The sequence below is a fragment of the Bufo gargarizans genome, chromosome 3 (genome assembly GCF_014858855.1).
Source record: "Bufo gargarizans isolate SCDJY-AF-19 chromosome 3, ASM1485885v1, whole genome shotgun sequence".
NCBI classification, from domain to species: Eukaryota; Metazoa; Chordata; class Amphibia; order Anura; family Bufonidae; genus Bufo; species Bufo gargarizans.
The window spans coordinates 481,051,800-481,123,888 of NC_058082.1; the positions used below are offsets into that span (position 1 = coordinate 481,051,800).

At 44.7% G+C, this 72,089-nt stretch overlaps 1 protein-coding gene across 1 annotated transcript; it reads left to right on the forward strand.

Moving 5' to 3' along the window:
• Nucleotides 1-1,718: 1,718 nt before the first annotated feature.
• On the forward strand, nt 1,719-40,638 carry TRAF4 (TNF receptor associated factor 4). Its single transcript, XM_044283801.1, has 7 exons — nt 1,719-2,126; nt 28,436-28,487; nt 31,192-31,296; nt 33,137-33,298; nt 35,118-35,279; nt 36,535-36,690; nt 37,008-40,638. Exons 1-7 carry the CDS (start codon nt 1,984-1,986, stop codon nt 37,638-37,640), a joined length of 1,413 nt encoding a protein of 470 aa, XP_044139736.1. The 5' UTR covers nt 1,719-1,983; the 3' UTR covers nt 37,641-40,638.
• The last annotated feature ends 31,451 nt before the right edge of the window (nt 40,639-72,089 follow it).

The window sequence follows — 72,089 nt, forward strand, 5'->3', positions numbered from 1 at the left end:
ACAATATACAGTATACCTCTACACTGTGCCACACAATATACAGTATACCTCTACACTGTGCCCCACAATATACAGTATACCTCTACACTGTGCCCCACAATATACAGTATACCTCTACACTGTGCCACAAGATATACAGTATACCTCTACACTGTGCCACACAATATACAGTATACCTCTACACTGTGCCATATAAATATACAGTATACCTCTACACTGTGCCACACAATATACAGTATACCGCTACACTGTGCCACACAATATACAGTATACGCCTACACTGTGCCACACAATATACAGTATACCTCTACACTGTGCCACACAATGTACAGTATACCTCTACACTGTGCCACACAATATACAGTATACCTCTACACTGTGCCCCACAATGTACAGTATAACTCTACACTGTGCCCCACAATGTACAGTATACCTCTACACTGTGCCCCACAATATACCTCTACACTGTGCCACACAATGTACAGCATACCTCTACACTGTGCCACACAATGTACAGTATACCTCTATACTGTGCCACACAATGTACAGTATACCTCTACACTGTGCCACACAATGTACAGTATACCGTTACACTGTGCCCCACAATATACAGTATACCTCTACACTGTGCCACACAATATACAGTATACGCCTACACTGTGCCACACAATATACAGTATACGCCTACACTGTGCCACACAATATACAGTATACCTCTACACTGTGCCACACAATGTACAGTATACCTCTACACTGTGCCACACAATATACAGTATACCTCTACACTGTGCCCCACAATGTACAGTATAACTCTACACTGTGCCCCACAATGTACAGTATACCGCTACACTGTGCCCCACAATATACAGTATACCTCTACACTGTGCCACACAATATACAGTATACCGTTACACTGTGTAGTCTTGTGGCGGCGGACAGAAAATAATCTGGAAGTGCCCCTTCCGAGACCAGGCTCTGGATCCGCCAATGATTCACATGGAAGTGGTGGATTTTTCATTCCTAGTAAGGCTACTTTCACACTAGCGTTTTTACTGGATCCGGCAGGGATCAGCAAAAACGCTTCCGTTACTGATAATACAACCATCTGCATCCGTCATGAACACCGTTGACAGTCAATGGGGGACGGATCCGTTTTCTATTGTGGCAGAGAATACGGATCCGTCCCCATTGATTCGCATTGGGTCATGACGGAGCCGTCTTGCTCCGCATCCCAGGACGGCAAGCAAACCACAGCATGCTGCAAACCGCTCTCCGGTATGAGAACGGAATGCATTTTGGAGCATTCCGTTCTGTTCAGTTACATTTTGCCTCCATTGACAATGAATGGGGACAAAACTGAAACTTTTTTTTCCGGTATTGAGACCCTATGACGGATCCCAATACCGGAAAATATTAATGCTAGTGTGAAAGTAGCCTAATTTCTGCGACAGAACTGACGTGTGGGAACATGTCCTTGCACCTTTTGTACCTTGAATCGTTTCTAATTTACATGAATACTAAGAGGGACCCTGGAGGTCTGCACTGACTGCAGCAAGATGCTACAGATGGGAGGATGGGTGTAGTAGTAGTAGTGTACGGCTCTGTGGTGGTGGTGTGCTGCGGCCTCGGCTCTGCAGCGCCACCTGGCGGGGGGCGGCTAGAGCGCCGGGCTGAGTCTCCTCCCTGCAGCCGGGCGGAGGAGGGGCGGCGGGCAGAGCTGGATGTACCTTGAGCAGCTGAGCTGGAGCAGACAGAGCTGGAGAGACAGCTGGAAGGAGAGCCGTGTCCGGGGAGAGCACCCGGTCCTGCCCCCGCTCTGCTGCTGCTTGGATACCCTGCGCTCTACTCTTGGACGGGACCTCTGCTTCCTAGATGCCCCCAGGTGTAGGGCAGCCGGCGAGTGACACAGGCGACCTTGGACGTGCCAGCCGCCGCCGCCGCCTCCCTCCCCGCCTCTGATCGTCGTGCTCCTGCTGATCCAAGATGCCAGGCTATGACTACAAGTTCCTGGAGAAGCTCAGGCGCAAGTTCCAGTGCCCACTATGTGGCAAGGCTATGAGGGAGCCGGTGCAGGTGTCCACCTGTGGGCACCGCTTCTGTGACACCTGCCTGCAGGAGTTCCTCAGGTAAGCAGGAGGGGTAGGTGCAGAATGAGCCTTTCACTGGGTCCATGCCAGCCTGCCCCTTATTATGCCCCCCCATCCAATGTTGCAGGCATGGTGCTGCCAAGGCGACACTTTGCGACAACTTTAGTTATGTGACATGAAGGTTAATGTCATGCTGCGACTAACTGTGACACAACTGTCACCTAAATATCCAAACCTGACTTCTTTTTGGGCCGTAGGCTGCAAATATAATGCGACTTTGCCATCATAGACCGCAACGTAAATCATACGTACTTGCATCTTGTCTGCCTTTAAGGCTGGGGCTACACGGTGACTTTTTGTCACTATGTAGCAGCGCAGCCTGGAAACGTCACGGAACAGAACAGGGTTCCAGCACGACGCTGTAATGGCCACGAAAACAAATCCAACACAGATTCTAGATTTGTTGCAACTTGTGGCAGCGCTGCCGCCCCATAATGCCACGAGGCAGCGCCGTAGAGCCTCAGCCTTACAGGGTCCGACCAATGGAACCCTAGTCATGACCAGTCTCCATCCAGCGCAACCAGTAATGAACCCTGACAATGGGAATTGTTGCATCCAGCAGAATGCAAATCTTCATGGAAATTCATAGAAAGGCTCAAAAATACTGGATTTATTTCAGTTTTTATGGAAATGTTCTGTGTGCTTGGGATGAAGAGCCGGATATTTGAAAAGATAGGAGCGGTGATTTTCATGCAGGGGATTGTTCTTTCCACTGGTGATATCTTTCTTGTGCATCGCTTAGATCCTTCTTGTGAATCGCTTAGATCCTTCTTGTGCATCGCTTAGATCCTTCTTGTGCATCGCTTAGATCCTTCTTGTGCATCGCTTAGATCCTTCTTGTGCATCGCTTAGATCCTTCTTGTGCATCGCTTAGATCCTTCTTGTGCATCGCTTAGATCCTTCTTGTGCATCGCTTAGATCCTTCTTGTGCATCGCTTAGATCCTTCTTGTGCATCGCTTAGATCCTTCTTGTGCATCGCTTTGACCCTTCTTGTGCATCGCTTAGATCCTTCTTGTGCATCGCTTAGACCCTTCTTGTGCATCGCTTAGACCCTTCTTGTGCATCGCTTAGACCCTTCTTGTGCATCGCTTAGACCCTTCTTGTGCATCGCTTAGACCCTTCTTGTGCATCGCTTAGACCCTTCTTGTGCATCGCTTAGACCCTTCTTGTGCATCGCTTATATATTTTCCTTCTTGTGCATCGCTTAGACCCTTCTTGTGCCCTAGTTCTAACTCTAGCATAGTAGCATTAACCAATAATGACCAAGAAAACGTCCGTCCAGTAGATGACACGACCATAAACTCAATGTCTTTTGATCATGTCTGTGGGCAGATTTCCACCTGCCGGTTTTGTATGGAAATATTTTCCAGTAAACTCTTCCTGGGCTGTAGTCAGGGGATGTGAATGTCAATGGAGCCACAGGAAGTTCATTGTGTGACATTGTTGCTGGTTGTCACCAAGCACAAGGCTTCTGGAAGGGGCATGTGTTGTGATGGAGCATGGGAAACACACATCAATGCGCAGAACAAGGTGCTCCTGCTCCCGTCACCTTACTCCTTTGTTCACGTCCCTGCTTCCTCTTCCAGTCTCCTCGGCTCTTCTGCTGCTTGTAGAACTGCCAAAATGTGTGGTGCCAGAGCTATCCCCCGGGCGCTCGCTTACCCTGCAGCCAGTGGGATTCCTCTTATTCATTTTTCCTAATCGGCTTTGATTGCAAGCTCTTGTCATTCCGCTCCGCTTCCATGATATCACGAGGGCGAGTATTAGTATAGATTGGGTGAACCTTGTTTGTCGTGTGCTCTTGGCATGGAAAGTTGGGAGAGTCAATGACTAATGGTTGGTGGGTGATCGGCTAAATCTGATCGCTCCTCACTGCTTGGTCATTGACCAAAGCCATTAAATTGGGCTCCAGCTGTATGGGCTCCGAAAGTATTTATGGTACAAGTTGTGCCTCTATCGAGCAGCATGGGTACAACTATCTGGGAGCCATTCTTGTCATTTAACCCTATAAGTGGAGTACCCCTTGAATTCGCCTTATTCTTCTGTATTGGCAGCAGCATTTCATGAGTTAATGGGCATGATACTGTTTTGTAACTTTTAGAGCTGACCTAGATGCCTGCGCAGCGTCATAGTTATGTAATGTGCCTTTGGACCAGGGAAGAAAGGTTTACGTAGCTCTGACGTCCTTCGCAGTCGAGTCACCTGCTGGTCTGTCAGTTTTTACTAGGATATAGCAGAGGTCAGTCTGCGGGGGATGGGAGGTATGTACCCCCGCTGTAAGCAGCCATTCATTAGTGGCAGGATTTACAAGGTGTGTACGTCGCGAGGGATGGTGACCCGCCAGAGCATTGATCTTGTGGAGTTACAGGTACGTTATGAGTGAGTAACGCCACAATCGTCTCCTCTAATGGCCGGGATCCACCCGAATGCCCCCCAGACATACACCTCATTAGGGAGGAGGAGAGCACTTTCCTGCTTTACGTTGGTTCTGGGAAGTAGCTACCCCATGTAATCCTTTAATATGAGGAAATGAGTATTTTCAGAAACCGTCTAATGACAGTAGAAAATTTGACATCAATTTTCTTTCCTTTTGATGCAAGAAAAAAAAAATCTATGACATCTTTACATAGTAAATTCCAATGATGGCGACCAGAGACAAAACGCGTGGTGCCTTGTAGAGGAACCGCCGAAATCTGACCTGTGGCTTCAGAATGTACCCTAAGGCCACCTGCACACGTTGCGAATAAATGCGTTTTTTTCCACGTGGATTCCCATGCGGAAAAAAAAAACGCAGCGTAGAGCCGTACCATCAAAGTGTATGTGATTCCAAAAATCTCATGTACACTTAGTGGATTTTTTTTTTCTGTGCGGATGGATCCACAGGGCAGATTTCCAAATCTGCTGCATGTCAATTATGTTTGAGGTTTTAGCAGCGGATTTCACACTTTTCCAATGAAGGGCGAGATCTGCAGCAAAACCTCATCTAATCCGCTCCAAAAGACGCTGTTAGAAATTGCGGAAAGTCATGTAGATCTTGTGCAGGTAGACCTGCTATATATTGCATGGACATGGATATGAGATTTGTGGCAGGACCTGTCAGTAATCTTCTAAGAGGCCCCTCTCCTGACATGTCTCTTTTAGCAACTACTTGCATTCCCCATGTAATAACAATTCTGGAGCATCTATTCTTATAACTCTGTGATGTGCCAATCCTTCATTATTACTGCTAGAAGTTATGAATGAATTGCCAACAGTCTGTAATGAATGTCCAGATGGGTGTTACTGATTGGATATTGTCAGACTGTGCAGGGACCCCCCCCCCCCCAAACTGGTAAAACCCAGTTGAACCTTCATTACAGACTGTTGCTAATTCATTAATGACTTCTAGCAGTAATAATAAAGGGTTGGTACAACATAGTCATAAAAATACTTTTTCCCAAATTCTTATTATATGGGGAATGCAAGTAGTTACTGAAACAGACCTGTCAGGAGAGGTGACGGCTGATCCTTTGTTTCTGCTAGAGATAAGCACCACCAGAGATGTCCGGCAGCCACTTATCACTCTTCACCTATGGGAATAAATCTAAATGCTCTGTCAGTCCTGGGGCAGTTGGGCAGGATAGCCATTGAGCCAGCTCTTTCACACGACTGCATGTCCCCCGTCCCCGTATTGCAGTCCGCAGTACACAGGACACCGGCTGTGTGCATTCCGCATCATGGATGCGGACCCATTAACTTGAATGAGTCCGCTAATATGGAGATGCGGAACGGAAGGACTACGGAGTGCTTTCATGGGGTTTCGTTCCATGCTTCCATTCCACAAAAAGATAGAACTTGTCCTATCTTTTTGCGGATCGGACGGATCGTGGACACCATTCAAGTGGCAGATGTCTGGGAAAAGAAGGAATGGGTATGTTTCATTTCACCATGCCCAATTCCTTAGGACTAGTGTTGAGCGAACTTGTGTTTTAAAGAGGACCTTTCATCAGAAAAATGTGTGTGCAATTCTTATACTACCTTATCGGGCTGCTGCCACTGATGTCTGCACACTTTTTTTTTTTTTTTTTTCAAAGGCCCCCCCCCCCCCCGTTCGCCCGCTGTGCTCCCCGTTTGTTTCATCGCCTCATTTGCATATTGGTTATAGTAGGCGTTGACGTTTTAGTTCTGCTGGGCGCGGTTATCTTCTCCCTGGCAGCGAGCGCATCCAATCACAGCGCCCCGCTGTTAGCCAGGGAGAAGAAGCTCAAGTTCTTGCGAGAACTTGAGCTTGTAGACATCCGGACCGAGCGCGAGAACTTGAGCTCCTTCTCCCTGGCTAAGAGCGGGGGTCTGTGATTGGATGCGCTCGCGGCCAGGGAGAAGATAACCGCGCCCAGCAGAACTAAAATGTCAACGCCTACTATAACCAAGTCGCCTCATTTGCATATGAGGCAACTAAACAAACTGGGAGCCAAACGGGGGGTCCTTTTGAACAGCAACCCGATAAGGTAGTATAAGAATTTCACACACAATGTCCTCTTTTAAGTTCGGCGTCGGGTTATCGAAGTATCCCATTATGGTCCGTGGTAGCGGAATCCATAACGGGATACTTCGATAACCCGAACTTTAGACGCCAAACTTAAAACACAAGTTCGCTCACACTACTTAGGACGCCTTCACACTCTGTGGATTTTGTTGCAGAAATTTCCACAACTAAACATCAGTTCATCTCACCAGAATGGGGCTGTTTGCTGCCCCGTTCAAATGAATGGAACTGATTTTCAGTCAGAGAAATTTCTGCAACAAAATCCGCAGTGTGAAGGCGCCCTTATTCACATAGGAGATTTGGTTGTAGATGGTCAGGTGTGACCCCTTCCATTCTCAGCCCTCAACCTTCAACTGCAATCCGAGTCCAGACAATAGTCCCATTCAGAATGCCAGCCTCAAAGTCCAGTCCTACACCCCCAAGCTGGACCTGTAGACACCCCTGTAATGTTTTGGCTCCTTTTGAGGCATTCACTTGGTAGCCACTTGTAACCACGAGTGGTCAGAGCTAAATTAGATGGAACGGGGCGCCGACCACTAATGACCCAGGATTCCTCACCTAAAACCTGAGCGCCGGTCCTTTCAGAGACAGATGCCTGACATTCTTCTCTCCACATGGGATTATTAATAAGGCAGAGTACAGAGATGATGAATATGTAGTTGCCGGTGAGCCTGCCACCTCGTTATCTGCAGGTCGTATAGATTAACCCTTTGGTGAACCTACAGGCATATATTTCGAAATCTGTTTGCCATAAAATAGCAATGTCCTATTGTACATGCCGCAGCGTCACCCTGCAAATCCATCAGTCGTCACGGGCTGCCCTTGACCGATGGGGGAGCTGTGGAAGTTCTAGGGTATATTCACATGGGGCAGATTTGGCGGTGACATTTCTACAACTGTCCCGTATGTCTAAATGCTGCCAATTCAGATGCATGAAATGCAAATTTCTGCACCAAATCTGCCATCTCACTGGTGAAGAAAATGAGGTCTCGGAGTGAGTAGGAGTCATGATGGAGCCGGGTACAGAGCTCTACTAGCTCTGGCAGTCCCATGTAGATAAATGGAAGCGGCCGGGCGTTGTCCCAGCAGTCGGACCGGCCACCAGTTAGATGCTTATCATGTGGATAGATAAGTTCTTATGGCTTGGACAACCGCTTTAAGGTTGTACTCACATGTCACAGATTTGCCTTTGGCTGACCCATGGCTTTCTACCAGGATTGCTGCAGTATTTATTCTGGCGGATCCGCACCTAATATGGGTCATTTATCAAGGGACTGGCGACTTGTGTCTATTTTCTGACAAAATAGAAACAAGTCCCTTTATTCGACCAGCAGGGCGATATTTAGTTGTGTGGCCGGATTTACGCTGTGCTTGGGGTGTATTGGGACATAGACCCTGGCCCCATCAAATTTACTAACCTTTACGCCTAGAAACAGGCGGGAATGTTGGCGAAAAACTACTTTACACTTTGCGGACAGACTTCCGTAGATGCGCCTAATTTAGGACGTAGTGCACACCTCATCATAAATTTGCCAACTTTTACGGCAGAGCAAGGAGCAAACTGAGACCGGCGTAAAAATAAATAAAAAAGTCTTAGTAAATGACCCCCAGTGGGTCTAATCCATGTAGGGCGTATCTGCGGTCTCTCCAGGCTAAATCCGCAGGGTAGGTTCACATCTGCGGCAATGAACTTGAGTAGTCTGTTCCGGCAGCATGCAGCAGTATGTGTCTGTGGCTGACAGGCAGCATTTATACCAGAGAGCCGCCGTATGCGATTATAATCAATAGAGATGTGGCGGTATGAGGCTATGCCGGATACGGTAAACTCCTCTGCCGGAACAGACTACTGCAGTTGGTTTCTGCAGGTATGAAGCTACCCTTATAAGTTCCTTTGGTGTAGAATCTGCACCAAATACCTAATCAAATTAGGAACTTGTGAACTGGCCCATATTCTAGGGATGAGGAATTGTTGTTTTAAGCGGTTCCATATTTGTGTCGATTCATCAAAGGTCAAGCAGCTCTTCAAAGCGCTCTGCTTGAAATTATTCCTTGTTCTGTTTAAGTTATGTGAAACCGTTCAACCCGTGCAAATATTTGCAGATATCACCAGCGAGTTCATCCACAAGCGTCCTCCTCCGTGTTCTCAGCAGAACCCGCTCCCACCGTCCGGGCACACACAACCTCTACGAAAGTGAAGCCGAAACTCTCTGGTTCTCAGGCCTCATGCACACGACCGTACGTATCCACACAAAATACGGATGACGTCCACGTGCTTTCCGTATTCTGCGGAACGGAACAGCTGGCCCCTGATAGAACAGTCCTATCCTTGTCCGTAATGCGGACAATAATAGGACATGTTCTATTCTTTTGCAGAACGGAAATAAGGAAACGGAATGCGCACGGAGTACGGACACGTTTGTGTGCATGAGGCCTTAATGTTCTAATTATCTTTTTCTCGGCTGGTGGGGCGGGGGGATAATCGGTCATAATGATAAATCTGTCTGTCCAGGGATAAATTCATGTTAGGAATCGCTTCTTTTTCCCCTTCACATTTGTACATCCTTGGTGAATATGTTTACCTGGGATGGCCTCCCTGGGATGTTGGGAAAAGAAGAATAGTTCAGTTGCCTGACCCTTTTGGACTGTCTGGCAGTGGCCTACTCCTCTCTCTCTCTCCACAGTGAGAATACATGCATGCTCGGCCATGCCATGAGTTCAGTCAGCAGCTGTCTAATGTGTATGGGTGACTGTCCCACATAAAGATGATGCTGTGTATTTGGGATCCACGAGATACAAGATTTCAGACAGTTGATTCATGAGACCTGAACAGACAATCTCACAATGATGAACCCTTGTCCTCTGACATTAGAGGCTCTCCATAGCTGGGAATATACCATTAATAATCAGTCAGGTTACCCTTTAAAGGGGTTGTCCGGGAATCAGAAAAATATGACTGCTTTCTTCCAAAAACAAGACCACCCCTGTCCACAGGTTGTGTGCGCTATTGCAGCTCGGCCTCATTCACTTTAGTGGAGCCGAACTGCAATACCAGACACTGCCCATGGCCAAGAATCCAGCCACTTAATCCTGGACAACCACTATAACACGTAAGACTGTATTCAAACTTGCATCATGGCTTTCGTTATTGTTGGGATGGATTTTCAAAAAAGGGTTTCAAAAAAGAAATTCCATGCAGATTTCGGTTTGTTAGTTTCCGAACTGCATGTCTTACAGTGAAATTCTAAATCTGCACGGCAGGTCAAACATATACTTTGCCTGTACTGTCTGTATTACGTTGCAGTTTTTCCATACGAAGATGTAGACAGAACCTGATCAGAGATGAAGTGGAGGTTGATTATTATACATTTATTATGGCTCCATTGTCATGTGGCCTTTCATACGTATGAAAACTGTGGCGTGCTCCATTGGATTCTGTACGCCAGGAGGCTCCATACTCCGCCATCCGTCTTGTGTAAGAGGTGCACAAGTACTGTGTATTGTTCCTCTGTAGCTAGCTGGCCTTTCCTTGAGCATAAAGGGGTTGTCTGGATTCAGAGCTGAACCCGGACATATCCCCATTTTCACCCTGGCAGCCCCCCTAATATGAGCTTCGGAGCATTTCATGCTCCGATGCTCTCCCTTGTCCGGCGCTGAATCGCACAGGACAAAGGCAGTTTTGGGAGATCTGGTGACGTCCCGCGCTCTCCATAGGGACTGCTAGGCGGAGGCTTCTGCATCAGCAGTGAGCCCGGTGACCTTCACCGCCACTAATGGGCGGGCTTTAATGTAACCCTAGCCTGTAAAACATATCGGGCATGGCTAAAGCTCGCCCCTCAGAGCCGGTGGTGTCACCGGGAATATTGCTAGGCAGAAGCCTTCGCCTAAGGGTCTATTCACATGTCCGCAAAATGGTTCCGCAAAATTTCAATAGGAGCCACAAAAGATGTGGACAGCACACTGTGTGCTGTCCGCATCCGCACTTCTGTTCCACGGCCCAGCAAAAAGATAGAACATGTCCTACTCTTGTCCGCAGAGAAGGACAAGAAAAGGCATTTTTATTATAGTGCCGGCCATATGCGGTCTGCAAAATGCGGAACGCACATAGCTGGTGTCCGTGTTGTGCAGACCTGCAATTTGCGGACCACAAAACAGTTGCTAACGTGTGATTGGACCCTAAGGCTTCATTCACACAGTCAGTGTTTGGTCAGTGATTTCCATCAGTGATTGTGAGCCAAAACCAGGAGTGGATCCTACACAGACATAAGGTAGAGGGGAAAGATCTGCACTTGTTCTGCGTTTTGGACCCGCACTTGGTTTTGGCTCAAAATCACTGATGAAAATCACTGACCAAACACTGACTGTGTGAATAAGGCCTAACAGTGTGAAAACATAAAGAAGCCCTTGCCCTGCACAATCCAGATGGGGATATGTCCAGGTTCTGCTCTGAACCCGGACAACCCCTTTAAGTTGTACAGTTATGAAGACGCCATTTTAGTTTGCGTGATGCTACAGGACAATCTGGTGTCTTATGGTCATTATTTCCAAGTTGAAACGAGCTACAGGAAGAGATTTGCAAGATCTTGTCCCATAGAAATGCAGAGATAATTGGTCCTGGTTGTGCTGGGGTTGCACGATGACGAAACTGCCGAATTTTGCTAATTAAGAGGTCCTAAGCCATAAGTCTGTAATTGCATGCATCAAATATATTAGGTCATGCCGTACATTTCCAAAACAAGCCACAGCGTGAGGCCACAATCATTTTCTTTCCTTTTTGTTTTGTTTTTATATATTTTTGGGGTTGGCTTTTTTTTGTTGTTTTAGTATTGAAAATACTTTCCTTTACGATTTTATAATTTTCTTACGACTGCACGTTACACACGTGAGGGGGGGGGCGTATTGGCCCTTGATAAATTCCACCATTTAAGCAAGGCTTAATAATAATGATGTGTTCTCTGGATAAGCAGAGGGCTGAGCATAAGAGCTGCATAACCATTTATTGAATCCCCTCCCCCACCTTTGTCTAGGGCCTGATGAACATCCCCTCTCAATCCCTGACTTCATTAAGTGCCACTTGGCTGACACACAATGGCTGCTGCGCGGTGACTGACGTGGGGAGGAGTTGGATATATACATGGAAGGGAGGGGGGGAAGCTTATTTAGCAGCTGCTACTCATATTGCTCCCTGCACACGTGTGCACTAATGCCCCCAGCTCACCCGTAGGCTCTTTCTACACACTTGTCAGTCTGATTAATGCATTTCCGCACAGTTGTCTAAGATTGTGCATCAGGGTGGGAGTATTATATTCTGCTGGTTCAGCACACTCTTGTCTGTTCACACTTGACTACTGGGGGGTTTATTTCAGATTGATGTGAACACCTCTACCAAATATTATGATGAAGCTACAAAAAAATATGCCTACTTACGCAGTGCCGCATCGTTGGCCTCTTGAGGGGTCTAGGAAAGCTGGATGACCATCCTTATAACCCTTTGTTCTCTTCCGAATTCGGTTTTAGGTTGAAAATTTGGTCATACATCATGGCACACAAGCTAATTCTCGTGGGCCATGTGTCTACGGTTATCACGTGACTGCGATAACCTTGGTCAGATATCCTGTGAGCACATGAGAACCACCAGAGAAAGAAGCTGGCCACATTCAGCTCTACAAGGGTCTCTCGTTGAACGTGGAAGCTTTTTTTTTTTTTCTAATCAGTTTTGTTGATGGAGAATTTTCTGCCCGAAAGGTAAAGTATGGGGTCATTTTTGGTTCTGGTTATTCAGGGTAGTGTAAATTCTTGCTATATCACCTCAGGGAAACACAAAGGAGATATTTTACTAGAAAGAAACCATTTCTTTAGAGCAGGTTAGGGAGTGAGGAACGCAATGTTTAGATAACAAGCCACAGCCTTCAAGCCATAGCTTCTGAAAATGACGCCCTGGCCTATGGGGAGAACTGCCTGGCCCTGATTTATATTAATCCCACACGGCACATCTCTCAAGCCCTCCTCCTCTATTCTCTGGCTGTATGCATCAAGTGTGGGGAGCAGGCCCTGTCTTGTGGAAGCCTCAAGTGTTGAATGAAAGCGTGAGGAGCATAGAGTAGGCCTGCTTGTACCTGCCCCGATATCACCAAGGAACTTGACAGCGATACACATGGATGCACGTTATGCTTCTGAATATCCACTGAGAAGAAACCAAGGCGATTTCATGTTCTCCCTGACATTGTCTGCAGTCTCACGAGGACAATGCTGTTCCTCAGTCTTTTGGCTGAGGACTTCATAGTTCCTCAATTCCAAACTCCCCATAACCTTAGTAGCCTTCCTGTCTTGTTCACTGCCGTTTCATTTTTGGTTTATTCAGCATTCATGGTCTTTGTTGTATCTTATAAACAAGGGAGGATAGATGTGTGAAAGCATCCATTGACGCCGAGCAATGATGACATATGCAGGGGAATGGCGGTGTCTCCAGTAACTCATGCCTTCGCAGATATTGAAAATATACTAGAGTATGACAGCCCTGGTTGGTGGATCTTGTAGGTCTTGTTGGGGTTTCGTCCCGTACTTCTGTTCCGCAAAAAGATAGGACATGTTCTATCTTTTTGTGGAACGGCCGGATTGTGGACCCATTAAAGTGAATGGGTCCATGATCCGCTTTGTCTGCCCCGCGGTCGGTGTTCGTGCGTCGCGGCCACGGGGCCTTATTGTGGGCGTTTTTGTGGAATTAAAAGCCAGTGTACTTTACCAAAAACCTCACGTACTTATTGCACTAAAACTTGCGACTATCCTAAACCCCTGCGTGAACCCAGCATCGAAGGAAAAGATCCAGGTTAATTGCAGAACAACAAACTCCCAAGGTATGCTAATGGCTGCCTCCTGGTTAGGTTTGCATAGGTTGCAGTTCCTCGCCATGAGCGGGTTCTGCCTAGCAACAGATGGTGTAGCTGTGCTGACATCTGTCTGCTCGGAGTAGGTGTGAGGAAGCAGACCTAGGCTTTGTTCTGAAAGCCTATGCTCAAACAAAGGACATTACGGGGCTTTAAAAAAATTAAAAAATCATACACACAAATAGCAGTTATTAGATTTTTATTAAATTAGCGGTATATAATGTTACAGTCCGGTAACTGGTATATCGTATCTATATTTGGTGTTACTTCTGCATCCTGTTAATTCAAGGGGGATGCACGGCTCAAGTTCAGCCTCCCCAGAGTGAAGACATCAGGGGAAGATGCAGGACGTGTAAAGTGATCCTCAGTATCATGTTAATTTCGCTGAGAGATCTTGAAGGTCTGTGTTCTTGCAATATGTCGCCTCCTTCTGTGTCTGTGCCGAGGTCAATGGGGCAGTATCACTGAAACTCACACTAATGGCAGATACGCACCATGTGCTCCCAGCAGCACTTTTTGGCGCTGCTCACAGATTTATTATCTAAGCAAGGCCAATTCAGACAAGACCTTGTACTTGCTAAACGTATAAAAAAATAAATAAATGGCCTTGTGACCACTAGCAACCAATCAGAGCTTAGGTTTTATTTTCTAAGGTTACTTTCACACTAGCGTTTACATTTTCCGGTATTGAGATCTGTCATAGGATCTGAATACCGGAAAAGGAGAAAAGCTCTTCCGTTTTGTCTCCATTCATTGTCAATGGGGACAAAACGTAACTAAACACAACGGAATGCTCCAAAGTGCATTCCGTTCCGTTTGGTTGCATTCCCATACAGGAGAGCAAACCACAGCAAGCTTCAGTTTTCTTTCCCTCCTGGGATGCGGAGCAAAACGGATCAGGCATGACCCCCAATGCAAAACGTGCATGACCCACAATGCAGACGCAATAGAAAACTGATCTGTCCCCCATTGACTTTCAGTGCAGTTCATGGAGGATCCGTCTTGGCAATGTTAAAGATAATACAACCGGATCTGTTTATAACGGATGCAGACGGTTGTATTATCAGTAGCGGAAGCGTTTTTGCTGATCCCTGCCGGATCCAGCAAGATCACAAGTGTGAAAGTAGCCTAAACTGCATCGGGTACATCTTTAGGGGGTGTACTTGTTCTCTAGGAGACCTAGCAGGTGTATTGAGTCTTACAGGCTCTGCACCATGGGTAAAAAGAAAAAATATGCAAATTACTTCCTTTCCACAAAGAAGAAAATCATAAAAGCCAGACTAGACACCCATCTGCATGTGGCTTTTTTGGGGTTCTTGACACAGGATAGGCCATCAATATCTGATTGGTGGGGGTCTGACTCCCAGCACCCCCACCGACAGTTGTTGGAAGAGGCCGCGGTGCTTGGCTGAGCGCTGTGGCCTCTTCCTGGTCCTGTGACATCATCGTCCTTGGTCACATGACCTAGGCGCAGCTAGGACTGAGCCGCTATCCAGTGGACAGCGCTGTGCAAGCCCCGAGGAGGCCTCCGCACTATTAAACAGCTGATCGGTTGGGGCGCCGGCAGCCCAACACCGACGACCTGATATTGATCAATATTAAACCCTCAGGCATCCCCTTTGATAATAATTTATCATAAATAATATGTAAATGCTGTTTTTATGCATCCGCAATTTTGTCCCATCCGTCCAGTAGCCATAACATGCTATTTTGCACTGCGACAAGTGGAGGATAAAAGGACTCTTTCACGCCGTTCCCATCAGGACAAGTCTACAGTACCGGTTATATCTGTGTACACATAGCTTTACCAAGGGTGGAATTGCTGTGTCAAATATTCACATGAGACCGCAGAGATATTTACTCTGTTTCATTCACGTGCACTAAGGTTAGGAGTCTCTTCTCTATTAACCAGCACATCTGTGATAACAAAGCAATTGTTCTGCTCGGTGGAAATCTGCTCCATCACTATGGGGGGAAAGCTTTACTCTGTGCCCAGTGAATAGTAATTGAACCAGTTATGTCCTTTTATCATTGTATTAATAACTCCACAGATATAATGAAGACTCCATTCATATAACATTCCCAGTAGCCTCACATCTACCGGTCACCTCGCCCGACATGTCTTTTACTCCTGCTAGAAATTATGAATTGATTACTAGCACTTTAGAATGCAGTTCCAGTTGGGGGGGGGGGGTGTCCCTGCAGAGTCTGACACTATCCAATCAGTGCTGCCAGTGTCAGACTGTGCAGGGACATTCCCCCCAAACTGGTAACACCCATCTGGACCTTAGTTGCAAACCTCTAGGAATTAATTTATAACTTCTAGCTGGAATAAAAAAGGAATGGCAGTCAAAATAATAGATGTTCCAGAATTGTTGTTACATGGGGGATGCAAGTAGTTACTACAACAGAAATATGAGGAGAGGACCTTTTTATAGACTTATTTTTAGATAAATTCTGCCGCCACTTTTTGGGATTGGTTTCCCATCCTTCTGAGCCTCTATGGCTGAAGGACCTGTCCTGTCCTGCATTGCAAAGACAACCGACTGATTTCAATGGCTAGGGTGTAATGCCTCATGTGACCTGTGGGGGTGCTGCAGGGAACCACTCAAGCTGGCCATACACAATGGTCTTTTGTTGGCCGAAGCCGCCGAGAACGGCAGGTTGGGCTGACACCCTAATGTGTGTGGGCAGCTCCCGACTCTTCCCCAACAGATGATGTTGGGGGGGGTTGACAAGGATCAGGCAAAATGAATATTTTCACCTGATTCTTTGGTTCTCCTGGGAGACAAGTTTGTGCCAGTAGTGCAGCGGCATTCTCTACTCTCCTCATAGAATACACATTCGGCCGAGCCAGACATGTATGTGTATGGAGGAGGGAATTGGGAGTCATCGAAGCTGTGTATGGGCAGATGTACTAGAAGATTTCCCCTCACATTGCAGGGGGTCTCAGCAGGGCTGCACTTCAGAATCTGCTGGTTGGTAAGGGACCTTCTAGCGGAGTAAGCCTTCAATAAAAGCCCAGTCTGGATGAGGCTGGCAGCAGTCCTTCGTAGGAACCACTCTTATGTCAAACACAATATCTGCCTTATCAGCGAGGTTTAATGGCTCCATTGACTACCCCAGTCCAGATACGCTCTGTGAACAATGGCATTCTGACTTGTGGATAAAACGCTTTTTATCCTAATGCAGTGTAACTCCCCTTCAAAGCAAAGCACTGCTGTCGCCTGTGACCGCAAATATCCTGGCCAAATCTCCGAGATAGGAGCTGTCAGATGTTGGCAGGTAGTGACATTCTTGCATTCTCCTCCGCTTCTAGAGAACAGAATCTCCTTATTGTTCTAGTGCCCCCAAATAACCCTGACCATGGGAAATACTGTCTGCTGGAAACGCGGAGGTGAAGAGGAAGGAAATGTGCACGTTTCATCTGCCACACAACAATGGCGCACTTTCTCCAGAGGGAGCGTGCCGAATGATGCCGCTTATCCTGCACGGCAGGACTGAAGTGTTGGTGTTGACCTTGCACTGGGCAGGTTTTTAGATGCCATGATATGATGGGCAAGACCAGGCATGATGAAGAGGACAACGCGTTCTTGGCATAAACACAGACTTCATCATTTTTGCTTGAGTTTCCGTAGGTGCACTTTGTGCCAAATTTATCAAATGCCACCCGATGGTTAATAATTTTGGCGCATCTTTAAAGGGACACGTCCATCAAATCACCTATATGTGAATATTCTGTTATTTTTGTATTAAAAAATTGATGTTTTACTGGATGTAGTTTTTGGAAGTCGCTCCATGTATCCTGCATCCTGTCCTGGCTCTTTAACGTCCTCTTTGTTTGGACTTTCTCAGTCAGACCATCACTGTGACCAGAGAGGCAAGGGGGGGTGAGTGACTCCATTAGGGCATCACTAAATAATGCAGAGCACTTCTGTGGACATCTTTATCTATCAAGAAAACAATAGAGCTGTCATTGAGTAATAAAACCACTTTCCGATGGAAGTGTCCCTTTGAACCTAACACTTAGGGTACTTTCACACTAGCGTTAAAGTTTTCCGGTATTGAGTTCCGTCCTAGGGGCTCAATACCAGAAAAAAACGCATTAGTTTTATCCTAATGCATTCTGAATTGAAAGCAATCCGTTCAGGATGTCTTCCGTTCCGTCCCTTTTACGATATTTGGCCGGAGAAAATACTGCAGCATGCTGCGGTATTTTCTACGGCCAAAATTCCGGAACACTTGCCAGAATGCCGGATCCATTGAAATGTATTATTGCCAAATCCGGTACCAAATTGTTCTGGAAAAACGGATCCGGTTTCCCGGTCTGTGCATGTGCAGACCTTTAAAAATGTGAAAAAATAAATACTGGAGCCGTTTTTCTGATTGACACCGGAGAGACGGATCCGGTATTTCAATGCATTTGTCAGACGGATCCGGAAACAAATGATCTCCGTTTGCATGCGGTTCCTTTGCCGGGACTGCCTGCCGGATTCTTTTAACGCTAGTGTGAAAGTAGCCTTATCTTAGAACTGCCGCCCCATTTAATATCGCTATACAAAGAAGTGTCCATACTCCTATAGTGTCTGCAGATCCACCGCAGGGGGAAGTCGTCGTACGAGCTGCCTATATCAGCAAAACTGCCATCTGAATAGATCCAAATGTAATGTTTCCGCCCTTGTAATTACTGTGTAAATGTTGCGTGCTTACATTACACCACATCATAATGATTGGCAAATATGGCGGCCGGGCGGCTCTTGCATCAGAAGAAGTGGAGGCGCTGCAGGCCATGGCAAGAATGGAAGAATAGAACAATGCATGTCTATTAAAGGGCTATTTATACACATTTGAGCTGACAAATGAGAGTTTTTTTTTATTTTTCTGGGTTGGTAAAGAAACCTTCATTCATTGTTTGCACATTTCTGGTATAATTCACCAAACAATATACCCAATATTACAATATTGTCCCCTGGAGGAAGCTGAAGGGCGAAGCGTACGTCGGGGAAGCGGTGGTGGTTCGATAGCGCTGCGGCCTATATTTATTTGAATTGTCTCCTGTGATGTATTCAATGCTCTGACATACCGGCCATCTGACTATTGCATTTGTGGCTCATATAGACAGGATTGACTCTTGTCTACCTGTGGATTAAATGAGGTGGTGGGGGGCTTTTATCTTGGCGCCCCCCATAACCATTTTGACTTGCTTACTTTGATGGCATGTGTATTGGAGACATGAAGTTGCAAGGAGGGACTGATATTCATCATGTATTTGAACCCATGTGGACTTTATGTTCTGTTGACCATGTGATCTGGGCCGCTATTGATCCGCCACCTACTGCCACATCGGGATCCAATTGTTGAGTATTATTATCATGTAGTGTGTATCATTGTAATATTTTACAGATGTATTTTGAATAAAGATATCATTTAATATTTATTAGTGGTGTGGTGTTACATTTCTGATATACTTTATTCATCTATATCTAACCGTTTTCAGTATCTCTGCTTGATGTCTGTGAATGGAAGTATTCTGGCTTGCGTCCAGAGGCATAAAGCGATGGTTGCTAAGAGATGTTTGTAAGCATTCAGTTTTTTATCACGCGCATGTAAATCGCATTGCACCCGCGCGATAAAAACGGAACAACTGAACATGATCGCAAACAAAACTAAATGTACTTGCTTGCGAAATTGCGCATTTTTCCCTGAACGCATCCGCAATGCATCCGGACCTAATCCGCTAACGCTCGTCTGCAAGGGGCCTCAGTCTTATCACCTCTGGAAAAATATTTTATCTTTACATTTTTTTTCATTAAAGGAGTTTTGCCAATTATTAAAATGATCCCCTATCTACAGGATTGGGGATAGCTGATCGTGGAGGTGTCCCACCTCTAGGACCCCACCTAATCCTGAGAACAGGAGTCCCATGTCTCCATGGGCATGCAGGAGGTAGCATAGCCAAATACAGCCCTCAGCTATTTCCGGTAGTTCCATAGAGAATGAATGGAGCGGCAGGGAGCATGCTCGACCTGCTGCTCCATCAGGACAGGGAATGGGACCCCCATTCTAGGATCGACAGACCCCCCAGCCATCACTTAGTTCTGTGGATGGGGGCTAACGTTAATACTTGGCACAACCCTTTCAGCATAGCATTGATGCTCGGCTCTGATAATGCAAGGGTTACTTCTGAAGCAGCTGTATACATTGAACATGCTCCTCTGTGGCAGTGTGTTTCGCCAGCACATGATGGGATGAGGTAATCACTTGGAAGACTTTGGGCTGGAAAGGTCACTATTATTTCTGGGCTCATTAAATGGATCCTCTGTTTGTCTCTGCGCTCTGGATAGTCTCTGCTCTGACACAAGTAATTGGCGCTCGGTGTTGCTGAGGCCTGTTCTGGCTGAGGCCGTCCGTGTGACACCAGGATCTGGCTGCTGGGCTGAGGTAGTGGTTATCGGTCCAAGGGTCTCACTGTCTTTAGTAAAGGAAAAGAAAACGATGGGTTATGCGTTATAAGGGCTCAAGCACACAAACGTTTTTTTGTTTTTTTTTCCGTGTCCGTTCCATATTTTTATTTTTTTATGATATGCAGAATCATTCACTTCAATAGAGCCATAAATAAAACAGAAATGACTCTGTGTGCATTCCGTGTACGCATCGCCATTCCACAAAAAAATACAACATGTCCTACAATTGTCAGCATTACAGACAAGGATAGGACCGATCTATTAGGGGCCGGCACTTCCGTTCTGCAAAATGCGGAATGCACACGAGCCCTAAGGATGTGTAGGTGGACTGGAAAAAGGGGCCCGTATGGTGCACACAGCTTTGATTCATGACCCCCCCTATTATCTCATATATCTAATTTACAATATGCAAGGGGGTCATCACCCTTACAGTTCACTCTCTATAACAGGTTAAGGGTTTTCTGGACCCATATTTCTTAGGTCCTAAACCTGTGGTGTATGTGGTGCTAATTTCAGAGTTGCCTGCAGGAAACACCCTCCCAACATCATGTGTAGTGAATTGTACTGACATAATGCTGTCAGTACAAATCATTACATCTTATGTCGGCAGGGACACACAGCATTATAAATCATTATAATGCAGTGAAGTCGCACATGAAACATGTTTCCCACAGGCAGCTCATAACATGTTTCCCACAGGCAGCTCATAACATGTTTCCCACAGGCAGCTCATTGGTCTGAAACTTGGGTTTCCAGGCCATGCCTAAAGTGGTCACTCGTACTACAGGCCATGCCTAAAGTGGTCACTCGTACTACAGGCCATGCCTAAAGTGGTCACTCGTACTACAGGCCATGCCTAAAGTGGTCACTCGTACTCTCCTGCTGATGTGATTGTAATAGATACAGTACGAGTATGATTATAACCTTCGGGTACTTTGACATCATTTATTTCAGAAATGGATAGTTGCCTTAAAGAGGTCCTGAGAATGGTAGAGCTAGTTAAGAGGTAGTGGAGTTGGGAATGGGTTAATTATAAAACTCCAAAAAGAAGAGAAACCTCATCTGCTTAGAATTCCGCTCGTCTTCGTGTGCATCCTGGTAATGTGTGCAGGACTTTGTGAGCCTGGCCATTTTGTCAGCATTTGACTTGCAAAGTGGAATTAATATAAACTCCATATGATCGTCCCCTGGGATCCGGGCATCTGCAGACACATGTGGACCTACGTTCTCCGTTACCTGGATAACTGAGAGGTAACTGCCAATTACGTGGTCTGCTTATTGTCTAGCCTTCAGCAAAACGGTTTAAGACTGGAGATGCTTGTATTAAAAAGGGAGGAGTACTGAAGAGCAGAGGTGTTAGCGGGCACCCAAACTGTGCTGCTATACTGTGCCTGAATATTACATCTGTACACGTACCGGCCCATACAGACAGCTCCTTCTGCACCGTATTTAGAGCAGAATGTATTTTGCGACTGAAGACTTGCTTCTATTATATTCCTGTGAATTGCGTGACGGCCCTTCATAGGACAGGTGCCTGAGTATTGACTTATGTAATGTTTCCACTGGGGTTCCCCCCGTTATGCAGCAGGTGATTGGCAGGACGAAGATTTGGCCCTTCTTAACAAAAGTGGAGATTCCAAAAAAGAATTCCCACGGCATTCTTGGGTGTGGAGACGAACAGCTGCCTGGCACAGATTTTTTAGGACTTTGAAGAGTGTGTTACATCTGCTGCGTTCGTCTCGGAGCCTCTCGACGGTAACCGTTTACTGGGCTAACGGGTCAACTGTTCGCCCCATCTTTAAAGCAGTCACGTCATGATTGTATACCTTGCTGAATCGGCTACAATGTGTCACTACGCATCATTTCTTTGTTGGATAGTCCTTCATCTGTCCAGGGCAGTTTTCATAATGTATCATTATCAGAGATCTATATTGCATCATGTTATAGTCTGTGAGGAACTTCATATCTCCACCAACCCACTGACTAGGATTCGATTCTTGCCCCCCCCCCCCTTGAGGCCATTTAGCACAGATAAGGGAGAGTCATATGACACCTATCCTTGCAGCCTCAAAGGGATTATCCAATCCTATAAAAAGCCCCCCGATATGCTGGGTCCCCCCACACTGAATATACTTACCCCGCTCCCTGCGCTGCGGCTTCTCCCCGTGCCCGGATGAAAACATCCGGGTATTGGGGGGGGGGGGGGGGTCTAGCAGCCAATGGTAGGCGGGGATGAGCCTCCTTAGTGTCACCCACGATGCTAGTGAGGCTCGTCCCCGCCTTCCATTGGCTGCTCCCCCCCCCCCCTTCCCGACACCGGATGTTTTCATCCGCGCACAAGGTGAAGCAGCGGCGGTGTGGGGACAAGGAGCGGCGCAGGGAGCCAGGTAAGTGTATTCAGTGTGAGGGGCCTTTTAAAGGGGTTACCCAATCCAATAACTCCAAGTGAACAAGAACAGTACAGGTTTCTCCTGACTTGATTTGCTCTTCCGGGGGGTCATAAAGTAGATGCAACTGTGCCCACTAGGTTAACTATGATGGCCATTGTATTGATGATGTCTTATTCTTAATCTGGTGACAGGTTCCCATTCATAAACCTAAAGAATTAGGCTGGTATTACACTACCTGATCTTCGGGCAGTGCAAGCGCCAATGGATGATAACACAGCCATCAGCATTTGTTGGCAGCGGCCTGATTACACAGGCTGATGCAAACTGAATGTGGGAATGTATGTTCTGTTCATTATTGGCAGAACATTCTTGATGAGACAACAATGTGCTGCTGATAATCGGTCATCTTTCATCCTCATGAAGGATGCCCATCAGCTAATGAACAAGGGACTGATCGACTTGCTCAATTATACGAGCCAATTATCGGGACCTATTAACACTTGTTCCTGATAATTCACCTGATTTATTGTGCAGTCTAATAAGGCATTTATAGGCTTCATTGAACTCCAGAACACTGGTTCTCCTTATGGCGGTCAAGCTGGTGTAGGGTGGATTACAGGCAATTAACTCCAGCAAGAACTATGCAAATTAGCTCTCCTCCAGAAGGAAGAAACTGCCTGTCTAGTGCTACCTATAAAGAGCCTTCAAACACGACTAGGAATATCAGCCAAAACCAGACCAGCTGGATCAGCGTAAGGAGAACCAGTAGCCCCAAGATGTCAAGGACATCTCACTCCAAACAGTACCCTACTCTGTACTGATGAGGAGCAGGGACACCAAAACGGCCATCTACAGTATCTCTTCTTTGACTGATATACCTAGTAGGTTTTAGGACTCTTTAATGAGTCGGACATTGACTTACAGGCTAATTACCTATAGGTGGCACTAGTGAGGCAGTTTTCTTCATACAAGTTTTGTTGAATATTCAAGAAAGTCGAAATTTAAAAAGTTGTCTATAAAGTGGCACTTACCCACTAGTTTCTCATCAGACACTTGACTTCTAGATGTAGTCTACCTTGTTTGCCCTTTTGTACTGGGTGTGCTATGCTAGCTGCATTCTTATGTGTCATATCTAGAAAGTGACATACTCGGGGAGGGCCCTATTCCCCTGACAGAAGACAGGAGATGTGAAGGTATGTGCAGCACAGTAATGCCGGGGGTTCTGACTGTTACACCGCGCTGGCCGCAGCTCATTTTTACAGCCGGTCTTTCTGGTCCCGGTGCTGTCACCACTGTGGTTTTCTAGTCTCTGCTTCTGATCTCTGAGGTGGGTAGAAGGATTCTTACTGAGCACTGAACTCTGTTCCAGTTCAAGAGGAAAAAAGAATGCTAATGTTTGCTTTAAAGTTACAGTAACCTGGGTGTCCTTGTATTTGGCCATTCACATGGCGGTAGGTTAGTGCAATTATTTATTTTCTCTGCAAGGGATAAAGTTAAATATTAGCTTGGTAGGGCTATTGTAACCAGCAGGAGAGACATTGAGGCTGACCGCCAGCTCTCCATGCACATGACTGTCTCAACAGCTTCTGTATTATTCTAGAACGGATCGCACATTTCTCTTTAGCTTTTATTTTCTTTGTATTTTGTTTTTATACTCAGATATCTGTCTAGTTTTATTCCATCATTTTTCGCCTCCGTGTGTAATTCTGTGGCTGGTTATTTGGCCCACCCCAGGTTTGGCTACTTATGTAAACCCCTTATTATTACACTGATTGAAACTAAGGAGTCATGTGCTTTTTTTTTTTTTTTTTATTATAATTTTTTATTTAGTTTATTTTTATATGTTATATCTGCGACAAATGCCAGCTGTCGGCCTGGCTAATAACCGTTGCATGCACCGTATTTTGTCCAGGTGAAATGCAGCATTTATGCCAGAAAGAGTCAGATCACCGCTCATTACAGTCAATGCCGGATCTGCTGCCTGAGATGTGAACTTGTCTTTGGACTACAGGCTGTAATGCATTTTTGTATACTTACTGGGTTTGTCTGGTTTCGACAGCCACATTTTAGATTGTGGGTTAGGGGATTTTCTGTGCTTATTCCGTCCTGATTTTGCAAACAGAAAATTCCCAGCTTAATACAGAACCACCATTTTACCAAATCTCCTCTACATGCTGCAGAAAAAATGTGCATGAAATTGGTGAGGAAATTGACTGGAGGTGCCGGTGCGTCTTTTCTGTGTGGACCTACCCTGGGAAGGTAGGGGGGAAGCAGCATTGTAGAACACCTATTAAAATCAATTGTTTTGGGTATGGGTAGTGGAAGGGATTAACAAGTATTTTGCATCCGTGTCTGATCCGCATTTTTTGCGGATTACGCACAGACCCCTTCATTTCTATAGGTCCACAAAAAAACGGACAGCACACAGATGTCATCCGTGTGCTTTCTGCATCCGTATGTCCGTTCCGCAAATTATAATAGAACATGTCCTATTCTTTTCCGTTTTGCAGACAAGAATAGTCATTTTTAGGCGTGAAAAAAGATTGTACATGGAAGGCATCCATATTTCTGAGCTCATTTGGTTTGTGGACTGTACTACAGACGCGGTTGTGTGAGCTGAACTCACAGGATCGTAGTGATCTGTCATGCTGTGAGTTCCTGGCCAACCGCGGGTGCAAATGATGCTGCGAGTATGGGAGGAACTCAGAGCATCATAGGTCACGTGAGCCATAGTCGGTCTGGGAAACTTGGACCACATCTGATGGACCACATACGGCCGACTAAAGGCAGCCTAAGAGAAATATCTATACAGTGTTAAAATGTAACATCAATGTAAAAAGAAAAGCTATCCAAAGTACTATGGAGAACAGCAAATAAGTACAGTGAGAAGAATGCTATTTACAACACCCTGTTTTTACAATGAGTGCTCTTCAGCCGTGGTGTCCACTTGGGGCTTGTGATTTGCATGATGCAGTCGGGAGGAGAAGCTAAGTACACGTAGCCCATTGTATAAAGCAAACAAGCACAGTGGTGCAGTGTGGACAGTATTTGCTTATGGAGGGAGGAAGTTACAAGAAAGGGGGGAGAGTTCAGAACAAAAGCCTTTAGCTGCCAGCTGGCAACGTAGATCACAGCAGCATCTGCAAGCTAGTCCAGATGTGCTCTGTAATTGGGATCACATTGTGAGGAACTTGTGTCTTGTAAGAAAGTTCAGCTCTTGCACATCCTCCTTGCGATGTCTACATGACCCGGTGTGTAAAGATGGATGGAAGGTATCTTCACGATCTGTTGAGTTTTCTGAAAGTCTTGATTATGGCACCCACATTTCCTGTGGAAAACCATTAGTATTCAAGTTCCTTTTGATGGAACTGACTGAGCAAAACCTTAATGTGATCACATACACGTGAATGTTATCACTGCATCCATACCTTCTCAATCCAGGTGGTAGATGTCAAACTGTAGTGGCCACGTAGTGGGGTCTCCATCTTATGGTAGACTTCAGATCAGGGACAAGTAGGTGTTGATGTTGGGCCACCATGCTGCTCTGGATCTAAGACTGGGCTCACACTTATCAATTTTATTAGTAGACCTCTACAACATGGGATCATAAGACTAGATGCTCTGGAAGGATTATTTCGTTTTTGGATGCAATTATTTAGTAAATAAAATAAAAAGTGTTGAGTTATGACAGGTCTTCTTTAAATAACTAAGACACCAGGAGATATCTGAAAAAATAAATGTAATTGCAATATTGCCTTCAGGGTGGCGTATAGCCTTTCTGCTGCCTGATGCAAAAACTATAACGCCCCCGCTTCCCAATGCCAATTTCTTAACCTATCCCCTGTCACAATGAAAGCGCTCATTCCCCATGGCCCTACCACTGTCCCCCACTAGCCCTGGTGCTGCCTGAGGAGATCGCCTCACCTGGCCTCATTGGTGGTGCACCCCTGATAGACTTCCATACCCCAGGTATGCCTGTTCCTGATTCTGTTAGGTAGAGTACACAAACTACCTTTCCATCTTTTGTAAATCCTGTGCACAGCCAGTTACGAACTAGGAAACTGGATGACAACCCCTATGGTAGCTGTACTGGTGGCCATACTGGTTATCATCCAGCTCTTCTAAATAAGAGGGGGTTCTTTAGCACAAATCCATCCCATTATAAAACTTCCATGGCTATGTGTCTTGTCTGTGCCTAAAACTTTGGGAGTAATTTTGAAGGAGCAGCATTCAGTTTTATAACGGCAGGAGTTAATCTGCTTTCACGCGCTCGTGTAATGACTGTGGTGGTGTCACGTAACCTCCCCTGAAGTGCGTCGTAGCCCGAGTTCAGGGTTGTGCCATGCCAAATTGCTTTTCATGCGCTATTTATTTGACATAACTTCCAATAATATAATTTCTTGATACTGTAATTATCCTCAAGTAACGTCTCATTCAATACAGTTGCGTGTGATACACATTAATTATACTTTATTACATTATAGAAAAAGCCTAAGGGCCAACTGTCTGGTGGAGTTAGTGCTGTATGTTCTCCGCGCGTTCCCCTCATTAAGTAGAGCAAGTACACCCAAGCCAGGGAGTCATTTCTTTGATGAAAGAGATGAAAACCAAACTCATTTGCTTGAAGGGAAGCAGGATTATGACTAGAGGTTATTTCAAAGCAGATTTTTGGCCACTAAAGATTATCTGCCCTATAAATACAGTATATTCTTCCATCTTGGGCATTTTTGGAAAACGTTCAAAAGCTTGAGTTGTGTCTCTAAATTCAGATCAGCACATGAAGGGGGAACATTAACAACGCGTGGCCTGTAATTTATGCTTAAATCGGTTTTAGGTGCAGTAAAAGTATAAAAGACTCATTCCATTATGTATATCATATAGTTACGTGTAGAGATTTGATTATCTGTTTCATGCTGCATAAAGACAAATTAATATAAAAATATTCAGAAATTTTGGTCATTTTTGTTTTAATTTTCCATGTCACACTAATAAATATAACATGGGCAGCACGGTGGCTCAGTGGTTAGCACTGGTGCCTTGCAGCGCTGGGGTCCTAGGTTCAAATCCGACCAAGGGCAACATCTGCATGGAGTTTGTATATTCTCCCCGTGTTTGCGTGGGTTTCCTCCGGGTTCTCCGGTTTCCTCCCACACTCCAAAGACATACTGATAGGGACCTTAGATTGTGAGCTCCATTGGGGACAGTTGGATGACAATGTCTGTAAAGCGCTGCAGAATTAGTAGCGCTATATAAGTGTGTATAATAAATAAATATATAACATCGTGCAGGTTTCGCACTGGTTATTAAAGTAAAGACTTTTCAGTAGCCCTCTCATTATCATCATAGGCAGGATTTAAATGACTGATATCACCACTGTATAGGTAACCCAGCATCCACATGTCTGTTTTAGTAACTACTTGCATTCCGCTTATTGTTGTCATTCTGTTATTATTTCTGCTAGAAGTTATACGTTAATTGATAGCACTTTGCAATATGTCTCCAGGTGGCGTTTGCCAGCTGGTTGGAAGGGGGGGGGGGGGGGGGGAGTCTGACCCTATCCAATCAGTGCTGCCAATGTCAGACTATGCAGCGACACCCCCCCCCCCCCCCCCCCCAACTGGTAACATCCATCTGGACCTTCATTGCAAATTGCAAGTAATTCATTTATAACTTCTAGCAGGAATCATAGAGGAGTGGCACAGGGCAGGGTCATAGGAATTGATGCTCCTGCAGTTGTTATTACAATGGGGAATGCAAGTAGTTACTAAAACAGACAAATCAGGAGAGGTGACGGGTCCTCTATTGTGTGTGAGAATTAGATTGCAGATGATTACAGCCTGTGTACAGCCCTGTGCACTGTGTCAGCACTATGTGAGCTATGAGAAATACCGTATATCTCTCTGGGTCATAAATGTCATGTAACTGTACAGGCTTATAGCATGTCATGTACAATGTGTGATAATTCAGTCTGCAGGAAGCAGGTTTAAAGGGACGGTGTCTCTAACTTTCTTTTCTCTTGGTTTTCAGTGAAGGTGTTTTCAAGTGTCCAGAAGACCAGCTACCACTGGACTACGCAAAGGTAAAGACGCTTGAAAGGCGTATAACCTCAAGAACTATTTGTGCACTTGAAAGGGAAGTGTAGTGCACTCATTTCCCTCCTTAATGGTTACGCTCCAGTTCACCTTGCCGTTTATGTCGCAGCAAATCAGGCAGAACATCATGGTCGCCATCTTATCTACCGGTGTGCAGGAGCGTTCAGTTGTCAAATTCATAAGTGCTTTTGTCAAAAAGAAAATTACCAGTAAAGAGAAGTCCTTGTGTTTTCGTGCCGTCTGTGCTGAACATAGTTTATCAGTATCTAATGGTTGGGGTCTGACACCCGGGACCCCCGCCGATCAGCTGTTTGAGTAGGCACCGGGCCTCACAGTAGCGCCGTAGCCTTCTCCAGCTTTGCCTAGGCCAGTGACGTCACGTTCATCAGTCATGTGGCCTAGGCACAGTTCGGCCCCATTGACGTGAATGGGGCTGAACGCAGTACCAAGCACAGACGCTATACATGTCAAACAGCTAATCAGTGGGGCTCAGGGTATTGGACCACCACAGATCAGATAATGATGACCTTTCCAGAAGATTGGTCATTAGTAGAAAATTCTCAGAAATTTCACCCAGCTTTTCTGAACAGTAAGGCTCGGGCTGCATGGTGACGTGTCGCATGACTAAAAGTCTCTGAAAAGTTGCACAACCAAAAAAAAACATTCTTGCAAATTGTTGTCGCACAACTATTTTCGAGCTGTGATCTGGCTGTAAAAACCCAAACAATTCTCGGACAATTCGCAGGCAAGTCGCGGTGGCAAGCGTCTTGCATCGTGTTCTGTGATAGCAACAGTGTTGGGTTTTCCGTGACGGTCACCCTTGCAGCGTGTTGCATGTCGCATTGAGATCTTCAAGACCTATGATACATCACCGTGTAGGGTCAGCCTAAAGCTGGGTTTACACCGGGCGATGCAGCGGCCGAATGTCGGGAAGGAAGCGCTCCTTTCTGACAGTCGGCTGCTCGGTAAAGGAGACCGCACGTTTACGTGCAGCGATCTCCTTCACAGTATGAGGATGAGTGATGGCTATTGCGATCCCTCGACCTCATATAGAATCATGGCTTTCGAGCAGCAGATCGCTGTTTAGACCGCACGATCTTCTGCCCAGAAGCCGTCATCGGTGGTGTCTGCATGAGCGACAGGATCAAGTGTTTAACTCATTCATTGGGTGATCAGGCGGCACATTCAGATGGGCAGATTGTCGGGAACGACCGTTTGCAGGAACAGCGTCCCCAATAATTGGTGCGTCTAAATGCACCTTAAATCTACTTATTCCTGCCCTAAGGGGGAATGTATTACGGTTTAATTTGGGGGGGGTTTGCCTTTTAGACATCTGGGAAAGCTGGGTAATGACCCTTGCAGCAGTTCGCTTGTCACCTAGCATTTCCTTTGAGATTCAGCTAAACAGTGATGGCCAGTTCGCAGTATTCGCCGATGAACACATGTGATCTGCCATCTTCACTCCCAAGTCCGGTGCTGCAGAGGTAAGTTCTTGCCTGTGCCGCGAGCCGCTCTGAAACACATGCGGTCACCGGGAGCAGGCAGTTCCGCAACAGCCCGATGAAGGCCCTGGCTGTTCTCGGAACTGCCTGCTCCCTGGTGACCTGCATGTGTTTCAGAGCGGCTTGCGGCACAGGTAAGGACTTGCCTATGCAGCGCCGGACTTGGGAGTGAAGATGGCAGATCACATGTGTTCGTCGGCGAATACTGCGAACTGGCCATCGCTGGCAGCTAAGAAATGGATCATATTTGACTGACTCCTTTTTTGCATAAAAAGTGACCATACCACCTCCTAAATGAGCAGATTATTACTAAAAGCCCAACATTTCACTCTTCTCTAAAGGGAGCAGATGTGTTTTCTGTCCCTGGAAGATTTAGTTGGTTTGGAAGGGGAACACACACATCTTGTTGCATAATAGCAGTCATTTGTGTTCTACTTAAGGATCCGTCTACCAAAATAGCCCCTATCCATGCCGGCCAATGGTGCGCTTGCCAAAGAAAACTTCTCCAGAACCACTATGCTGAGCCCGGGAGACTTTTCGCCCCACAACAATGCCCGTCTGTTCCAGGCGCCTTTTTAAATGCAGCCCCATCAGGAGCATAAACCATGCTTTTGTGTCTTGCGTCCAAGCCAAACCCAGCACAGGCTGTAGATAAAGCAACGTCAGTACAGTCCTGAGACGCACTGGAGAAAAGGGCCTTTGTGGTGGCTGCGTTAGGAGAGAGCCTATGCTTGTATGTACCAGTTCTCAGGTTGAATGGCAGATTAAAATATATTCCATCACTCCAGCCTACCATTGTCTGTGCCGAACAAAGCTGCCCCCTTTTTTTTTTCTTTTCCTGCTCAATGTATACCCCTCCTGTCGCACGTGCTCCATACGGGAAGATGGAATGTGTCCGCACAATGTAACTTTCTTTCTTTTCTCCCGGCGACATTCCATGACAAATGCCCTGTTGAGTGACTGAGGCACAGCTGAGCCGGCAGCTGTCATGTATGTCTTATTACACATGGTCAAGGACAATTGTCCATGGCATTGCTCATGGTGGCCACACTTGGCAGAGAGCAGGTGCAACCGTGATGAAAATGTAGCTATTGTGCTCGGAGAATGTATTCACTGGTTAAAACACACCGCTTTGTTCACTTCATCTTACGAGTTTTTTCTTTTTTTCTCCTTCATGTCTCTGGAATAGATTTACCCGGATCGAGAGCTGGAAACTCAAGTCCTCAGTCTGTCCATTCGATGTATACATAGCGAGGAGGGGTGCCGCTGGAGTGGGCAAATAAAACAACTCCAGGTAAGGTGATGGATGACCCAAGCTGAGGGACTGAATTAGTCACCTTCCTATAAAAGTATCGACGCAAAAGTTTGGTAGAAACATTCTTACTTTACGTCTGATTTCTTTTATTCTCTAATAATCGGACCTCAAGTTGTTTAAAAAAAATAATCACGTGTCCTGCTTTCCAGGCTCCTGAGGGAAGCAGTTTGGACAAACCCTTTTTTGTTAGAGGGGTCACTAGATCCAGCCTAGCCTGCGATTCCTTGGATGGGATACTAATGCTAAATTATCTGTATTTGTCTGCAAATAAGAATATCATACGCTCAAGCCGATGACTTAATTTACCCTATGACATTCAGCATAGTGTGCCTTTAGCTTTATGCTCTGCTAGCTAAAGGGGCTAATACTCATGAGAGAAAATTTGGATTTTGGCAGGACTGGTTGACTGTCATATGAGTATGGAGGAATCCCGATTCTTCCCATGATGTCATGGAATAGAAGGGCTGGAAAAGAGGGTTGAAAGAATTTCCGTTTGCCCAACCCTTGTTTCTTAGGGAGATAAGGTGCGCCCTTAAGATTCCCGGCGGGTTAGAACTAGTACCATAAAGGGCCTCTCTGTTTAAAGGGGTTGTGCACTAATGTCCAGACCTCTCAGATTGGTGAGACCCGTGTTCGTGATCAATGTCATATTTACCTGATCCCCAGCGCTGGGTACCGACTCATTCACTCCCTGGCCTCCGGCGCTTGTCTTGGTTCCCTCCATGTAAACTTCCTGTTTGATGCTGGTGATCTACTTCCCTTGTCATGTGACCATTTGACATAATGCAAGGTGAGCAGCTGCCAGTGATTGGCTGCAGCGGCGTTAAATAAAAAGTTTACATAGAGGGACCCAAGACAAGCAGCGGAGTCGCAGGAAGCGAACCAGCCAGGACCCAGTGCTGCTAGGGATCAGGTAGCATGATTACCAATGCAGGATCCTGCCAGTCTTCGAGGTCTGGACTCTGGAAATCAGTGCACAACCCCTTTAAGGCTACTGTCACACTTGCGTTTTTGCCTGATCCGGCAGGGATCAGCTAAACGCTTCCGTTACTGATAATACAACCATCTGCATCTGTTATGAACGGATCCGGTTGTACTATCCTTAATAGGGCGAGACTTCGCATAATAACTTCATAAAAGAATTCCTACTGTAAAAAACTATTTCCGAACAATGGTTCGGTTCCAAGGTACCACTTGGAACCGAACCAGAGTTCGGGAAATGTTTTTTTTACAGTAGAAATTAATTTATGAAGTTATTATGCGAAGTCTCGCAAGATTTCGCGAAGTAATAACTTCGCCTCATAGGAGCCAATACATTCTAATTACTGTACAGAGCGCTCGCTCTTTACAGTATTCAAACGAAGTATTATGCAAATCGACTTCAGATGTTTCATCCAAAGTCGATTCGCTCATCTCTAATCCTTAACATAGCGAGGACGGATCCATCATGAACACCATTGAAAGTCTATGGGGAATGGATCCGCTTTCTATCGTGTCTGCGAAAACAGATCAGTCTTGCTCCTCATACCATGACGGAAAGAAAAACGCAGCATGCTGCGGTTTGCTCTCCGGTATGGGAACTCAACCAAACGGAATGGAATGCATTTTGGAACATTCCGTTGTGTTCACTTCTGTTTTGTCCCCATTAACCATGAATAGGGACAAAACGGAAGCGGAAAAGAGAAACACTAGTGTGAAAGTAGCTTAGTTTACTTCATTCTAACTTGTAGAACTATTTGTTTCATTGGAATCACAATGTCTGTGAAATCTGCAAAAAAGCCTGTGGTTATTTACTTTCTAATTTATTCTCACTCTTTAGACTCATCTCAACACTTGTGCCTTCAATGTGATCCCCTGTCCCAACCGATGCAGCACCAAACTGATACGCAGGGATTTGCCAGAACATATGCAGCATGATTGCCCGAAACGCAAGGTCCGCTGTGAATTTTGTGGTAATGACTTCACGGGAGAGGCCTTCGAGGTGAGAGTTGCCTAGATTACAAATGTTTGGTTATGTAGCATTCTGGGGCCTCTACTTTAGACCTTAAATTGTCATATGCACAATAGGTCCACTCTTCAATGATGGCATCTTCATATTCTTTAGACCTGTCCCATCAGTGGGCATATGTAAGCTAGAAACTTCACTGATGTTCTAATCCAGGAGGCTCCTATTTTTACATGTCACCACCTTCCTGATGAAAATGTAGACAGTCATCCATTTGGTCAAGATATTAATGGTGGTCCCAGCCACCATGGATGTGATCTTCTGATATCTCTATCGTTTGTCCATGCTTCGGATGCCTCCTTCATACTAAGGAATGCTTGGATAGAAAAGTACCACAAACGTCATTAATATACTCCTACACTTTAGCAGGCTAACCATAGGTGATGCCTCCAGACTCCACCAACGCGTGTGTTTCAGAGGGAATCTCCAATGAGAGAACTGATGGACATGTTAAAATCCAGCTTCCCTTGTCCCTATTTTCCCTATCATGTGCCGTTGGTGGACAGTCAAGAAGCTCCCATGTACACAATAAGAAGGACAATTGGCACAATATTTTTCATGTGTCTAGCCAGCTTAAAGATAATTATGCAATATTAGTTGGCAGATCCATCCAATTTTGATGGAATCGGCAGAAGATAGAATGCCTTTGGCGAGCTATACTCATTAGATAGCTGGGAGGTCCAACCAAAATGGCCTGGACAAATTGTTCAGAACTGTGGTCAGCTACTTTCACACTCGCGTTTTGGGCAGATCTGTCATGGATCGGCAAAAACGGATCTGTTACAATATAACAACCGCATGCATCAATCATGAACGAATTAGTTTGTATTATCTGTAATGTAGCCAAGACGGATCTGGCATGAACTCTATTGAAAGTCAATGGGAGACGGGTCCGTTTTCTATTGTGTCAGAGAAAACGGATCCGTCCCCATTGACTTACATTGTGTGCCAGGACGGATCCGTTTGGCTCAGTTTTGTCAAGCGGACAGCAAAACGCTGCAGGCAGCGTTTTGGTGTCTGCCTCCAGAGCGGAATGGAGACTGATCGGAGGCAAACTGATGCATTCTGAGCGGATCCTTTTCCATTCAGAATGCATTGGGGCAAAACTGATCCGTTTTGGACCGCTTGTGAGAGCCCTGAACGGATCTCACAAACGGAAAGCCAAAATGGGAGTTTGGAAGAAGCCTTAAACATATGTAATCGAAAGGTGGCCATTAGCACCTTTCCTTGCAGGCAATGTGCCATCATTTTATATTCAGATAATGAAATTATAACTTTCAAAATCAAGAGTCTGAATAGCCACATGATAAGATGCGGCCTAAAACGCAAATCCATCGCTTGGTCTCCATAAGTTCTAGAAAATCTCTTGTCTATACTGGTATACAGTTTACACCGTGACCTATATAGTATAATTCTTCACACCGATTTAATTGTCACTTTACCCAGTGGTGTCTGTTTTCTGAACACTTCATTTTACCACATTTACATTTTCTTCCATGCAATCTGCTTATAATGTAATTTTCAAAATCCTCTTAAAAAAAAAAGCCCCTGCTCATCATAGCAGCCCCATTGCCCGAGCTAAGCATTCAGCCTCATATTTCACATATTAAGCTAATGACTTATACATTTACCATTTAGAGCGATAATCTTTGATGTATTAGCTGTGTCAAACATTTAAATGCCTCTCCTCTTTCTCACGCTGAGTACGTCTTACTCGTTTGTCTAATCGCAGAATATGGGGGAAGCTTTCTTCTTTTCTTGACATTAACCCCTTCTGTTCTCTATGTTGAACTAGGATCACCAGGGCTCCTGTCCACAAGAAAGTGTGTATTGTGAGAACAAGTGTGGCGCTCGAATGATGAGGCGCGTACTGTCGCAGCATTCGCTGGCCGAGTGCCCCAAGCGTACTCAGCCATGCCCTTACTGCAGCAAGGAGTTTGTGTTTGACACTATCCAGGTACGGATGGGTATATGGTAGCGTTGGGGAGCTGCTCTTTTTTGGCAATTGGTCAAAGTTTATGCTGACATGAAAATCTACACGTACCATTAATTTGTCTACTGAACCCAGTTTAGCATTAAATAACCACAGGCTGCATGGGCATGGCTACCAGGATGAGGTGCCGTTCAGCGATGACTTTGAATGATTTAAGGAGAACATAAAAAATTATGAGCTGATAACTGGAAGACCAAGGGAAAAAAATTATCCTTGCATTGTGGCATCACTATGTGCAGTTATGGGGGTCATTTATCTAACTGGTGTAAAGTAGAACTGGCTTAGTTGCCCATAGCAACCAATCAGATTCCACCTTTCATTTTTCACAGTAGGATTGGAAAATGAAAGGTGGAATCTGATTGGTTGCGATGGGCAACTAAGCTAGTTCTACCTTACACCAGTTTGATAGATCTCCCCCTACCTTTGTAATGTAAAAAATCCTTATGTGCATTACGCCCGTGCCGCGGTATGACTGTGTGCCTTATCCTTGTGCTGTGACATCCACTTGTGTGTTATTCCTGCACCGTGACATCACTTGTGCATTGTTCCTGGGCTGTGACATCATCGTATGTGGCTTATATATACTGTGATATCACTTGGTCCATTGTTTGTGTAGTGATATCACTGTGTGCATTATTCCTGGTCTGCAAGATCACTTGTGTATTATTCCCGGGCTGTGATTTCCCAGCCCAGGGATAATGCACACACTGATGTAATGGCACAGGTCTAATGTCCACAGCGATATTACTTTGTGCATGATGTCTGTGTATACCAGCACATTGGAATTGTCAAAGATGTACCGTATTTTGCAGTGCAGTCCCTGCATCGTCTTAGGGTTACTTACATTAAAATCGTACATATACTTATATATACGTGTCTTATTTTCCTGCTACCATTATATATACGTGTCTTATATTCCTGCTAAATTGCACTTTATCCTTGAAAGTATGGATCTCATGTTATTGACTATGTTCAGGAGACCTAGAGCAGAGTTGTCAAACTCACGGCCTTTCGGCTGTTGCGAAAACTACAACTCCCAGCATGCTATAATAACTGGAGGCTGTCCGGGCATGATGGAAGGTGTAGTTTTCCAATAGCTGGAGGGCCACGAGTTTGACATCCCTGACGGAGAGTATAGCCATACATCATATTCGCTTACTCGCTTTGCAGCAATTACATTTAGCATTGTACTTAATCGGCTGTAGTTTTATTTTTGCAGAGTCACCAGTTTCAGTGTCCACGGTACCCCATCTCCTGTCCTAACCAGTGTGGCATTGGCAGCATTGCCAGAGAAGATCTGAGTGGGCATTTAAAGGACAGCTGTAGTTCTGCTTTGGTACTTTGTCCGTTTAAGGAGTCTGGCTGCAAACACAGGGTAAGTTTTCAATGTCCTGCTCAGTTTAGTGACAGCGACTCTCCCTTTTGTCTGAATGGCGCTTGCACAAATCCATGCACATGCTGCCAAAATAACCCCTTGCAGAAATCTCTCCATACATCTGAATGGGGTTATTTTGGCAGCATGTGCATGGATTTCTACAAGCACCATTCAGACAAATGCAGATCTTAAGGAGAAATGGAAGTAAATTGAGCCAGTAAATTTCAGTCAAAAACATTCTGAACTTTTGTGCAAAAATAATATGGCGTAAGTAGTAAATAATGCAGATTTTTTTTTTTTGTATTTCCTCCTACTAGTGCCCTAAGATTGGAATGAGCAGACATCTAGAAGAGAATATGAGAGCCCACCTCAGTATGATGTCCGCTTTGGTTAGCCGACAGAGGCAGGAGATTGTAGAGTTGCGGAAGCAGGTGGAGGAACTGTCTGTAAGCAGTGAAGGAATACTTATATGGAAGATCAGCGACTATTCCCGCAAAATTCAAGAAGCCAAGGTCCGGGGCAACTTTGAGTCATTTAGCCCACCCTTTTATACACACCGATATGGCTACAAGCTCCAAGTATCTGTATTCTTAAATGGTAATGGCAGTGGTGAAGGCAACTACCTTTCAGTTTATATAAGAGTCCTCCCTGGAGAGTATGACAGCCTGCTAGAATGGCCTTTCTCATATCGTGTCACATTTTCATTACTTGACCAAAGTGATCCTTCCTTGTCCAAACCCCAACACATCACAGAAACCTTTAACCCTGATCCAAACTGGAAGAACTTCCAAAAACCAAGTGGCTCTCGAAATTCCCTGGATGAAAGCACCCTTGGCTTTGGCTATCCTAAGTTTATTTCTCACGAGGACATCAGAAAACGCAACTATGTACGTGATAATGCTATATTTCTTAGAGCATCCGTGGATATTCCTCAGAAAATCATTGCATAACTGGAATGTTTGGACCTTTCGGAGAGATTTGTTTTCGCACTATAACCAGTAGTGTTTTCTCCAGTTTCAGTTCGTGAGTTGTATCACTACCTAAGATGGTCTAGCTTGAAGGAGGAGGATGGTTACAAAAGAGGTACAGATGTTTTGTCCTCCAGTTAGTGTAAATTTGCATTTATATGACCAGGTCAACTGTGAAGCCTTGGAGATAGGAAGATGGTTTTCTAAGCCATTCCTACATTTTTGGAGATGATGTTCCAAAAGAAACTTCAACAGTCTAAGTGACCAAAAGTTCACCCTTGTTCTTCTCTTTTGGCAACTACAGCTGCTGCTAAACTGAGACAAAATTTGTCACCTGGCATCTTTCCATGGCAGCAAACGGAGAGCCTGTATAGAGCATCTTTTTTTTTGCATCTCACAATACTAGATTTGGACTGTGAGAACCTACAGTGCAATAGACTGCTGAACATTGTAGAGGAAAGGGAGAATTGGATCAATGTTCTCCGAGCTGCAAAAGAAATCCTTTTTGGTCTTTTGAGGTGTTTGTGAGGTCAGCACCTAAGAAGCTTGTCACTCAGAGAGCAAAACTAAAGTCCGGGTACTAACATAAAGCCAAAGTGTCCAACCAAGGAGAGAGGACTGCGAGGTGTACCCCAGGCAATACAACAGAGACAGGTCTACCTCAGGAGTGTTTGTGGTGCTGGCATCATGTTCGAGGAAGCTTGTGTAACTCTTAGCCTAAGCGAGTACTTTGGCTACAAATGGTTCAAGGGTTTTCAAAAGGACCCTGGCCTGGAAGTGTGCCGGTGACATGCACATCATACGACAAATGGAGGAGTGTCTTCAGGCCCTTTGTCACCCAAGATGGCCGCCAGGTTGGGTGCATTTGTATTCCGCGCAGCAGCATTTTCTACTATTTTGTAGCCTTTTTACTCATTTTGTAATTGACAGTTTGATAATGATATGTATTTGGACAGCTTTGGGAATTGATTCTAATGATTTCTTAGCTGGGGTATTCGGTTACTGATTCTTGTATAATGAGAATGATCTGTTTGATGTGACTTCTCTAACGTGAATACTGCAGCTCTGTACAATTTGGTGAATAAAATCCTATAGTGAATTAACCGTCTGAGACACAGTGCACAGCACTGAGTTATGGTCCTCTCTCCTGCCGTAACGAAGCAATCTTGTATGTAGAATATCCCAAGAGCAAGCCATCTCCCAGTGGTGACCCATATTTTGTATTTCAGTTTGTTTCTCTAATAATCTGATGTATAATCAGAAAACGTCTTGCAAAATAAGTGATTCTAGGTATCATTAATGTGGACATGTGACCTACGCACTGAATGCTACATTTATACTTGATTCCTTCATTCTTCAGACCGTTTACTAGGACAGTTTGTTTGCAAACTCTAAGCACAAATTAACTGAAAAAATATCATTTTTGGCTACTGACACAAGAAGTAAAATGTAGATGATGTAGCGCCGATGTGCCAGCAGAAGGCTATAATGTGACATGTATGCCCAGCATGCCATTGCAAAAAGTTACTGGATGTCTATATAAATAAATCTCAAACATTGTGACTGAATACACTCCATACACTTCTCACTATATTGCAGAGCTATATTCAGACTAATCACTGGCAGCAGGTTATTTCCATGAGAACAAAAGTTTAAATCCGGGAGAGTCCTGGAGGCCCTTATAAACATTAGATGGTCGGCCAGCCCTGCCAAAACCAAAAGGTTCAGATGACATTTATATTGGGGCGCATTCACACGATCGTAGTGTTTTGCGGTCCGCACATGGCCAGCATTATTATAGAAAATTGCGGACAAGAATAGGAAATGCTCTGTTTTTTGCGGGGACACGGAACAACAGATGCGGACAGCAGACGGTGTGCTGTCCACATCTTTTGCGGCCCCATTGAAGTGAATGGGTCCTCACCTGTTCTGCAAAATTGAGGAATGAATGCGAATTCATTCATACTGTCATGTGAATGAGCCCTTAGTCTGTGCCTCGTCTATTAATCAGGATGCTCCAGAGTTTCCACTACATTTCCAGTGAATGGCTGAATTTTACATTCTCGCACTGGACCACAGCTTATAATTGTGCAAAGACCACAGGAACCCCTTCAAGGGCTTCTGCACAGTACTGATGTTTTAATTCAGTCATCCCAAAATTAAAAGTGTCATTTTTCACGCATTGCCACCACAGTCTGTTTCATTATTTTCCAGCATGTGATAAGCAAATGGCCAAGATATAAGAAGTGTGGTTCCAGTGATTCAGATTTCTAAGGCTGGATTGACCAGAAAATATACTGGACATATCATCTATCCGTGTTACTCGAGTGCGTCATGGCCCGACCACGGGTTTAACCCATCGGAGCTCACAGCATCATCGATGCAGTCAGGCCATTACACATGCAAGTGTAACAGATGAATAATGCATCCGGTATACATTTGCTAAATACCCATGACTTAGGATGGATTCACACAATGTTATAAGCGTCATGTACCAGAAAACCCCCAAACTGCTTAGCCTTAGAGATGCACACCAGCATTTTGGACAGACATAACCAGATTGTTTGCTCTGTTGGTGTGAAAACTTTGTTAATACTAAATTCCTGACAAATATTGAACTAAAAATAGGTGACCCACCAGGAACTCATTCCATGTCTATTAATGTACCTACCAAGTGCCAATAGTTATTAGGATCCCTCGTGTGCTGTCAGAATACGGTAGGGCTGACGGACGAGCCATACCTGGAGTGATGGTGCTATGTGGCAATGATCTGTGTATCTCAGCTATATGGATCCTGTTAGGAATTGCAGATCGTGCTCTGATAACCGCATCATCCGTGTTATGTAACGTGTCCTGAATTATTCCTTTTTTTGTTGTTAATTATTTATTGTCTACAATTTGTTGAATGAAGAATTAATGTATTGAATGGGAGGGGCAGTTGATTGCCTTTATACTTTTGTATAATAAATCCTCTCCATAATGAAAATTCTGGTCTTTTTTGTGATGATTTTATATGTAATTGATTATTTTTCTCCTTATTTCCTAGTCACGCCAGTTTTATGTAGCTGTACAGTACGTGTCATTCTCTGCTAGGGAGAGTTAATTTTCCTATTTAAATACTAAACCAATTAACCTAGCTGTAGTGTGTGCTTGGACCGTGGGAGTATATTAGGTGTGTAATGGAAGTCTAAAAAGAACATAGTGAAAACATACAAACTTTAGAAAGCTAACCAATGATATTTACAAAAGTTCACAGAAATAAGGAATAGTGTGATGCTTGTGCGGGCTAGAAAATGGTCATCAAAAAATAAAAAATAGTCAGGAAGACACCAAAATTATAACTTTGGTACTGAATACACTGTGCTTATTATACTGTACATAATTCTCTGGAAATCCCATGCAACTGTAGTTTAAAAATAATTTGTGCCCATCCACCACGGCAAAGTGACCTCAATCTGGATGGGAACCTGCTCTATGATATCTCTCTCTGTTCTAGTCGGCCTCCTAATTCTGGGTAAGCAGGCTCCTCATGTGCAACACATACTACAAAGATAGAAATTAGTCATCACCTCCTGCAAAATGAAGCAGATGTGCAGGTGCTCGGCCCCTTGGCTGAAACTACAAAAGCAAACACTGTGCAACACTACTCTGCAAACATAGAAGATATAGACTAATATCATATTCTCTAATATGGAGTAATATCCATATGTAAAATGGATGTGAGGTACTTAGCAAATTTTGTCTTTGCAGGATGCATTTGTAGATGTGGCTGTATCCATTTTGGTTGAGCACTCCTAACTAACCCATCCTTTCCATAGGCTGTTTTTACAGTAATTAGTGCAGTATATAGAGCTGTAGTCTGCTCTCCCTGCATTTACTTGAGGCTTGCTGGCACAGAGAGAGGTAACAAGTGGAGCAGAGACTGATGGATCAATAGGTACATTGTCCTCTTCTAGAAATTAGCCTTAGGTGTCATGCACAGCTGTATACCGTGAATATGGCTACCATAGAAGTCAATGAGACCATACTATGGCGCCGTAAGCATCCATTGCCGTTTTTGTCTCTTATTCATACAGAATACAAGATATGGTAAAATAATCTGATGCTATATAATGGAGATATACTTCCTAAGTAACATTTTCGTCTCCTCTACATCATTGCCCCTGTTGGAGTGCCCCTGCTGTTAGGCACTTGATGCTACAATGTAGAAACCACACTGTGATGGAGACTATACAGTATATATGGAGGCAAATTTATCCAGCTTTTGTATGCACCAGTTTTATGGGGTAAAAAAAGTCACACATTTATGAAAAGCATCATATTTGAGCAATAATGTCTGACTTTTTCTGTCTGTTACCAAATTTTGAAAAGTAAGAGTGGGGAGGGTTGAGAGGCCAACAGCATGGTCTTCATTGGTCTGACAAATTTATTACGTTTTGTTTAAAGAGGACCTTTCATGTATTTTTTTTGTTTAATTAAGTGCATTTACTTGCAGGATACTGATGATGATGCTGCCATCATTGTTCTTTTTTTCAAATACCCTTCCCTTGCCCTGATGTGCCCCCCTGCTGCAGTTTTTACGCCCAGTTATACTAAGAATTGCTACAGAGAGGAGGAAAGGCCAGGGTTTCTCAGTGGGCATCTCCTTCTCCCCGCCTGCCATTTCCAAGACCTATTAATACATTTTGTGCATTTTCTACCAGTCTTGAAGGGCTTCTGTCAGCCCACTAAACCGTTTTTTTTTTTTTTTTTGGTTAATAATAATCCCTATACTGCGAGCTCTGCATACATAAGCTAAATATTCATTTTGGATCAGTAGAATTTGATAAAAAGCTATTTTTATAATATGTAAATTACCTTGCTACCAGCAAGTAGGGCGGCTACTTGCTGGTAGCAGCCACATCCTCCGATCCTAATGACGCCCCCTCCGCATTGTGATTGACAGGGCCAGGGAACGGAATCGTTCTCTGCTGGCCCTGTTTGAATTCCAAATCTCGCACCTGCGCCGTACCTGTCTTTAATCGGCGCAGGCGCACTGAGAGGACACCGCTCTCTCGGCCGCTCCATTCTCAATGCGCCTGCGCCGGGTGTAGATGTGACGTCATCGGCGCAGGCGCATTGAGGATGGAGCGGCCGCCTCTCAGTGCGCCTGCGCCGATTAAAGACAGGTACGGCGCAGGCGCGATATTTGGAATTCAAACAGGGCCAGCAGAGAACGATTCCGTTCCCTGGCCCTCTCAATCACAATGCGGAGGGGGCGTCATTAGGATCGGAGGATGCGGCTGCTACCAGCAAGTAGATGCCCTACTTGCTGGTAGCAAGGTAATTTACATATTATAAAAATAGCTTTTTATCAAATTCTACTGAACCAAAATGAATATTTAGCTTATGTATGCAGAGCTTGCAGTATAGGGATTATTATCAAAAAAAAAAAAAAAAAAACGGTTTAGTGGGCTGACAGAAGCCCTTTAATAAATTCCCCCATAGATTGAACTATATCTGGGTAATGGACAAATACAGTTGCAAGAAGAAGTAAGTGTAATTACCTGGATTTCTGCATTGATTACAAAATGTGGGTTGGTTCTTATCAATCATAGAAAAACACTATTGGGGTCATTTATTAAGATCGGCGGTCTTAACATAACCAGCGCATCCACCGCCGGTCCAAATCCTAAAACAGGTATAGAAAATCATAAGGGAGACTGGATGGCCGGCCTTCCCACACCCTCCTTTTTTTTTTTTTTTACTTAGACTTGGTATAGAAGTTCGTAAATGACCCCCTATGTAGCTAATAATATAAAACATTTTAGTGCTCGTTATTTTCGTAACTCCTATAGTGGTGAATAGAGGGTGACCACGCATTTGCAGCTGCTCTCTGTCTACTTCAAGGGTCCCGTTCTAGAGACCTGACATTGATGGTTTATCCTAGCAATATGCCATCAATGTCCCAGATGGGCATACCCCTTTAACTAAAGGCACATAAAGTCTGGTTACTGACAAATCTGTTCTCTTAAAGAAATAACAATAACTTTCATACCTCCAAAGACATTATGGAGATACATGAAGCTGGAAAAGGCTACAAGAGCATTGCTAAAGATTTAGGTGTAAATATCATTATAGGAACAGATTAATTGTCTACAAATGGAAAACGATTCAGGATTGTTGCTGCTCCCACTAGGAGTAGGCGTCCTAGTAAGATCACTCCAGTAGGACAATGAGCAATCCTGCTAGAAGTGAGAAAGAACACAAGAATAATGGTAAAAGACCTACAGAGTACTCTGCAAATAACAAAAGCTCTGTTAGAACAACGCTGAACAAGAATGGTGTTCATGGATAGGCATCACAAAAGAAACCGCTGTCCTTTTAAAAAAGGTTTGCCTTAGACCATCTGGATGTTTCACAGTGCTCTTGGGAAAATATCTTATGAACAGATAAAAGTTGAATTTTTATTTTTTTTTTACCTTAAATGTGCAACACCATGTTTGGAGGAATAAAGAACATTGCACTTCAGCACTAAATCCAGATGGAAGGAGCATCATGGTGTGGGGCTGTTTTGCTGCCTCAGGACCTGGACACCTTATGATCATTGAGGGAACAATGAATTCTAAGGTGTATGACATTTTGCAGGGGAATGACCTCAAGCTGAAGACATTGGGTGATGCAACAAGACAATGACCTAAAGCACACAAGTAAATCAACAAAATAATAGAAAATGTATGTTTTAGAATAACCAAGTCCGAGTCCTGACCTCAATCTTAGGCCTCCTGCACACGAACGTGTGCCGGCCGGGCCCGTGCTGCGGTCCGCAACACACGGGCACTGACCTTGGGGCCGCCGCACGTGGCTCGCGGACCTATTCACTTGAAAAGAGTCTGCCATCGGCATCCAACTGTCTGCACTGCAAACAAGTAGTGCATGTATGTACTACTTTTTTGCGGTGCGGAGGCACAGACAGAAAACCCACGTAGGCACTCTTCCGTGGCCTTCTGATCCATGCCTCTGTTCCGCAGCGCACCTCCTGGATTGCGAACTCATTCAAGTGAATGGGTCCGCATCCGTGATGCAGGGTGCACACGGCCGGTGCCCGTGTATTCTGGATGCATTGTTCGCGGGCCGCAGCCAGGCAACGACCGTGTGCATGAGCCCTTATCTAGATGCTGTGGCATGACCTGAAGTAGGATGTGAATGCAAAGTATCCAGAAATATTGACGAAAGCATTTGCAGAGAGGAATGGTCCAAAATTCCTCCTCCGCATTGTGCAACACTTATTCGCAGCCACAGGAAATGTTTGCTGGAGTTGATTGCTTTCACCCTACACTCCGGGTGTTTACTCAATGTGCTAAGTAAGAGACATAAAGGGGTTGACTCTTTGTATGTTAGTAGTTTAGCTACATGTGTTTGTCCATTATTGTGTCTCACATAACAATGAGATGACATTCTATTAATGATCATTAAAGAAATCCAGTGAACAAATGGTTGACTTACTCTCCCTGTAATTGTACAAATGCTACATGATCACACCCGTTATTTTTTTTTCTTAATGGTCTCTGTCTTACTTTTCTTGTCTCTACTATCTCTTCACCATGGCTCTCACCAGGAAATGTCCTGTACATAGAAGTACTTATTGTTACAGGTCAGTAAACCCCATGATTGTAGTTTCTCCATGAAGAACCATCAGAAGAACAGCGTTGTGTACATATCCTACATAGGATCTGGAAACATTTTGTTCCCTGTAAGCTGTGAACATAGTCATTACATGTGTCATGGCAACTTTTCTAAATACAGACGTTCACTTTAATATTGAAGTGTGTGATAATGACTCTTTGGGAAATTAACACCTTTCTTTCATCAGTAATTCATTACAGCTGCTTTGTGTCCAGTCTTATCTATGGGAGGTGTGAAGAGATAGCGGAAGTGGAATATCTGCCTCATTGGGGTCTATCTAGATCAGACATTTAAAGACGGATACACAAAAGGCTTAATAAAACATACAGAACCAAATGACATTTTTACTTTGTAATGAAGTGATAATAAGGTAAACCAACTCGTATTAAAATATTACTACTGTGTGTTTTTTTTTTTTTTGTTTTTTTTTTATATCAATTCTCGTTTTATTGAAGAAGTAATATTGTACATAGCTCAGCAGGGGCTGACTGGCAACTTTTGGCCCAGGGGGCAAGTAACACCCAGAGGCCCACTGAGCCCCCCCCCCCCCCTTGCCACTTTCGTCAGCCATGTAAATTAGAACACAGTAAAACAAAATAAACTAGGCATGCTCCGATATATATCGGCCGCCGAAACACATCAGCCGAAAATTGCATTTTTGGTATAATGCCGAAAGTGTCATTTTCTGGCTGATACAGTGTTGCATCCGTGTATTCTCTCCTCCCCGCTGGGCGCTGCTCTGTGTCCCCCCCATGACACTTGATGACTTTTGCAGGAGAAACTGTATATTGTGTGGCACAGTGTAGGCTATATGTGTATAACATAAACATATTTCATTTGAAAACTTACAGTTACTTGACCCTTGGGGATCTCGGACGCCACTTCCACACTTTGGCCGGGGGCTCGGCGGAGCTGATGTTGTGTTTTATCCTAATGAGAAAGATTTCATAATAAGGATTTGGAGAAGGGGCAGAGGGATAGCAGAGCAGGGAGAGGCTGGTGCTGCTACTAGGGGGTCATACCATGGGGGAGTAATAAAGCCCACCATAATGCCCCACCCCCCCCCCCCCCAGTAGAAATAATTCTCCTTATAATAGACAGTGCACAAAATACCCCCTTGTAATATCCCCAGTTGAGCTAATGTCCCCATAGTGCCCCCTATAATGTGCCAGTAGCCAGATAGGGCCCCCCTATAATGTGCCAGTAGCCAGATAGGGCCCCCCTATAATGTGCCAGTAGCCATAGGCTCCCCCACTATAATGTGCCAGTAGCCATAGGCCCCCCCACTATAATGTGCCAGTAGCCAGATAGGGCCCCCCTATAATGTGCCAGTAGCCAGATAGGGCCCCCTATAATGTGCCAGTAGCCATAGCCCCCCCCCCCCCCACTATAATGTGCCAGTAGTCAGATAGGGCCCCCCTATAATGTGCCAGTAGCCATAGGTCCCCCACTAATGTGCCAGTAGCCAGATAGGGCCATCCCACTAATGTGCCAGGAGTAGCCAGATAGGGGGCCCCCCTATAATGTGCCAGGAGTAGCCAGATAGGGGGCCCCCCTATAATGTGCCAGGAGTAGCCAGATAGGGGGCCCCCCTATAATGTGCCAGGAGTAGCCAGATAGTGCCCCCCTGCCCCCCACATAAAGTGCCAGCCCAGTAGCCAGATAGGGGGCCCCCCTATAATGTGCCAGGAGTAGCCAGATACTGCCCCCCTGCCCCCCACCCCCCTCATAAACTGTCAGCCCAGTAGCCAGATAGGGGGCCCCCCTATAATGTGCCTGGAGTAGGCAGATACTGCCCCCCACCCCCCTCATAAAGTGCCAGCCCAGTAGCCAGATAGGGACAGAAATAAAGAAAAAATAAATAAATAGTCAGTCAGACTTATACTTACCTCCCTGCTTCTCTGGAATACTCCGGTCCCGCCTCCAGCCAGCACAGATGTAATTACTTTACGGCCGCGCAGCGGCTCAGTCAGGCCGCCGGACCGGCGCAGGCGGCGCGATTATGTCATCGCGCCGCCTGCGCCTGTCCGGCGGCCTCTCTGATAGGCTGCCGGCAACACGCCTCCCCTGCTCTCCGGATTAAAGTTGTACATTATGCCGGCCGGGACAGCAAGCTAGAGAGGCCCGGGGGGCAATTGCCCCCCTGCCCCCCGGCCCAGTCGGCCCCTGTAGCTCAGATATACAGTACAGACCAAAAGTTTGGACACACCTTCTCATTCAAAGAGTTTTCTTTATTTTCATGACTATGAAAATTGTAGATTCACACTGAAGGCATCAAAACTATGAATTAACACATGTGGAATTATATACATAACAAAAAAGTGTGAAACAACTGAAAATATGTCATATTCTAGGTTCTTCAAAGTAGCCACCTTTTGCTTTGATTACTGCTTTGCACACTCTTGGCATTCTCTTGATGAGCTTCAAGAGGTAGTCACATGAAATTGTCTTCCAACAGTCTTGAAGGAGTTCCCAGAGATGCTTAGCACTTGTTGGCCCTTTTGCCTTCACTCTGCGGTCCAGCTCACCCCAAACCATCGCGATTGGGTTCAGGTCCGGTGACTGTGGAGGCCAAGTCATCTGGCGCAGCACCCCATCACTCTCCTTCATGGTCAAATAGCCCTTACACAGCCTGGAGGTGTGTTTGGGGTCATTGTCCTGTTGAAAAATAAATGATGGTCCAACTAAAAGCAAACCGGATGGAATAGCATGCCGCTGCAAGATGCTGTGGTAGCCATGCTGGTTCAGTATGCCTTCAATTTTGAATAAATCCCCAACAGTGTCACCAGCAAAGCACCCCCACGCCATCACACCTCCTCCTCCATGCTTCACGGTGGGAACCAGGCATGTAGAGATGCCAAGAGTGTGCAAAGCAGTAATCAAAGCAAAAGGTGGCTACTTTGAAGAACCAAGAATATGACATATTTTCAGTTGTTTCACACTTTTTTGTTATGTATATAATTCCACATGTGTTAATTCATAGTTTTGATGCCTTCAGTGTGAATCTACAATTTTCATAGTCATGAAAATAAAGAAAACTCTTTGAATGAGAAGGTGTGTCCAAACTTTTGGTCTGTACTGTACATTCATGAACAATAACACAGCATGACAAAACAGTGAGAATGGACACTTTTTTCATGCAACATAACACATAACCTCTAAGAATATTGCATCAGAAAACTGAAAGAGGAAGGATTTTGTCACCTAATATCTGGGAATATCAGGTGAATGGGTAAAGTGAGTAGAACAAAAATATAGGATGGGGTAGATCAATGGGTTAAAAAGAGGAGGGAGAGGAAGGTATAAGGGTTGGGGAGGAGGACTAGATACGCTACAACCATTCAAGCGATTTATGATGCAGTAATGAGGAGATTCGAGGTATGGACATATATAAGGTGACTGGTCTGTTTGAACAGCAGAAGAAGATCAAACATATAGTTATGTGGCTATCCGCCACCTACCTCGTCAACCAGGCCTTTAGGCCTCATTCACACATATGTGGATTTTCACAGACCACAGGACGGCACCGAGCAGGACGGCAGGCCGTGAAAACCCACGTATGTGTGAATGAGGCCTTACTGTGTGTTTTTTTTTTTTTTTTTTTACTATGTCCTTTTGATGCTGTATCTTCTTGATTCCAATGTCTTTGAGTTAGGCTACTTTCACACTCGCGTTTGGTGCGGATCGGTCTTGTATCTGCACAGACGGATCCGCACCAATAATGCAAACGCTTGTATCCGTTCATAACGGATCCGTTTGCATTATTCATTAAAATAAAAGTCTAAGTAAAAACGGGTCTGTCTGGACTTACATTGAAAGTCAATGGGGGACAGATCCGTTTTCAATTGCACCATATTGTGTCAGTGAAAAACGGATCCTTCCCTATTGACTTACATTGTAAGTCAGGACGGATCCGTTTAGCTCCGCATAGTCAGACGGTCACAAAAACGCTGCAAGCTGTGTTTTAGTGACGGTCTAAAAAACACAACGGAGGCCAAACGCAGCCAAATTGATGCATTCTGAACGGATCCGCATCCATTCAGAATGCACTGGGGCTGAACTGATCCGTTTTGGGGCCGCTTGTGAGAGCCCTGAAACAGATCTCACAGGTGGACCCAGAAACCCCAGAAACGCCAGTGTGAAAGTAGCCTTACCTGTGGAAGACTACTGATGTGCCTTTGGCTATTAGGGTTGTCTAAGTTCTGAAAAAATAATATATAGCACTGTAAATATGATGGGCAGCAATGTATAACTAAGCTAAGCATGTTTTAGGCAACAAAAATATATATATTTCCTCATTTTTCTGGTTCTCTTCTGGCCCTTTGTTTACCTGCAATAACAACAACCTCTGCCCCTCCCCCTGCTCTGCAAAGGGAGTGAATACAAGTGCTGCCCTGAGTGACATGTCTGCCTGCTGGGAGACTCAGCAGCAGGTTGTGTGTGTAGGACTACCACTCCCAGCTGTACAATGACACTGCTGATACACACAGGATCTTCCCCCTACCTGTTATTTTGCAATGCTCTGCAGAACTCCCCTAGTCTGTCAGCTCCTGTGCCCAGCATTTGTCTCCTCACTGCCTGCAGCTACTCGATAAAGCCTTTAGCCCTGAGTCTATGCTACTGCTACTGAATCCAGGGAGAGAGCAGATGGCAGTGCAGGGGGGCGTGGCCAGCACAGTGACTTCTAGTGTACAGACACATATCTGCTCTCTCAGGCTTGTGCACCAGGCATAATCAGAGCAGGGAGAGAAGCTGACATCCCAGTCATGTGACCCTCAGTGAAATCTGAGAAACCAGCAACTGCAGATGCAGTAAGTGCATGGTAAAGCCTTTCAATTTGATTAGTTAGAAACCTACAAAGAACAAAAAAAAAACTCGGACAACCCCTTTAACTTATTTTTTTTTTTTATGTATTATTTTTTTGTGGTATTGTGCAGACCGGTCTCTATTTCTTTAATGATTTGGATTATAAATCTTGCAGATTGGAAGCCCCCAGAAAAACAAATACGCCTGTTTCAGATGGCTGTAGTACCAAAACCCCTGCAACCCAATCAAACTAAATTCTGACCCCTGTAAAGCAATCTGTTATGGGACATAATGTGCAGCAGTGCTAATAAATAGATTTTTGAAGATTTTACTAACACATCCATGATGACATCCAGGACAAGATGCATAGTGGTTCATCTGATGTTTGTGAAGGACCTGGCTTGGTACGTGTGTCTGCCTTATGCCTTCTGTGTGTCACTACTAATTAGTTTCCAGAGCATCACCTTGAAAAACGGACCAAACATGGATGTCATAATGTGCGTGAGGGATCCGTAAACACGTACAAAACAGGGCCATTCTTCTGTGGTGTCACCATGGACCCATGATCCGTTTAAAACCACTGATATGTGAATACTCCTGAAAATCAATGGATACGTGGGCGGTCTGTGATGATGCTCATCCATAATTCACTGACGTGTGAAAGGGGTTTTCTGTCAAGTTTGCAATGTGTGAAGCAAACGCATAGCATCCGGACTGAATCCTGACCCATTCATTTCAATGGGTCTGTGCACGCATCATTTCTGCGTTCAGGAGCTCTGGTTCCATAGAAGTGAATGCACCCGGATGCAATGTATTCTATCATCTAGGAGATGTAGATTGTTGTTCTTCAGGTTTTTTTTCCACGCGCATGAAAAACGCATCAAAAACTGATTCACCCGCGTGGAAAAAACTGAAACACTGAACGCAATCGCAGACAAAACGGACTGAATTTATGTGCAAAACCATCAGTTTTTTCCTGAACAGACACTGAGAGAATCCGTAATGTGAAAGAGGCCTTAGGGCTCATGCACACGGCCGTTGCTCGGCAATTTGCGGTCCCTAATGCACGGGCACTATCCGTGCTGTTTCTGCAGATGGATGCAGAACCATTCAACTTGAATGGGTCTGTGATCCGTCCGCACCACGAAAAAATAGAACAAGTTGTATTTTTGTGGTGCGGAGGCACGGAGTGAATGGGTCCGCATCCATGATGCGGTGCTCAAACGGCCGGTGCCCGTATATTGCAGACCCGCTGTTTGCATTAATTATGTTTTAGGTGAATTGTGGCTTGTAGGGGATTATGAAACCCTAACCATATGGAAATATTTTGACAGAATGTAAGGGACCATTGTATAAAAGAGGAACTACATCCTGAACCTTTCTAGAGCCACCTGCTTTCTTCATGCAAGGGCACAAGATACTCACTAGTCAGCTGCTTATACCACATGCTGTAGAATTTACCATGTTACAGAGCGAACATGTAACGTATTAGGGATATGGTCACGACCATTTGGGACTTGTGCATTTGCAGCGATGATTGGCACATGGATTTCTTCCCTCTGGGGAGAAAAAGGTTTCTGCCATAGATGACTCGTCAGGGTTAACCCGGTGATCATATGCAAATCTAGAGGAGGAGGAGGAGGGGGCATGCGTGGGCTCAACGCTTTCATTGGCATCGTTCTACTGGAAGCCAAAATAACTTAATAACTATATCGACCTAATCCCTCAAAGGTGGCGGAAATAATTGATCTAAGAACATCGCTGTCAGCCTGATCCGTGACTGACAGATCTATGCGTTCTTGCTGCCTTTACTCATGGACCTATGAGGAATATAGTCCGCAGACATGGAAGCTGCTGGTCGGTTGTGCACAGTGCAGTATGATGGCTCAACGTGAATAATGGTCAGATGTCATTTAGAGTACTTCGGCTTTTTGCTGCTGAAGTAAAATACAGATGTTGCACAGATTTTTTATTTTTTTACCCCCAGAATTTTTGGACTGTGTACAGATATAGCAGAAATGGCCAGGAAACTGATGCACTTTTGTTCTTACTTTTATGTGCAAGTCTACTGGACACATGCAAGTCTACTTTGGTGTCACTTCACTCATCTCCTTAAAGGGGTTGTCCAGATCATTATTATTATTTTATTCCCCCCGTCCTCAGCAGCAGCTGGGAAGAGATCTGTACTTGCCATAGAGTCTGGGCTGTCTTTACTGCACTTCTGGTCGTGGCCTTCAGCGCGGATGGGTACACGTGTGCCGCTGCAGAAAATGACTGACCTCAGTGGTGACGTGCCCCCCAAGCAGCACATGACCCAGCCAGCAGTGACATCTCGTTTGGGGACAACTCACCACTGAAGCCAGTCATTGGCTGCTGCGGCAAATGTGACCCTGTCCGTGTGGACTAGAAGTGCTGTGAAGATAGCCACGGACTCGGAACAGAGCAGTGAGAGGCAGGTTAGTATAGATCTCTCCAGAGGTAGAGGGAGGAATAAAAAAAAAAGATCTTAGTCACCTCTACCTCTACTGCCATGTCTGTTTTTAGTAAAAACTTACTTTTCCCATAGAAGAGCAATACTGGAACATCTGAATATAATGCATTGTGCCATTCCTCTGTTATTCCTGCTGGAAATGTATGTATAAATTGACATCTGGACAAAACCATTCCCCTTCCTAGTAGGAAATGTCTGATCCAATAACTGCTGACAGGGTCAGTGTGTAAGACAGGGATCAGCAACCTTCGGCACTCCAGCTGCTGTGAAACTACAACTCCCAGCATGCAAACTTTCTTGGCTGTTCTTGTAACTCCCATTGAAGTGAAAGGAGGATTCTGGGGGTTGTAGTTTTAGAACAGCTGGACGGCCGGAGGTTGCTGATCCCTGGTGTAGGAACTCACTCTATTGACAAGGAGAATGGTGATTTCCCCCCCCAAGCTGTCAATTTATTTCCAAGAGGAACAACAGATGGACAGAACAGATGCCCCTTTCGAAGAAATGATGGCCCAGAATTGTTGTTTCATGAGGATTACAAGTATTTAGAATCAAGTCCACTGAAATAAAATGGCTTCCTCCATGGTGTCCGTAGTTTTGAGAGCGAGAACAGAGCTGTGTGCTGTGCTGCTATGGCTATCGTGTAATGGAACTGATGATGGATGCGATGAACGGAAACGTCAGTCTGACCAGAGGCCAAGGGAACGTGGGAAAGACAAGTGGCTAAACAGGTGCAAACTGTCTTTAGTCATGACGGGAAGCGGAAGGACTTGGATGTATGTGAAACGTATGAGTACATCTCCACGCACAGGAGACGCATACAGAACCGTCACATGAAGTCCTAAGAGAGGAGACGCAGGAACGTGAATGTGCCACTTTGATGTTTGTTCCTCTGGTAAACTACCTCTTGTAACCACAAACTCTGAGCGTGGCATCCATAGTACAATGCCACCATTGTGGGCAAACGTACGCTCCCCTCCCCCTCTTTCCTGCCTTCCTCCGGCTCACAGTGTAGTTTGCATAAAATGCCTCTCTGTTATAAACCCTTCCACAAGAATGACACATCCTTAACCTCTGCTTTATTAGAAGATTTCTATTTTTTTTTTGTTTATGCGAATTTCATTTGAAATCAGTTGAAATAATCAGTCCATGAAATTATTATAGTATCCTAAAATGGCGCAAATTCCACTTTATGATAAAGTGGAGCCTTAAGTAATATGCAGCTGGGACAAGTAATATCACTCATCTTTATGGTTCCTGAATGGCAGCTCTGCCTACTGATACAGAGATAGCGATGCCCAAAGACAGAGGTTTTCCAAGATTTTTTAAGCCGCGACCCCCGCTGATCATCTGTTTTGCCGTGGCCTTCTCCCTGCTCACCAAACACAGCGCTGTACATTGGTATCACAGCTCAGCCCCATTCACTTCTATAGGGCTGAGCTGTGCCCAGGCCATGTAACCGATTAATGTGACGTCACTCGGCCTAGGGAAAGTCAGAGAAGGCAGCATTACTACTGCGACCGCTGCTGCCTTCTCAAACAGCTGATCAGGGTGTCGGAACCCACTCGGAAACTGACAATCAGATACTTATGACCTCCACAGGAGGTCATGAGTAAAAAAATAAACCTTGGTCAACCCCTTTAACCAATTCCTGACACTGAGATTTTTAGTTTTGGCTTTTTACTCCCTGCTTTCCAGAGGCCATAACCTTTTTTTTCCATTCACATAGTCGTACGAGGGCTTGATTCTTACAGGACAAGTTGTATTTTCTTATGGCACCATTTAATGTTGCCTACGGTGTAGTGGATGCTGGAAAAAAATCTAAATTGGGTGGAATAAGAAAAACCAGAAATTCTGCCATAATTATATGGGCTTAGTTTTTATGGCGTTCCCTATGTGGTAAAGATAACATGCAAGTCAGTACAGTTACAGTGATGCCACATTAATATTTTTCTTGTGTTTTAATACTTTTAAGTATTAAAACACAAGAAAAATATTAATACACACCCCAAGTCATACATACCTAGTCATACTACCCCAAGTCATAAGTACCCCAAGTCATACTACAGACACAGCTCCATACATAAATGTAAAAAAGTTATGGGGGTCAGAATATGGCAGTGCAAAGAAAATAATAATTTTCTTTGCACTGCCATATTCTGACCCCCATAACTTTTTTACATTTATGTATGGAGCTGTGTCTGTAGTTTTTATTGATACAATTGTAGGTATGTATGACTTGGGGTGTGTATGACTTTTTGACCACTTTTAATTTCTTTTTGGATGGTGAAGCAACAAAAATAAGGCGAATCAGCCATAAACTTATCCATATGATATATATATTTTTATATTGTAATTTTTTAATATTATAATAGTAGTGGCATTTTGGAATGCAGTGATACCAATGCTTATTTTTAGTCCCAGTAGGGGACATCCAATATTCTGATTGCTTCTCCCATAGACTGGAATGATTTACCATTGCAGTATATGGGAAAAGCACTGCATTCCTATCAAGCCCTGTGGCAGGGCTTGATAGGAACTTTACTATGGCAGTCCTGGAAGCCTTCAGAAGAGCCAAGGTTGCAATAGCAACTGAATGGCTACCACAATCTCACTACGGGGGAGCCGTTCAGTCCACAGGAGCACAGCGCTCACAATTGACCACAACATCTGAAGGGTTAAAAATCTGTGATCGCTGTCACTTATCAAGGATTGTGCCACCGCGTGTCTGATGTGTAAAACAGGTACTCACTCAGCTCCTCAACATGTGCCATCTTCAAAGACTCAACATCCGCCATGCTTGTATGGTAGATGTCGGGAAGGGGTCAAACAAACATACGCAACGTCTTTATGTGTAAAGATCTCTTGCCTATCCCCCAATGGCAGATTTGTGGTCGAACATGTTGTTTTTGGGAAGGTCTGTGGAGAGAGCTGCTGGCCGAACAAGTAATCAATGTGGGAGCTGTAAGGGTACATCCACACAAGGTATATTTTTTGCAGAAATGTCTGTGGCATGTGCTGTATATGCTGTCAATCTTTTGCATGCAATTCCACTGTGGAAAATCCACAGCATATCCTCTCATACGTTAATAGTGGCCATATTGTTTGTTAATTGCCTACCTTAAAGGGGTTGTCCGGGTTCAGAGCTGAACCCGGACATACCCTTATTTTCACCCTGGCAGCCCCCCTGATGTTGGCTCCGGAGCATCTCATGCTCCGATGCGCTCCCTTGCCCTGGGCTAAATAACGCAGGGCACGGGCTCTTTTGTTTTCAATAACACAGTGCCGGGCGGAAACTTCCACTCGGCAGTGTGTTTGGTGACGTCACCGGCTCTGATGGGCGGGCTTTAGTGCTGCCCTAGCCGTTTTACTGGCAAGGGCAGCGCTAAATTCCACCCATCAGTGCCAGTGACGTCACCGGGGTTCTTGGCAGCCCCATGGAGAGCCCGGTACGTCAGTGGATCTCTAAAAAATACCTTTGCCCTGCGCGATTTAGGGTAAAGTAGAGCATCGGAGCATGAACTGCTCCGATGCTCATGTCAGGGGGGCTGCCGGGGTGAAAATGGAGGTATGTCCGGGTTCAGCTCTGAACCTGGACATATCCACTTCTTCACCCATGCAGCCCCTCTGAGATGAGCATCAGCGCATGCTCTTCCTTGCCCTGTGCTGTATCCTGCAGGATAACAGCTTTTTAGTTTTCATTTTTACACTGCTAGGCTAGAGGCATCTGCCTAGCAGTGCTGTCAGTAACGTCACTGGCACTAATGGGTGGGCTTTAGTGCTGGCATTTTTACAGGCTAGGGCAGCGCCGAAGCCCACCCATTACTGCCGGTGATGTCCCCGGCACCACTGCTAGGCGGAGGCTTCCGCCTACCAGAGGCCCAGTACGTCACCGGATCTGCAGAATAAACCTTTGCTCATCTCTGAGGAGCTGCCTGGGTGAAGAAGGGAATATGTCCGGGTTCAGCTCTGAACCACGACAACCCCTTTAACTAAAAAACTGCTGAATAGTATTTTCATAACATTTTTAATTACTAATTTAATACTGAATAAATATATATATATATATATATATATATATATACACACACACACACACACACAAAGTTGATCATGCTCTGATCAAGGTAATATTCTTGTATATTTGGGGACACAGGAATTTTTGGCCTGCGTGTCAGGCTAGGTTCACACCAGCATAGGAGCAGAAAACTGAAATCACTGGATCCAGCCTATCCAGGACACCGCTGGTCGGCCCCTAGTCCCGGTCCCACCCCCTTCACAAGTGTCACATAACACAGTAGACTTACTGCACTTCATACATATAATCAGTGTACAGCACCTCAACCAGCCTATGTTTATATGAGATTATTAAGAGACTCCCTAGTTTTTTATTATTTATAGACGCGATCAGAGCTGAGATGACTTCTAGGTATAGAGGAAGGACAGTCAGTATCTTCTTCTCCCCAGGACCTACCTTCTCAGAGGCTTCAGGGACCCCAATATTCAATCATCTGGTAGTATCTTGCTGCTGTGTGAGCAGGTAATATTTGAATGTATCCGTACAGTGTGCCCCCAAAATAAATTTTTCTGGTGGGCCTTAGGCACCCCAGTCCGACACTGTCGCCGGTGCCCAAAGGATCCCATTGACTATAATGGGATCCTGTCAGGTTTCCAGCATTTTAACATGCAGCAGTATTTTGTCCTTTTTTTCCCCCAGTATTTGTGATGAAGGCTCCTGCTGGAACCTCCGCTGTAGATGTGAATCTGGCCTAACACAATAATTGATTTCCTCTGCTGCCCTATACTTGGAGGGGATGTCATGGGACCCTCACATTCATGTGAAATACAGAATGTAGGTCATCACCAGGGACAGTCCCCTCAGGCAATGAAGCATTCTTATTCTATTAGGTACTCACACACTGGAAGACCCATGAGCAGGACATTTTATATAGTTATTTAGTAATGTCATTTAAAGGCATAGAAGATAAAGGATAATGTGTGATGATGCATAATGATAATTATGAAGAGGAACCATGCATTCACTTTACACTTGGGCAAGAGAAATAGAAGCAAATAACTGCTTTGATTTAAAATTTTCTATGTGAAAAATGGAATTGTACTGATTTTCATAAATGTCACTACAATAAGCTCCAGCCTTCGTTTGTCAAAACTGGGCCATAGCATAGCAACCAATCACATGGCAGCTTTCATTTTATCAAAGCAGATTCAAAAATAAAAGCTGAGATCTGATTGGTTGCTACGAGTTAAGGCCCTATTGCACCTAGGAACCTTCATTTTCCATAAATGGCCCAAATAATTGTGCCGTCGATCAGCCGTTAGATGGCTGATTGCATCTTTCATTAAGAATGAAAGTTGTACGATAATCGTCAGCACATCATCCTGTGTAATCAGGAATGTGCTGTCGATAATCAATAGAACCGAATGGGGACAGAACGACTGAGGTAGTAATTGTTCCTCACCCAAATACTTTGCATCAGCCTATATAAAATAATGGTTGCAGTTGATCATTGACTGACGCGTCTATTGTCGATTGGCACTCATCCTGGCAACGTTTTTTCATTAGATGTTTCTGATAAATAAGAGCCTAAGGAGGGCATTGCTATGCGCTGGCGAGATTTCAATTGGCGCATGCACAGTAGATTTCATTCGGCGGTTCCCACTCCTGAGATCCAAACCGTTTGAACTCTTGCTGGGACATGACCGACATTTTAGGGTCAGAGAATGAAATAGTGATGATGGCTGGCCCTGTCAATCACTGGGAGAGAGGGAGTGACTAAGGCAGAAAGGCAGAGGTGAAGCGGCCCTTCGAGGAGCTATGGCTGCCCCTTTGTGCCCCGAGAAACTCATTAGCATAAAAATAGATTACTCAAAAAAAGACCCATCAGATTGCTGTAAGAGAGAGGTCCATACACTAAGCATGATCTGCAGCAGCCTTGGAGGAGCCGGAGTGGAGGATGGGAGGGTTAGTGGCTCTGGCTATGGCTGTGGCTTTCCTCACACCGTTGCTCCCTAGAGCCATGCCGTGAAAGAAGGGCACACCCTTTCTTCCCCCAAGGCACGCCTTTGATCTGGGTCTCCTGTCTGATGGTAGTTGGGGGCGCCCTTGATGTTAAGTGTATGTATAGGTGGAAGGCAGGGTGTGTAATGTCCAGCATATGGTGCAGGAGTCAGAAAACCCGGTTGAAGATAGAAGAATAAATGTCTCCCTTTACTCTGTCAGCAGAATCTATGGCTGACAACAGTACCTTGGCAATAATAGCTGTAGTGTCCACTGCAGGATACAGGGTTTTGATGGCACATCTCGCCAGGATATGTCCAGGTGTGAAGGGTATCTTAACAGTGTCCCTCACAACAGCAAAGTCTGAATAGCTGTTGTAGCAGGTTACCTTGCTGACTCCTATGTTTGGCCATGTAGATTGTTATCCAATTCTCTCCTTTGTCTTTTTCTCCTTCTCTTTCTGTAGATTTTGCATAGATCTGTCAGTCTCTGTAGTTTTCTGGGCCTAAGGAGAGGGAGCATAAGGCAACAGAACTCTCACTGTACACTCTCAAGCTAGGGGTAGAGCCAGCCACCACCTACCTTCCTACAAGGGCTGAGCCAGGATTATTAACCCTGGCTGTGACATCCATACATAGCTATACTGGTTTTGATACATAATATTGCAATGTATGCTATAACATTACATAACAGTATATAACAAACTATTTGAAGATACCCCATGCTCTGGGATACTGCAGATAAATCCTACCAGGCAGTATACATGGCATATTAGGGTTGATCATGCTAACAGATGCTCTTTTAGCTACTAACTGTAAGCACCCACTATTCCTCTGCAATATTTAATTTATGGGTTAATATATCTTCTGCAGTTTTTTCTATGGTGTACACAATTAACAATTGTATCTGCTATGTAGATTGGCATAATTTGCATTGCTAAGCAGCTTAAAAGGCAAAGAAGGCAATTTACAATCAAAGAAGTGGATTGAGGATGCAAAATAGGGAGGGCCGTGCAACCACACAGCGTGTCTGATAACGGCCCATGCCAACATCTGCAAGGGGATCATTACCATATCTTTAGAAGGGCCCATGCAGATGGGCAAGGAGCTTGTGCGCCAGCCACCAGTGCACTGAAGCCGTACAGTCCTTTAGTCCATAGAGTTTTCAGGCATGGAAGTACAGGCTCTTTTGAACACTATATTTATATTGGATAATACCGCCATACATGTGGAATGTGATGGAATATGCTACAGATTGCTTTCTGGAATTGGTCTGAAATCCGACAGAAAAAAACCTGAAGCCGTAGAGGCCAAATACATGTCTATGCCAGCCCTATTATGAAGCCTATATGAATGAGCCCTATCCCATAGAAAAAGATATGTCAGCCCCATTAGTTATGTATTATCCATTATTTATAAGGCGCTCAGCACTCACACAGCTCCCTAATTATCTGTTTGAGGTTTAAAAGAGGAGCATTAATCAATACAACTGGAATAAGAAAGCAAAAATCTAAATCTCCTGTCTCTCTACTAGAGGGAAGAAGGGGTTCTGTCTTTAAACCGCCCTGGTGTAAAGGTGTACTTGAGCTGGTGAGCGTAGGAAAATCTGCAGACTGGCAATGAATGAGTTAAAGATCATGTAGCTCAGCTGCAGCGAGGAGAGATCACATTTATAGAGGGCGACGCCATGGGGGAGGGGACATACATGTTCCCAGAGGGAATCCCATGTTTAACTCACTCAACTGACTGCGGGGCGTACAGAACGATACAGCGAGACGACAAGTTTATTTTCAAATGAACTAATGGCAGCTTGCCTGAGGGATTTCTCGAAACAACATCTCGCCCATAGCAAAAAGTCAGCGGCTATGTCAGGCACACATAATATGAAATGGATATTAACCGTACAGCACTCACGCCCGGACACGTGTATACAGCTGTTCTCCTCCTATTCCTCACTCATTACCAGAAGCCATATACATGGTAAAGTGTACACAACAGTTTAGTGACACTGGGTGTAACCCCCAATGTAGTGTTCACATAGCAGTGTAGACCAGTAGATTAAGGCCCCATTCACACGTCCGCAATTTTGTTCCGCATTTTGTGGAATGGAATTGCAGACCCATTCATTTCTATGGGGCAGCACGATGTGCTGAACCCTCACTTCCGGGTCCGCAATTCCGTTCCCGAAAAAAATAGAACATGTCCTATTCTTGTCCGCAATTGCGGACAAGAATAGGCATATTCTATTAGAGCCGGCAATTGCGGACAAGAATAGGCATATTCTATTAGTGCCGGCAATGTGCGGTCCGCAAAATGCGGAATGCACATTGCCGCTGTCGGTGTTTTGCGGATCTGCGGATCCGCGAAATGCATTACGGACGTCTGAATGGAACCTAAAGGAGTATTCCCATGTCAGACACTGGTGTCCCATCACTATCAATGGAGTGTCGGACTGGGGTTCCTTGGGCCCACCAAAGGAAAGTATTCTTGGGGCCCAAACCCTATATCATCAATAGAGTCTAACAGGTTTTATTCAAATAAATAGTCCCTACTGGCAAGTGATTGGCTCGAAAGGCAGCCACATTTTTTCTCTGGACCTTTGGGACACACTATGGTATCAGAACCTTGGCCTACCAGAGAATCCTCTGGTACTCTAGGGGGCCAGTCTGACCCTGCACCAATGTCACATTTGGGACCTGCACCTGTCTCCAGAACAGGCTCCCCAAAGTAAAGGAGAGCGCACCATGCACCATGCGCGTCCACCCTCCCTCCACCATAATGGATGTTTCAAAAATAGATGGGCACTGGCTTGGCTGTTTCCTGAACTCCCAAAGAAGTGAATGGAGCACATGCAAGCATGCTCGGTGTGTTCTCATTCACTTTGGGCAGCCCGTTCTGGGATAGAAGCGGGTCCCACAGGTGTCACACAGTAAAAAAAATTATTAGGCCTCATGCACACTACCGTTGTTGTGTTCCGTGTCTGTTGTTCCGTTTTCCGTGATTTTCTGCGGACCCATTGACTTTCAATGGGTCAGTTGAAAACTCGGATAATGCACTGTTTGTCATCCGCCTCCGTTATTCGTGTTTTCAGTCCGTCAAAAAAATAAGACCTGTCCTATTTTTTTCACGGACAATGGTTCGCGGACCCATTCAAGTCAATGGGTCTGTGAAAAAACACGGATGCACACAAGATTGTTATCCGCGTCCGTGATCCGTGTCCGGTTTTTTCCTATCATTTGCAAGGCAAACTTGACTTAGATTTTTTTTCACTTTCCTTCATGTCTGGTGGTCCTCCAAAAATCAAGGAAGACACACGGAAACAAAAACGGATCCCGGAACAATAGAGCACCGTTTTGCGGACCGTGAAAAAATGCTGTCGTGTGCATAAGGCCTTAGTTTGGACTTATTCACACAGCAATGCGTAGTATACAGTAGTGGCACACAGAGGCTATCGGGGTCATTTATTAAGACGTTTTAGATGCCGGTCTTAACAACTCCTATAGCTGGCAGTAGATCTGCTGAAGTTATGAAGTGGCGCAGGCGGGATTTGCGCCACAATCTGCGCCATAAATACACCTAATATAGGTGTGTTTTTGCATACTAAATTAACCCTTAGTAAATGTGACCTGTGGACACTCCCTGCACTGCTGTATGTGCAGCGTCCCATTGCAATGCAGCTGTGTACTGCAAAGGGATTCAAAAATGCATTTTTTTTAATGTTGAAAGTGCATTCCTGTATTTTTATGTAAGGAGTTAATAAGCTTTGTTTACATCCACCACTAGATGGGGCTGATGTCACCCTCTCTATATATACAGATCCGTCAGTGTCAGTAGACACTGTCAAGAGTCTAAGCCTAGATAGAGAACAGAGCTCATGCTGACCATCAGAGCTGAGAGAAAAGTCAGACCTGGATTAGGTACCAGCCAGAGGAAGTTAAGTGTAAAATCACAAAAGGCACAAAAAGCACGCCAGACGTAAAAGAGGAGGTGTAGAGAGAAGTTCTATGGAGGAATACTGTCTTAAAAATACTACTAATGCCTCTTTCACACGAGCGTGACGGATTAGGTCCGGATGCGTTCAGTGAAATGCGTTTTGATGCGTTTTTCACGAGCGTGATAAAAAACTGAAGATTTACAAACAACATCTCCTAGCAACCATCAGTGAAAAATGCATTGCACCCGCACTTGCTTGCGGATGCAATGCGCTTTTCACTCAGCCCCATTCACTTCTATAAATATAGAAGATGCTGTGATTTTCTCGCAACGCAGAACTGATTCATTTCTATGGGGCTGTGCATATGAGTGGTGATTTTCACGCATCACTTGCGTGAATGTGATGGACCATGTGATGAGCGCAGTTGATGTCATCAAAGGTCCTTTTCCTACTGCACAGCAAAGATGAAGACAGAAGAGATGCCGGCTGCGCAAACAAGTGGTATAAGGTGAGTTAAATTATTATAATTTTTTTTAACCCCTCCAGCCCTATTTTACTAAGCATTCTGTATTAAGAATGCTATTATCTTCCCTTATAACCAAAATAATAAAGATCGGGTCCCCATCCCGATCGTCTCCTAGCAACTTGCTTGCGGATGCTTGTGATTTTCGCTCAGCCCCATTCACTTCTATGGGGCCTGCGTTGCGTAAAAAATGCACAAAGTAGAGCATGCTGCGATTTTCACGCAACGCACAAGTGATGTGTGAAAATCACTGCTCATGTGCACAGCCTTATAGAAATGAATGGGTCCGGATTCAGTGCGGGTGCAATGCGTTCACCTCATGCATTGCACCCAGCCGGAATTCTCGCCCGTGTGAAAGAGGCCTTAGATTGCTGGATATCATACTGCTAGAATCCCAACCGATCACAAGAACAAGCACCCCATAACCAACAGGGCCTCTCGAAATGAATGGAGCGACAGGTCGAGCATATGCAATGCCACACGCTGGATGGGCGATCTGGAGATATCCAAGTGCAACGCCATTCTCCTTGTCCGGTTGTTTTTCTGCAGCAACTTTCTAGTGTATCTCATGCCTTAAAACAAATGAAGAAAAAGGTCTTAAAATTGGCAGAAAACCTACATGGTTGGCACCACACTCGAAATTCCATCAGGGGGGCCAAAACTGTAATGTATAATGGGATATGGAATACTGTGAATTATAAGGGAATATATCTGGTACACCATATACTTCTTATTACCATAGGGAAATGGAAAGAATCAGAAGCATTTCTTAATGGTAGTCAGATAATCCTCCTACATTCTCCAATTAGACTCTGCCACCATTGTATGACAAAGCTTCACCCACTCATCGATGAATGAAGTGATTAAATTATATACGGGACACTTGGCGAACCTTGAGTCTCCTTTACCTAACTAGCTTGGAATTCATTTACAAGGTTACCCCCTGCTCCTTAAAGAGGAGAAATCCCACTTTATATAATTGGGAGTTTGTCCTGCTATAAGGAGATGCAGAGATAGAATAAAGGTTCCGATTTAGAAGTCAATCATTGTTAATTAAGATGCCATGGCTGCCCCTCTCTTCACCGCTGTGCTGCCTCTTCCTCATGGACTCGACTCATTTACATTCACCATTGCTTCTCCATCCTAAATCCCCATTTCCTCTGTTTCTCTGCCATTTCCTCCTGTTTATTAAAGATAAGGCAAGAATTTTCTGTAATTGCAAAACTGAGTTCAGCCCCTTTTGCTTTTTTCACAATTAAAATTTCCTTCCTCTTTTGCACTTCCATTTTAACATCATCTGACCCCCTGCAGAGACATGAGCCGAGACCCCCATGGACCCCCAGAATTCTTCCTGAGATCTCTGAGCTCTTGTCATAGTCACCACTCCTGACATAGGCTTTTTTAGTAATTCATTGTATTCCACATGAAATGCCAATTCTGGACCATCTATTCTTCTGTCTCTGTGTTGTGCCATTCCTCTATTATCCCTCAGAGAAGTTAGGCAATAAATTGACAACTGGGTGTTACCAGTTTGGGGTCTTTGCGCAGTCTGACATTGTCCAGGGCTGGCAGTGGACACACCCCAGGGAAATACTCGGTGGGCAATTTATTCTTAGAGTTATAGTACGGAATAACAGAGGAATGGCACGTGTAGAGTTATAAGACAACGTATCTACATGAGGAATTAACCTATTTATTAAAACAGCCATGTCAGAAGAGGTGACAGGTCCTCTTTTAAGGGAATGTACCATGTATTTCATTTTATTAAACAGATGCAAATCAATAGAAGAGAAATAATGTGTTTGTTCAGTTGTTTTTCAAATGTTGTAGCTATTTATCTTTCATTTGAAAAACTTCCCGGGGGCGGCCATATTGAAGGCACAGACTTCCTTCCTGTATTCATAGTGTAAGCGGTGCTGCAGTAACCAGCTCTGTCCACTACACAATGCATGGAGCGGTATAGTTGTGGGGCCTATCCTAACGATAGGCCATCAATATAAAAGCATTGGACAACCGCTTTAAAGGGGTCGGCCACCTTTGGAAGCTTTTTCGGCTGCAACTCCCCCCTTCCCCCTCTCCTCCTTTCCAGAACTGCAGCATGAAGCATACATACCTGCTCTTTCAGGTCCACCACTGATGCCCTCTTGTCCTGCTCATCAACATCCGGTTTGATAAAGGTGTGCCGCTGCAGACAATGACTGGCTGCAGTGGTGACGCGTCCCCCTTGCACCACATGATCCATTGACATGACGCACGGGGGACACATCACTACTGCTGCCAGTTATTGGTTCTGGCTGACACCTTTAAGTAATGGGACTGTAATGGGAACAAAATAAAAAAAGGTCCAAATAATGGAATTTTCTGCAAACTGAATAACCACTTTTTCCCCCGCCATATTTAGTTGACATAAATGCATTTTGTCCAGGTCCTCTTTCACTATAGAGATGTGACTTATGTAACTCAGTATTTCATGACTCATTTCACTGACTTACCGCTGCTGTGCCTAGAATAAGCCACTCACTACTACATAACATGTTTACTCATTTCCTCTGTTCTCTACATTTAGCACGTTAACTATAAGACCTAATTACGAAATTCCTTTAAACGGCAGCTCCATTTGGCACACCTCAGGGGTAGGAGTGTCCGGGGTTAGGCCAGTGTTCTAGGGTGGAAAGTGTCACGGACGGAAAGGAGGTAATTATAAGATGGCGGAAGGGATCTCACTACTTAAAAGCATGTGGTGAAACTGCTTTCATACTGTAATGGTTATAGCCATAAAGTATATGATTAGAACGACCCACCTCTTCCCCCAAACCAGTAGCCCAACTACGGTAGTGCAGGCCACCTACTGGGATAATTGCATATACTGCAGTAAAGTCATTATACGGTGGGTTGGTCAATGCCGCCTGTTCTACTACTCGTCTACCTGCCATATTATATCATATTATACAAGCCAGCAATAAAGATATTATGGGGGAGATTTATCAAAACTGGAGCAAAGGGAAACTGGCTTAGTTTACCATAGCGACCAATTAAATTCCACCTTTCATAGTTTCAGAGAATTCTCCTCCATTATCTGCCTTAGATAAATGTTAGCTGAACTACGGATTTCATGCTAGACTGGCCGACCTTCTACTGTATATTGGGGCCCCTCACTCTCCAATGGTGGAGGTAACGATTGAGCATGTTGGATATCTACTGCATGATCCTATTATTCTCCCTGAGGGAGATACCCGTCGGCCAAAGGAGTGTTTAGGCCAACAGGCTATCTAATGCGTATGCCCAGCTCCAGAGGTCTAAAGCCAGGGGCGTCGTAGGGTCAAAACATTCGGGGCTTGAGTCCCGTATGTTTTGTCCAGTGCCCCGAATGTTATGCTCGATTGCTGGTAGCATTTTTTTGGCTATTACAGGGATCTTTTATATTGATTGGACCTGGGCAACCCCACAGATCATCCCCCGCCGCCCTTGTACTTGTTTCCGCTACTTTCCTGCTGCACCGGCATGAGTTCAGTCACTTCGGTGGCATCAGTGCTCAATCCCATCCTACGGCGCGTAATCCCGAGAGACCTGCCGAGGGAGGTCACGGGGGATCGGGCGCCACAGGACGGGATTGAGCACCGATGCCACCGAAGTGACTGAACTCATGCCGGCGCAGCAGATAAGTAGCGGAACAAGTACAAGGGCGGTGGGGGGATGATCTGTGGGGTTGCCCAGACGGCTAGGCCCTTCACAGTAGTTATTAACCCCTTTCAGCAGTCCCCCATTCACTGAAGGGGGAACTGCTGAAAGGGGTTAATAACTACTGTGAAGGCGGGACTGCTAAAAGGGGTTAATAACTACTGTGAAGGCGGGACTGCTGAAAGGGGTTAATAACTACTGTGAAGGCGGGATGCTGAAAGGGGTTAATAACTACTGTGAATGGGGGACTGCTGAAAGGCGTTAAAGTACAAGGGGGGGTCGGGGGATGATCTGTGGGGTTGCCCAGATTGCTAGGTCCTTCACAGTAGTTATTAACACCTTTCAGCAGTCCCACATTCACTGAAGGGGGGACTGCTGAAAGGGGTTAATAACTACTGTCAAGGGGGGACTGCTGAAAGCGGTTAATAACTACTGTTAAGACCCCCTCCCCCGATAGGGGCATGGCTTCATGGGGTGGGGGCTTCACGGGGCGTGGTACAGTGGGCTTGTGCCCCGGATGTTTTCAGACCCTAGCAACGCCCCTGTCTGAAGCTCAACGTCTTAGTCCAGAGATCGGCAACCTTCGGCACTCCAGCTGTTGTGAAACTACAGCTCCCAGCATGCTACTTCCACTTGTGTGGGAGTTTAGAGAACAGCCAAGAAAGTATGCATGATGGGAGATGTAGTTTTACAACACGTGGACTCCCGGAGGTTGCTGACCCCTGTCTTAGTCAACAGTAGTCACTAATAACTGTTACAATGAGAACTGCGATAATAATTACTCAATATTTTACTATAGCAAGGACCTGATCAATGATTTACCGACTACTTAAAGAGGACGTGTCAGTTCTCCGAACATGCACTTGTATTCCCCATGAAATAACATCTTCACATCGTGCCATTCCTCTGTTATTCCTTGTTGAATTGGGTGTTACTACTTGGGAGTGTGTCCCTATGCAGTCTGACACTGTCTAATCAGTGCTACCAGCGCCAGATTGTGTAAGGACTCACCCCTTTGAGAAGGGGAACCAGTAACATCCAGCTGTCAAATTAGGCATACAATTCTAGGAGGAATTACAGAGGAACAGCACAAAGTAGAGTTCAAAGAAAAGTTGCTCCATACTTATTGTTTTATGGAGAATGCAAAGCATTCCTAAAGCAGACGTGTCAGTGGTGGCGGCTGGCTTTACATATAGTTTCTTTGTGTGGCATATTTTGCACCAGCTTTTTTTTTTGCACCAAAAACATCAGCTCCAGATATTAACTCAAGGTTAATATGATCTATGAAACGCGGGACAGACAAGCGTTTCTATAGTCTTGGCATTTTTGTTCATTAGTTGTCTTTTTTTTGTCTTTCCTGCTTCTGTTAAAACTGCAGCAGACGTGAGTTCTTGGCGTTTTTCTGGCATTTTCTGTTTCAATAGTTTTTATTGGTTTAGTATCAATAAAAGATAATAGAGGACAATAAAATGCAGTTCCACTGTCTCTATAGGGGAAAAATGCTCAAAACTGGTTTAACCCCTAAATGACCGGGCCATTTTGCACCTCCGTGACCAGGCTTCATTTTATAAATCTGACATGTATCACTTTATGTGGTAATAGTGTAACTTGGGGCCGGCGATGCGTGCTACCTTCGCAGCGCTGCCGGCACCCTGCGGAAGGAGAGGGTCAAGAACGCAACCTGCGTTCTCGTCTCCATGGCAGCAGGCGAGCGTCAGAGGAGCTGAGCGCTGAGAATTATGATCGGTGCTCGGCTGTGTTGGGCTGTGTACTGTGAGTCACGTGACTCTGGCCACATCATGTGACTCACCATCCAGGGCTATTTAAACAGGCAGCCTGCTGGCCACAGGTTGCCTGTGATTGGTCGTATTTCATTCACCAGCATATCGCCTGCTAGTGTTTGTTGTGTTTTGACCTCGGCTTCGTATTTTGAGCTCGCTCTTGCTACCTCCTGCGTTTAACGTGACCTCTTGGCTTTGAACCCGGTGTGAGTTTGACTTGATCTTGTTTTCCCTTTTGTATTGTTGTACCTCCTGGCTCCTGACCTCGGCTCGTATTGACTTTCATATTTGATTAACCCCACAGTGCCTGCCTGTCATTTTGTTTGTTGTTTTCTCCTTTTTTGTATTCTTACCTTTAAGGCCCTGCACGTACTCAGATTAGGGACCGCCGTCAAGTTGTACACAGTCGCCTAGGGCGGACCGTGCAAGTAGGCAGGGACAGAGGTGAGGGTGGAGATCGGGGCGGCATACTCCTCCCTTACATGACAAATAGCTTTGGAACACTTTTACTTATCCAAGCCATTCTGAAATTGTTTTCTTGTGAGTGTGACACATTGTACTTCATGACAGTCATAAATTTGAGTCAATATATTTCACCTTTATTTACCCAAAAAATCCCAAATTGACCAAAAATGTTAAAAAATTCGCAATTTTCTAAATTTCAGTTTCTCTGCTTTTAAAACCTCATAAATATACATCATAAATATAACATTCCCCATATGTTCACTTTCTGTTGGCATCATTTTGTAAATATAATTTTATTTTCTTTGGGACCTTAGAAGGCTTAGAATTTTAGAAGAAAATCCAAAACCCACTTTTTAAGGACTCGTTCAGGTCTGAAGTCACTTTGTGGGGCTTACATAGTAGAAACCCCCATAAATGATCCAATTTTGGAAACTACACCCCTCAAGTTACTCAAAACAGATTTTACAAACTTTGCTAACCCTTTAGGTATTCCACAAGAATTAAAGAAAAATGAAGATTACATTTCTAAATTTCACTTTTATGGCAGATTTTCCATTGTAATCCATTTTTTTCTTTAACACATCGAGGGTTGACAGCCAAACAAAACTCAATATTTTTTACCCTGATTCTGCGCTTTACAGAAACACCCCACGTGTAGTGGTAAACTGCTGTATGGGCACACGGCAGGGCACAGAAGAAAAAAAGCACCGTATGGTTTTTGGAAGGCAGATTTTGCTGGAGTGGTTTTTAGACACTATGTCCTATTTGAAGCCCCCCAAATGCACCCTACAGTAGAAACAATCAAAATGTGAGCCCATTTTGGAAACTACGGGATTAGGTGACAGTTTTATTGGTACTATTTTGGGGTATGTATGATTTTTATACGCTCTATATTGTGTTTTTTTGTGAGGTAAGGTAACCAAGAATGGCACCATTTTTATTTTAGTTTTTTTACAATGTTCATCTGACAGGTTAGATCATGTGCTATTTTTATAGAGCAGCTTGTTACGGGTGCGATTATATCAAATATGTCTATTTTGTTTGTTTGTTTCAGTTTTACATAATAAAGCATTTTTGCAAAAATAAATGTTTTTTGTCTCCATTTTCTAAACGCCATTTATTTTTTCTGACGATCGTCTTGTGCAGGGGCTCAGTTTTTGCAGGAAGAGTTGACATTTTTATTGGTACCATTTTTGGGTACATATGATTTTTTTGATCATTCATTATTACACTTTTTGGGGCAAGGTAATTTTGGCACAGTATTTTTATATTTTTTACGGCGATCCAGGTCATCTGATATTTTTATATGTACACTTTTTCTTATTTATTCAAGTTTTACACAATAATACAATTTTTTAAACCAAAAAATATTTTTGTGTCTCCATAGTCTGAGAGCCATAGTTTTTTTTTTTTGTTTTTTTGGGCCGATTGTCTTATGTAGGGTCAAATTTTTTTGTGGGATGATGTGACAGTTTAATTGGTACTTTTTGGGGGGGCATATGCCCTTTTGATCGCTTGATGGCATTGTTTTTATTTTTTGAGGTGTTAACCTGAGGGGTTAGATCATGTGATATTTTTATAGAGCTGGTTGTTACGGACACGGCAATACCAAACATGTTTAGGGTATTTTCTTTTCTTCATTTTTACCCAGTTATAAATGTGCGTATATAGGAAAATGTAAGATTTTAGTATTTTTATTTTTTATACTTTTTTGACTCTGGCCCACTTGGTTCTTGAAGATCCAGTGGGTCTGATGGCTCTACAATACACCTGTATAGTGTACTGCAGTGTATTTTCATTCACAGAAAGCCTGATCAGGCTCCTGCCTCTCGCAGGACCCTGTCAGGCTTACATACCATGGCAAGCCTAGATGACTGTGTAATGCGTCCAGTTGCCATGGTAACCATCAGGAAGCTGCCACAGCAGAGCAGCGGCCCGATGGGAGGGAGGAAGGTGGGGCGATCAATACAGCAGCGCAGCCTCGATCTCCTTAACACTCACTGAGGAGATCGGAACTGCGCTGCTGAATGCTGCGAATTGTCAGTCAAATCTGACTAACCAATCGCAGTGATTCAAAGGCAGGGAACACTAATTAGTCCCTGCCGGGTGCCCAGACATCTCTGCTGTCCGTAACACCCGTTTACATGCTGGTGTCACTGCAAACTTGCGGTGACACTTTGTTCTCATGACGTACTGTGTACGTCAAGATGCGGTAACTAACACCACATCATGACGTACACAGTACGTCATTGGTCATTCAGGGGTTAAATAAAAATGGGCTTAGTTTCCCATAGCAACGAATCAGATTCCACCTTTCATTTTTCAGAGCACCTTTGGAAAAAGAAAGGTGGAACTGATTGGTTGTTATTGGAAACTAAACCAGTTTTCCTTTACACCAGTTTTATTAAATCTCCCCCCTGTGTTCAAAAACCCCCTCCAAAAAAATTACACTAAATCCGCAGATGTCCAAAAAGGCCGGAAGCACTTACCTTAAGGCCTCTTTCACACGGGCGTCATGTTTTTTGCCCGGGCTTGGGATTGATGTTCGGGCTTGGGATTGATGTTCTGAAGATTGTATTATTTTCCCTTATAACATGGTTATAAGGGAAAATAATAGCATTCTGAATACAAAATGCATAGTACAATAGTGCTGGAAGGGTTAAAAATAATAAAAAAAGTTAACTCACCTTCTCCTCTTGTTAGCGTAGATGCCGGTCTGTTCTTTAGCTGTGGACTGAATGACCTGAGGTGATGTCAGATCACATGCTCCAATCACATGGTCCATCACCATGGTGATGGAGCATGTGATCTGACGTCATCAAAGGTCCTTCAGCCACAGCTAAAGAACAGACCGGGATCTACGCTAACAAGAGGAGAAGGTGAGTTAACTTTTTTTATTATTTTTAACCCTTCCAGCCCTATTATACTATGCATTCTGTATTCAGAATGCTATTATTTTCCCTTATAACCATGTTATAAGGGAAAATAATACAGTGAATAGACTGTCACCTAGAACCCATGCGTGAAAATCGCACCGCATCCGCACTTGCTTGCGGATGCTTGCGATTTTCAC

Coding starts and splice junctions, on each gene's coding strand:
- TRAF4 (XM_044283801.1), top strand. CDS start 1,984: ATGCCAGGCTATGACTACAAGTTCCTGGAGAAGCTCAGGCGCAAGTTC. Junction 31,297..33,136: donor GGCAAATAAAACAACTCCAG/GTAAGGTGATGG, acceptor CTCACTCTTTAG/ACTCATCTCAACACTTGTGC. Junction 33,299..35,117: donor TCACGGGAGAGGCCTTCGAG/GTGAGAGTTGCC, acceptor ATGTTGAACTAG/GATCACCAGGGCTCCTGTCC.